We start from the raw sequence: 70225 nt of genomic DNA on the forward strand, positions 1-70225 counted from the left end.
CTTAGGACGGTTTGTGATAGATGCCTCCTACATGGTGCTGCTGTGCCTTGGAGATGTACTTGCACCTGTATGAAGCACTCCAAAGCTTGTTCTTCGAGCCAGACTTTCCACAGGGCTCAAATCTGCCCCTTACCTTTGTATGCACAATTACAACAACAAAGCTAGATGACTGGAGACAGCATCCTAGCAATTTGACTTTTGAAACGCTTCTCATGCAATCCAGCGTTCTTCCTCCTGAGCACTGTCATTTGCTGTTTCAAGGGCTGTCTTCGCACTTGTCTGGCCACTGGCTCACAACAGCCACAAGTATGAGGAGTCATTAATAATGATCTAATGAAACTCAAAATCTGCATGACATGCTGGGGCAACATGACTGAATCCCAAGCCCCCCCCCTGCGTGTGTGGGACTAGCATGTCCTGTGGAGACTAGATGCTTTCGGTTTCCTATGGTTGGTTTAGCAGAATAAAATTGTTTGGCACCCTGTGTTTGTTCTTGCCTCTGCTTTGATTTTCATGTGTGTCTGAGTCGAAGCTTTTTCCAGCCGTGGAGTAGGTAGAACGGTAGTGGAGCGTGGGGTGGTTGTGCAGGCTCAGAGGGGTGTTTCCATTCAGCCAGCTTTGTATTGCAATTATTGGCAGGCAAAGCAAACATTTAATTTCCACAGTAATTAGCTCAGTGGAGGGAGGTAGGTTAATTTTGACTGCCGCTCCCTGTCTGCTTAAGAAATCTGGTTGCTTTATGTGGTTTTTGTACAGCAGAGTGGTCTGAGATCAGAGGGATTTGAAACTTTTTTTTTTTTTAAATTAATGGCTTCTGAAGGGGAAAAAGGCAACAAAAGGCATCAGTTGTGCTCTTGAGAGAGATCTTGGTTTTTTTCCCAATGAGCAGACACTAAGGTTGTCAAGACAACATGAAAATGGAAAAAGGTTTCCTTTACTGCTTTCCCGGTAGGAGCAAGCCAGGTACTACCAAGTGCATATATAAACTTTGCAACCTCAGAAGCTCTGTCTACAACATACCAAAGCTGGAATAGCCCTGACACCTGAAATCAAAAGGCTTGACTTTCTTAGCTCACCTATTTAATATGTAACACAGTGGTGAGTGCTGTGGACGTTTTTACCTCCAGCTCACAGTAACCAGAAATCCCCATCTACAACAGTTGTTTTTTTTCTGTATAAAGTCATGGTAAGATGATATTTCTATTTGTCCATTTTGCAAATAATTGATTGTCCCACTTTAATTTGCTTCCTCTTCCCCTCCCACTTGCTCTCCTTCACAGCTGGGAACAAAATGAAGCGGTAACTTTTGACCCATCAACCCTTGACAACCAGTAGCAAGTGCTCGGTGGCCCCTGTTTGGGACCCTCAGATTTAGGGCAGGTTCAGCATGGATGGAGGGATTCTGATGCAGCTTTTTCCTTGGTGATCTAGATGCTGTTGTTTAGTTCTTCAGATCGTCAGGCTCTTTGTAAAAAGAGCAGCTGAGTGGGAAACGGAGCAGTTTGCTTCATTGCAGCCTCTTTATTGGTAGTTCTGGTCGGCTTGGCTCTTCCTACCCAGGCCAAGAGATGCTTGACAATAGCTGTCCTTTGTGCTGGGAAAGGACTTACTTCAAGACCAGTGCATGGGGAAACTGTGGTGCTTCTAAAAAACAGGCTTTAACGAACTCGGGGAATTGGTGGGCAGGATCCCCTGAGAGGCAAATCCGAGGCGAAAGGGAATCCAGGAGAGCTGGCTGTACTTTAAGGAGGCCCTTTTAAGGGCACAGGAGCAAGCTATCTTTGCTTGCAACAGGAGGCCAGCATAGCTAAACAGGAGATTGAAACTCAAAAGCCACTCCTATAAAAAAAAAAAGTGTAAACTTGGTGATAGTACTAGAGAAGCGTATACAAGTATTGCAGGGGTGTGCAGAGAAAAAATTAGGAAGGGCACATCATTTGAGATGCAGCTGACAAAGGACATAAAAGGTAATAAAAAGGGAGTTTACAAGAATGGCAAAAGTAAGAGAAAGACCAAAGAAAACGGTAGGTCGTTTAAGGAATGCAGAAGGCAATCTAGTTGCAGATAATGCAAAGAAGGCCGCCTTATTTAATGCCTTTTTCACTTTCATTTTCACCAGTAGTGGCAGCTACCAGATGAGTGCACTTGGTAAAGAAGATGGGGAAGGAGACAAAACAGCCTAGAATAGTAGAAGAACAGGTTTGGGATTACTTGGAGAAGCTAGATGCTTTGAAGTGGGCAGGGCAGGGTGAGATGCACTCTAGCGTACTGAAGGAATTGGCTGCGGTCATTTCAGAGCTAACAGCAATCCTCTTTTAAGAACTTGTGGAGGTCAGGTGAGGTCGCAGATGATTGGGAGAAGGCAGACCTGGCACCCATCTTTAAGAAGGGGAAGAAGGAGGATCTGGGCAATTACCAGTCAGCCTCACCTCTCTACCTGGAAAGATCACGAAGCAGGTCCTTAAGGAATCTGATGTGATGTATCCAGAGGAGAAGGTGATTGGGAGCAGCCAGCATGGATTCACTAAGAGCAAGTCATGTCTAATCAACCTGATTTCCTTCCACGATAAGGTGACAGACTTTGGAGTGGGGGGAGTGGATGTGACATGCCTTGACTTTTAGAACGGCTTTTGCTTCTGTCTTCCATGACATTCTCATCTACTAGCTAAGGAAATACAGACTAGACGAAAGTAATGCGACGGGGATACGTAGCTGGTTGGATCGTCATGCTCAGCAAGTAGTCAGCAATGGCTCAATGCCTAGTTCGGAGGAAGTGTCAAGTGGGGTTCTGCAGGGTTCGGTCCTTGGTCTGGTGTTATTCAGCATCTTTGTTCCTGGTTTGGGTGATGGGTGTAAGGAGGTACAGCCTTCAGGGGCTGAAACACTAGCTGCAGATAGGCAACGCTTTGTAACCTGCCTGGCTGGAGGGCTGGGAGCAATAAGTGAGGGTGGAGATGCAAAGAGAGTTAACAGTAAGGCTGTGATCTTGAGAGAGGAGCACAAAGCCTGGGTTGCCTTTCTCAAGACCACAGGTTTTTGTTGTTTGCACACTTGGTTATTTTACACAAGCAAAGCTGTCCCCACAGAAACAAAACAAAGAGTAAAATAAACTGGCTTGGAAACTCAGAACACGGAGCAGCCTGGCCTTGAGAAGAAAGTTGGGTTGCAATGGGATCTAGCAGATTTGTGGATGACATCAAGTTGGGTGATGTTGCTCGTCTTCTCGAAGGTAGGACTAAAATCCAGGATGACCTGGATAGAGCGGGAAAATGCTTTGCAATCAGGCAGATGAGATTTAGCAAGGTCACATGCAAAGTCCTGCACCAGGATGGAGGAACTCCATGCACAAACCCAGACTGGGGAATGACTGGCTAGGCTGCAGTTGTGCAGAGATGGATCTGGAGGTGTCAGTAGACCATAAGCTGAATATGAACCAGCGGTGCGCTCTTGATCAATCGATCTATCTATTGAGCTGTCTATCGATCTGTCTATCTCTAAAAAACCCCACGAACCAAGCCAACAACCTACTGGGTTGTCATAACAGGAATGTGAAGAGAAGTGATTCTGCCACTCTATTCAGCACTGGTGAGGCTTCACCTGGAGTAGTGTGTCCAATTTTGTGCCTCTGACTTCCAAAAAGGATGTGGAAAGATGTGAGAAAACCCAGTACAAAGTGACCAAAATGATGAGGAACCTCAGAAGCAAGACTTACGAGGAAAGGCTGAAAAAATTAGGGTTATTTAGTCCGGAGAGAAGACTGGGGTGCTTGATAACAGCCTTCGGGTTCCTGAAAAGCGATTACAAGGAATGGAGATAGGCTTTTCTCTGTGGCCGTAGGTGACAGGACTAGGCACAAGGGCCTCAAGGTGTGGCAGAGGAAGTCTTAGGTTGGAGATGAAGAGGAACTTCTGACTGTATGAAGGTGGCCAAGCTTTGGAAGAGGCCACCTAGAGAAGTTGTGGAATCTCCACTTGAAATGTTCAAGATCAGGTTGGACAGACACTTGGCTGAGCTGGCTTAGTCGGGATGATCCTGTCTTGAGCAGGGGGCTTGACTGGGTGACCTTATGAGGTCCCTGCCAGCCCTAATTTCCTATGATCCTAAACCTTGGGGGTCAGGCTGTAGTGGCAGAACAGTCCTCAGTGCTGAAAATGCTGGCCTGTGCAGAAATTGTGCAGTGACTGAAAGCTCTTGCAGGGTCCTGGCTTCAGCAGCAGAGCAGCACAAAGGCCACATTGAGGAGAGCTGCTGGGGAAGCCCTCCTTCCTTGCCTGCTCTGTAAATGCAGTTCTTTCTCCATGAAAAGCCCTGACATCAGCTCTTGGATTTTTCCAAGTGCTTGTGTCATGGAAGGGAGCTGAGGCACTTGCCGGGGCTGGGACTGAATGGCTGAACTGTACGTGGGACTTCACTAGAAATGTTTTCCCTCTCCCCTTTCTTAACCCTTTCTGTTCTCAGGGAAATACTAACTCTCACCCCTGAGCTAGGGACAAGATTGGGGACACAACTGCAGTCGCTGGTGTTTTCATAGAAATCATGGAAAATGAGGGTTGGAAGGCACCTCAGGAGGTCATCTAGTATTTTGATTTTCAAGTCTCCAGAGCCCGTCCCTCTCTATTCACTCAGTCCAGTGGCCTAGCTGCAAGCTCCTTTGTGGAGCTGAATTCATCTTCCTAACACCAGGATATTTCCCAAAGCTTGTTAAACCTAGTTTCCCACCTGCATCAATTATTGCCCTGGGTGCAGAAACCAAGGCCCAGAGTATGCATTTGTTGAAAAGTGCTGTCATTTCCCCTCTTTTCTTCTTCTGTTTTTCCTTGCTCGTGGTTTTCTCTTCTTTACCTCCTACCCCCAATCTCCTGGCAGCTGCATGGATAAAAGCTTGCCGGAGTCTGTGGCCTGACTGTGCTGCATTGAACTCCTCATCACCAGCGGGGCAGTGTCACTGCACTCCTGAAGCTGCTGGCAGCTCTCTTCTTTTCGAAAGCCCTTCCAGGTTTCAGAGCTAACGGCTCCCCCAGCTCTGAAAGTGTCAAGACTTTCCCTGGGGGAGTTTGGGAATGCCATGCCTCTGGTGCACCATCAAACATTGCATTTATTTCCTCTTGCCTTTGAGTGATTCTGCTGATTTTTTTTTTTTTTTTTTTCATTCCTTCTCAAGTTGGAGACTAGTCCTAATAACTCTGAGAAAATGCATTGATGGATTTACCACAGCTATAGCCTATTTTTTTTAAATGAAAACAAGAGTTACATATGTCACCCAAGCCCTGTAGCGTTGAAATACTCCTACAGTTTGCAACAGAAATATTAATAGATTAAGCAGACGGTGGGTGCGACCAAAAAAAAAATTAAACGGAATAGAGGCTATATCAGCGTTTTCTGGTGGGCCAGAGCTCCAGCTGAAGTTGATGGGGATATTTATATGGTGGAGGGTTGTGTGCAGTCAGCACAAGGGGAAATAGCCAGACTGGCTCTGTCGTTAGGTTTCTTATGTTCCCATTTTGAAGGCAGAGACTAGGTCCGTTCACAGAGCTGCCAGTAATCTAAAGCTAATAATGCCGCGAACGATTCTTCCATGAGTCACTGTGTCAGCTGCGGCTGCTGCCCTGGACTCCTACTAAAATAACAGGATTTTTTTTTTTTTTTTAAATCACCCGGCTCAGTTTTGCTGCCTCCTTGCTTCCAGTCTGAGATCTGGATGTTAGCTGGGAATAGTCCCTGTTGCCCCTGCCCCCCATCTTTAATTTATAACCCTGTGTCTTGAGTGTTATGCAGGTTTTGTTCAGGGGAGGACTTCATGGTTCCCACAGGTTTGGGCACAGCATATAATTTTGGTGGGAAAGCTGATGCTGCCTAGGAAACCGCTCTGTAAAATGGGTAAGTCCTGAGATGCCACTGGTTGCTGCACTGGGATCTAGTGGAAGACACCTGGAGAGCTGCCACGTCACTGTGGCAGTTTGCGGGTAGCACGATGACCAGATTTCCTCCTGCTTCCTCTCTTGGGTGCTAATAGCTGGCCACTCGCTGCATCTGTGTTTCTGTCTGTCCGCCTGCCTGTCATTTGCTGTCTCATCAGGTCTTCCTACTCGGAGATCCTCCTCTGGAGAACATGCTTTACTCAATTCTAGTGTGACAGAAAACTGCCTTTAACGTGGTATTAAGATCACTTTGGTGCTGCTGTAGTTCGTCGTGTCAGTACTGTCCCATAAGCTCCCCGTTCCTGGGGCTTTGAAACCCAGAAAACAAATAGCCCTCTGAATTTTTTTGAGTAAAATGTGGGAACAGAGCAAAAGTGTTTTTTTTTTTTTTTTTTTTTTTTCTTTTTAAAGTAGAGTTCTGATTTGAAAAGCACCTGCCTTGGTATTGCAGGCATCCGTGTTCTCCGTCCCTTGGAGACGCAGGTCAAATGCCTTGAATTTATAAGAAAAGCTGCTCTTTCTCACACCCGAGATGGAAGCTTTGTCATTTCTGTTTAGTGCATTTTCACTGGTGATAAAGATTGCGCAGGCTGGCGTGTGGATTTGTCCGAGGTGTCAGATATGGCCAAGCTTGCTTCCTCAGCGAAATCTGCATTTGTGGTTCTTTCCCACAGATCTGGGAGAAAACGGAGTAGAAAATGTCACTGTTGCTTTTTGTCACTTGGTGTCGGGAGCTGATGACAAATACCCGCCCCAGCCCATTCTGGAGCGAGGGCGCTTGGTGGTAGCCTCCTGCCAAATAAGGGAGTGCCATTTTAAATAGCCCTTTCTTAGAGCAAAACACTTCTTCATCTTACTCAGCCTTTATGGAGCAGTAAGATAGGAGGATTTCTGATGTCAGATGTAAAATTCTGCAGGTGGAGTTGTCCGCAGCAAGTCGCCGTGTGATCTAAATAACTCCAATAAAGCAGTCATAAAGTTTCCCGCACCGCTGTTTGTCTCCTCATTACAGGTCACCTCTGCCAAGCAAGTCATTCTCAGCTGTTTCTTTTTGAGCCAGTTTCACAGTATTAGTTAGTCAGCGCTGGTTATAGCTATTTAAGCCTTGATCCTGCAAAAAATTCTGCACCGGTTTAATTTAAAGTGCATCGGTAGTTCCACCAAAGTCAATGGGATGACGGTTAAGCAAATGCATAAGTGTTTCCAAGGTTGGGATGCGCGTTTGAATCCAGGTGTTTTTCTCTTTGAATTTCTGAGATGACAGACATTTGAATTCTAATAAGATTGTAATATGAACAGAAGAAAAACCAACACAGTTAGCTGAATAATATGCTATTTATGGTCGGATATATTTCCAGCCTCTGGGGTTAGAAAGGAATGCTTTGTACTGGTGGAAAGCTGGGAATTCTTCCTAGTCTTGGTGTGTCTTGATGCATTTGATTTCTAAAGCTATTTTTTTTTTTTCTCCTTCTAGCTTAGAGGTGCTTTTTGGGCAGTAATCCAGCACAGAATGGTGTGTAGCACACATCAGGCCGGTGTAATTTTCAGTCTCTTAATATTACAAGTTTAGCATATTCTGTTCAGTTCACTCTTCACTTAATTTCTTTTGCTTAACATATTTACGGCCAAGACAGGCCTAATTTTAATAGCCTGTCACTTGATGTCAAAGTGATTTAAGTACTTTTAAAATGAAATTTGACTTGGCTCTTACTATTGTTCTTGGTATTTGGGAGTTGAAGAGAGAGTGGAACAACTAGTTTGAAAATGTGCTGATGTGCATTATTTATCAGACAAAATGTCTACCAGGCTTTTATCACACAGCCTTAACTTGCCAGCTTGATTTGGAGCTGCCTCCCCAGCTGTTAACCACACCCTGCTGTAGCTACAGCTTGTAGGGTGTTTGCAATAGTAATTGAAATAAATATGTAACATGCTGTATTGGTTGGGTGTAGTGGGGCGGGTTAAAGATGAGGTTTCAGCAGTACTTCTGCGAAATTAAGGTTGAACTGCAAATAAAAACTGAATGAAGCATATGAACGCTTACTGAATGTCCACAGGCTGTGGCAGGCACCTGGCAGAGAAAGAAGGATTTACTTACAACTTCAAAAAGTTCTACTCTCAGCCTTGTGATGTTCAGGGATCCTGTTTTTTTTCTCATTTAAAAAAATCCCCAATGTTAGGTTAAAAAATAAAAAAGTAACCCCAAATCCACATTTTCCCATGATTTAAATAAAACACCACTAACACCCCCCCCATCTATCTATCTAGATGTATATAGATAGATATATCTATATAGAGATGTGTGTGTGTGTAAGTGGTGTTTCATTCTTTTTTGTACAGGTAACTAGAATCTGGAACCCACTTCCAGCAGAGGTGGTGCAGTCGCCATCTCTGGTGGTTTTTAAGAGGAGGCTGGACAATACCTTGTTGAGCTTGTTTGAGCCCAATTACCTTCTGCCCGTGGCAGGGGACCAGACTTGATGATTTTATAGGTCCCTTCCGGTCCTTCTTTCTATGGTTCTATGAGTTAAATCATGGAAAAAAATGTAGATTTGAGGTTATTTTTTTATTTTAACTGAAAATTGGGGATTTTTTTTTAAATATAGATTTTTATATATCTATATATAGTGGTGTTTCATTTTAATCATGGAAAAATGTGGATTTGGGGTTTTTTTTAAACTGAAAGTTGTACATTTTTTTTAAATCAGAGGAAACCAGGTTCCCTGGTGATGTTTTGTCCTTCCGTTCTCTCTGATGCATTGCTGCCTGTTACTTCTACAATGAAATTGGATCCTCTGAATCTAACCCATGGCTACTCAGACAGTGTAATTCTGGGTCCTGTTCCTTTTCATGTGGCACTTATCCAGTATCTTATCCTGTGCCTGTTTCTGCCAAATACAAGCAAGTTTGGTATTTAGGCACTAAAGGGTATCCTGAGCAAACCAGAAATGCAAGGAGGTATTTGCAATGGGAGTGTGTGGGGCTAGATGAAGAAGGGCGCCTGCGCCCAAAAGCCTGCGAAGAACAACTTGCCAGGATTGCAAACAGCGTGCCCGAAAGCTTGCAAAGAACAAATTTTCCAACAATTCGGTTGATCTAATAAAAGAGATTGCATTTACCCAAATAACCTCGGCGGGGCTAGATGAGAAACTTCTTCTATCTCGGATGCACCCCCACAGCCCGGCAAGTAAGAACATTAAGGACATAGTTATGGTCTTAGCTCAACACGTCTTTTTTCCATCTCTGATTTCTGAGATTCTTTCAGTGAGCTGGAATTACTTCCGGGCTGCGCATTTTTCTTTGAGGGAGATTATCACTGCTCCAGCTCGAATGCAGCTGAACAAAAGCCAAGCTCTCTCTCCCCCATCCCCGGCACCGTTCTGCCAGCTTTTACCCAAAGCTTTTGAAGTAAAACTGAGCAACTGGAGGTAGAATTGCAGTGCTTTTACACTGCAGGAAAGAAAGAACCTGCAAGTCCCTTCATCTTGCTGCTTCCAGCGATCGCACTGAGTATGCGCAGGCCTGGGAGGGGATTTGCTGTGATCCTGACCTGCTGCCTGCCCTGCTTCCCTCCGCTATCCTCCTCCCTCTTTGGAAGGGGGGGAAGAAACTCTGGAAACTGGCTTGAAGCCAGCAGCTGGGAAGCTGCTTCCGGGAATCGATCCCAGAATCCTCGTGGAGCCGCGCACCTCTTGACGCAGGCGGCATTGTTCTGGAGAGGGGAGTTTTGATGCAGGAAAGAGGCAGAGCCTGGCGGGCGTAAGTGCTGCGCCTGTGCCGTCCCAGGATGGGATTTCTTTTCCGCTCGGAGCTGCTTTCAGCCCTGCCAGCCTGAGCAGGCCCAGTTGGCGACTGGCAGTCTCTGCCGAAATGCCATCCCTAAAATGAAGATAATCATCGCTTGTCATGCAAGGACTGTTCTGAGACTTTGGCTCCGGTTCAACGAGATACTTAAACACTCGCTTAACTCTTCAGCGCAGTAATAATTCCATCGTTTGGGGTTTCCCCCCCCCCCAGTGAAACTATTTGTGCGCTTAAAATTAAGTTTGTGCTTAAGAACCTTAATTAGCTGAAGGAAAACCCTGAAGTCAACAAGCTCATTTATGGAAAGGCAAACCAGAACAGTGTTGCATAAGTTTGTATTTATTAAAGCTTAACTGCCTCTTGTTTGTCAGCCACTAAAGAAATGCAAAACAAGAAGCCCACCAAACAAACCCAGCAGGAAGAGACAGCTTCATTTTTGCTTCTAATGTTTCACTTGGGTTTTTCCATGTCCCAGAATGATGGCAGAATGCTTTAAGTCAGGCCAGAGAGTGGGATTTGGGGGGTTTCTTTGATTTTTAAAAACAATTGAAATGGTTCCTAAAAACATGCCTTTCCTACACAGTTTCCCACAACTTGTTTTAACTTGGGGCCCTGTTGTCCCATACTTCTGAAACTTTTGCAAAGTATATGGCAGGTGAAACAGAGATCCGTGTAAATAGTCATCTTGGGTATGCGGCTGTGCCAGAAAACCCTGGACTGTGCGTGGTGTGTGTGTGGTTGGAAATGGGAGTCTCCAGACCGTCCTGTGCTTTAAAAAAAAAAAAAAAAAAAAAAAAAAGCAACTTTTTCAACCTGAATTTGTCATGTGAGACTATATGCCAACCTCTTTTTTTTGTTGTTTTTTTTTTTGTTTTTTTTGAGCCTATCCAGTTCAAAAATTGGATTAAGAAAGAGTTAAAAGTAGTGTTAGGCCCTGACAGTGTTTGTGGTGTTTTACTTTATACTTTCCTGTTTTTAATTTCGTCTTTTTTTTTCCCCTTTCGGTTGCTGCTGTGTGAAAACCCAGATAAACAGGAGAAGCTGCTGGTAGTAAACAGACTGGGAAAGTAGAGAGGAAAATGTTTTCTCGCTAATCTTTCAGTCCTAATAATCTGAGGTGGCCCAAGTAACAGCTGTGTGGGGAAAAAAAAAACTGGGACAAAAATGTGTCTGAAGTTTTCTGTTGCTCCCAAGATATCACTGTGTATTGCTTTCCAGCCAGGGCTTTAGAAGCACTTGGCAAATGGTAATGCATTTTGCCTACTAAGACTTTAAAGGTATAAGGAAACGTGAGCCCCGTTTTGCAGATGGTGAAGCTTTAGAGCCAGACGTTTAAGGAGCAGAAGCTCTGTCTCTTTGATTCCCATCCCTTGGCTTTACTTGGTATTGAACACTTGTTCCCCGCTTTGAGAGGGGGTGATCTGGGAGGTCTTGTGCTCGAATGCAGTGATTCTTGCCCAGGCACGCTGGGGCACTCTGGGGTGCCCCCGGGTTCTTTCAGGGTGCCACGAGGTGTGAGGAGATAAGCCAAGCTTAGGCTTGTCCCTGCCTGGACGATCCCCCACCCTTATTGCTCAGCCCCTGTGTAAGGCAGTAAGCACTGTAATAAATTCATTTTTTTGAAATTGGGTGCCATTCAGTTTGCAAAAGTTTTATGGAGTGGTGCCTTGAATCCAAAAAGGTTGAGAGCCAGTGCTCTAGCGCTGAGACCACTGGCGTTCTGATACTGATTCAAGACTTCTACTTCTGGTTTTGCTGCTGGGATACTGGGAGACCTGGGATAAGTCGTACAGACCTTTAGCTCAGTTTACCAAACTGTAAAATGAGGCTGATGATCAGCTCAAGAGGATTTGTTATGTTGAAGCGGAAATACAGAGGATTCGGGGATCTCTGTGAAAGGTGCTACAGAAGGGCAACATAGTCTTATTCTTTCTTAGAATAAAAGCATCAGAAGTAAAATGTGTTTCACTAAACGTTGTTTTCTTTTCTTTTTCAGGTTTCCCCTCAAAAAACCTACAAGGTAAGAAACTGGAGTTTGCCTGCTCACCTGTACTGCAAGCTGATACTTTTTAATGTCGTAAACTACTTAAAACAAAAATAGATTAGGAATCGGTGTCTACTGCTGAGTGAGGGCCATGAAATGCCTAGATCAGGACAGTTAGCTCAAAATATAATTGTCGACATACCCAGCATGGATGATATAGTGTCACTGCTTTGCATGTCAGCAAAGCACAGCAGCTGGTGTCATTCAGGATTTGAGATGGTCATAGGAAGTGACTAGGTTGGTACTTGTTATACAGGCTTTTGCCTCTTAAATATTTGCTCCAACATTTTTGTTTTTATTTTAAAATGAAGTTCTTAAAGGGTTTTTTTTAGGGAGCTGTTGATGTTTTTTGGGGTGAGGGGGCGTTTTCCTTTACCCCTTTGTAACTTTAATTCATTTTTAAAGTGAAATTTGGCAACAGCTTGGATCATAAGAAAGAGCTTAATTGCTTTGAGTGTTTGCAAAGGTGGGTGGGATGTTAGCTTCTCTGATACAGTTACCCACTTTTTGTAACAAAGTTTCAGATCTAACTGATTCTCTTACCTTGATGCAATCCCAAATTGATTGCTTTTGTTGGACACAGGCATGGCAGCATTCTGAGCAGAGAGTCTCCAGCCGACAAGAAGCAGAAGGTTGAACGCTGCATCAGTGCGCACGACTTTGATCCTACAGGTAAAGCCCTCAAAACATAATTCAGCTCTAGTATTTGAAGGATTGTAGGGTAGACGGGGAGTAGATGGGTTCTGACACTTTTTAAGAAGGACAGCATTCAGGTGCTATTCAGTACTTGCACAAGCTTTCTGACACACTGGGACATCTCAGTGAATGTGAACAACTTGATTTTGCTTAATGTTTTTTTTTTTAGCAAGATGGCCGTCAGCTGGGCAAAAAATAGATCTAAACCAGTGGTGTTAGAAATAGAGTTCAGAAACAAAACGTGTCCCAGGTTTTCCATAAGTGAATATTGTAGGTCTAGTTGATCCAATAAAAGATATCACCTCTAGCCTGCTGACTGTTGTAGGTTAGAGTTGGTCTTTCCTAACTCAGTGAAGCAAAAGGGGATATGTAAAGTCCTGTGGGTCTTGAGCAGTGACTTGCTTCAAACGTCATTGGATTTGACCCCTCCCTGCACTCTCTGGGATGAATCTACCCTTTCAAGCACTTAACTTTAAAAATATAGTATTCCTGGACATGTACATTTTTCCCTTTTTCCTTTTTTTTTTCTTTCTGTACCTTCCATGAAGCCTTGGACTATCTTTGTCAGCTCCAGAGTCTCTTGCTGTCTCTTGTTTTAGGCTGCATGCAGAGTCTTCCTCCTCATCCTCCTAAACAACTAACCCAGTGACTGTTACGTGTGTTCACAGACCTGTCTGCCAGGCTGTCCTGGGAGCCTCCTGGCCCAAGCAGTGCGTGTGCTTCTCATGCTTGTGAATTCCACTGTTGAGCCCTCTAATTCCTTTGGGGACAGTAGGACAGAGGAGAATTGAATCTGAGGGTTGTAGACCTTGTAGGACGTGTTCTTGTACAGAGCAGATCAAGCTGACGTTGCAAATCATACTGTTGCAACACTTCTACCAGTAGCTGCATGGTTCCTCCCTTGCGCAAAGAACAGATTATTTTAAAATGGACTTTTAAAGTGCATTTAAAAAAAATACACTGGGAGAGGGAGGGAGAGGCTACATGTAATGTTTATCTCCGTCTTCTTTGCTTTTAGGGGTGGGGGAGATTACATACTTTGATTTGGGTTGAGTTGGGAGAAGGTCGCAGCGTCTTGAACTGCAGGTTCAAGAAGCAGTGTTTGAAAGCAAACTCTTTTGGGGAGGGGGAAAGTTCTCAGGATCCTGGAAATGCCTTCCTCTTGGTTGAGGGCTGTCGGCCTGCTCCAACGTTGGTTGGTGTCTAGTCTGGTAGATGGACTCTGTTGCAGCCTCCATAAAACATCTGCCTTCGGGGAAGGTGGATTCAGAGCATTGTGCAGTCTTACTTATGCAAAGTCTGTTTATTGTGGCAATAGGTGTCTTGGGGTGTGTTCACTCACAACACTGTTATTTTGAGCAGTTTCTGTAGCTTGTTGGAGAGAACCTGTTGCATTTAGTACTCTGTGACGGGCCCTTCCTGTCTAGTGTTACCTGTGTTCACACCTTACTCCAAGTGCTCCCACTTGCGTGGTGTTCATGCCTTATTTGTGTCTTGCACGATTTAACCCGATCACACAAATCATTCTGGGTTTTGTTTTGTTTTTTCTGTAATGAAGTTTTTTTTCCCCTCATGTTTGGTCTCCATATTTTCTATATCTCTCTTTCTCCTTCTCTCCTGCTCTCATGCAGATAGCTCCTCCAGGAAGACAAAGTCTAGCTCGGAGGAGAGTAGATCCGAGACGTATGGTAAGCTAAAGCAGCCACTGCAGCCTTGTCCTTTTCACAGTCTGCTCCATGCTTCCTGTCTGTGCACCGAGGCCTTTGCCCTTCACCTGCTCTGCATGGTGTGCTTTGCAGCAGGGAGACGGGCGCTTGGGTTTTATGTGGCTTAAATGTATAAGCTTGTAGCTGCTGGATACTAACCCGTGTGTGGCAAGCCTAGGCTGTCTGCCATGTTCTCCTGTCTTCTGTTCCCAGCTGGGAAAGTTTTGTGACTGCTGTTTTTGGAGAATTTCTGCCACCAGATCCTCAGGGCAGCGCACCAACATGTTTAACTCCAGCTGGATTTTTTAGGGTTTCTTGCTGTGTCTTGCTTTCACTGCGAGATGTTTGTCTCAGCAATTTGCTCTTGGCATCATGGGCAGAGTTTCTCATATCAGTCCTGTTTAAGGTCCCTAACCTGGAGAAATGTTTCCATTTGAACCCTCTGTGTTATGGTAGGCTCCTGCAGTTTGTGTTGAGCTGCGTTTTAGGATGTATATACAATTTTAATGAAACCAGGCACTTTGTGCTTTGTAAAAGTAGTAGCTTCCCTGGAACACGCATCAGGCTTTACCTCCTTGTTTTGTGAGTCCTCTTAGGCCAGTGGAGCTTGGCCCATAACAGCTAAGAAAAGCCTACGTGCACCTTCAGGCTGAGCCATGATAGAAAACGTTTTGTATCAAATATAGCCTGAGTTTGCTCACCCTCTCCTCCTTTGCCTGTTGACCCCCTTTAGTCTGCGCCTAGCTTGTTGTTTCTTAATTGAACTTCAAAGAAGCCAGGAGCCAGGCTCTTTTCTCACTGGCATCTGCCTCTGGCCCACAAGGCTGATGAGAGTCCTCCTGGGTAGGTACATGATCGTTCAGTTGTAGACCAGGCAGCGTCTTGCCTATGGGACAGTCTCAAGACTGTTTGGACCCATGTGCTTCCAACCCAGCTGGGTCTATGCAAGGTCCAGATAATTGTCTCTGGATCTGAGGACCTGGCACAGGAGGATTCCCTGTGTAAAACTCTTCCTTGGTCTTGGGACTCTGCAGTTCAGTTTCTCTAGGCCCCAGGCCTAGGGCTTTGCATTTTCAAGCAGTCTTGGTTCCTTCGGGCATTCTCCCTGAAGCCCCAGTGATGTAGGCACCATTTTATAGCTCAGCTTTTTGGGGTCATGCAGCAGATAAAGGAAGGCACACTTCTTAAACACCCCCAGTCCTTAATTTGCTTTACTGTTAGACAGTTCAGGAGACTTTCAGATGCAGGCAAAACAAAACACAGCAGAAAAGCCTAAATGCAATCCCCTCCCCTCCCTTTCTGTAGCCTCATCTCTCCTGGTAGTCTTTGTGAGGGAAGCCGCTTTCTGTCCCTGCTTCCAGGAGCCCCTTTCTGTCCCCACTTCACCAGCTGTGTTTTTTTTTTTTTGTTGTAGCCAAAGGCCCAGCTCCCTTGCCACTTTTTCCATCAGTGATGCCTGCTTTTTCATTTCTTCCACGGGGACTTTTTTCCCTTCTGCAGCCCAGTGGGTAGAGGAACAACTTGGTTAGAACTAACCAGTGTTTATGTCCCCATTTTGGCTTCAGGCTAGATCTATATTGAGGTTTGCTGCCAGGGCTCTGTTAGGTAAGAGTGTTTAAAAACATTTTTAAAAGTAACTCTAGCTGGCATAGTTATGCCAGCAACACCTCCCATCGAGGTACAATTTCTGCAGAAAAAACTCCAGTATTGCTATACGGGCAGAGCCTTGGTAGAGTAGGTGAGTCCTCTGCAATTTTCTGTCCCTGCTACAGAAATGGGTTTTCCACTCTGAAGTGAAAATTGAAATAATCCTATTTCAAAAAAGCAGAAGTTGCAATTTGCTGTGGACGCATTCCCTAAATCATCAGGCTGTCTCCTGAGGAGCTTTGGGAGGGCCTTGATCAGCTGCAGCTCTGAGCCTGTCTGCTGCATCCAGAAGGAAGGAACCAGGAAGTTCCTTCCCTGAAGATCTTGCATCGGCATTTTATATTGTTGCTGCTGACAATCTAATGTTGAGTCTTTCGCTAGTCCGTAGTTAGCCACGGCTTCTCAACTGCAAGTCCTGGCTCGTTGGTGACCTTGCAGCTGTGCTGGCCAAATCCCAGCCTTGGGCCTCCACTCCTTTGTGCCTAAGTCTGCTTTGCTGTTGCAGACTGGAAGAGCAGGCAGACTACTCCATGTCGACTACAGGAAATGTTTAATATTCCTCGTGGAGTGTATCTGTGTTTATACTCGTCCCTTACAGTGCATTGTCCTGGCTTTTCATGGATGTATAAAGAAACATGACTTCCTACCACAAGTCTCTGCTTCCCCCAAAGTTTCCTGCAGATGCTCTGTGTGCAGGAGCAAAGCGCCCAGTTTCCACTCCTCCTTCCTTTCTGATGGCCTTTGGGTTAGACCTCATCCTGTGTTCTCGCTCTCCCCCTAGCTTTTTCCTAGCCCTGTGGTATGCGTGGAGAAGGCCGCTGTTTGCTTTAGATGGGACCAAACTATTTAAGAGCCTACAAGTAGAAATAGCGAACTTATATTTTTTTTTTCTTGCTGGTGACTAGTTTTTGACTCGATCTTTGGCTTGCCATTAGGAGATGAGTAACAGAAATGTCTTGAATGGCAACAGAAAAATGAGGTGTGGCTTTCAGATGTGTGTTTGTTCTTCAGAGCTCTTGAAATCCCACTTCGGCAGAGCAATAAGACAAAAGCCCTTGAGTGACGCTATTCCTGGTTGACTACAGAGCTTGGCAGGCAACCCCACTGTAATGTCTTGAAGTTAATTGTAGGCTCTCTAGCATGAAACGAGTTTGACATCTTTCAGAAAAGCAACCGCCCTTCTCTTATAGGTCCGTGTGTAGTGAAGATGATCATAAACGATTGCCAGTGTAGTCTGAGGATTGTGACACAACGTTGTTCAGGACCATAGTATTACGATGCAGTTGAACCTTTTGTTGCATGTGTTGGATGCCTGTTTTCTACAGAAGGCAGCTTCATCCCTTTAAACGGGTTTCAGACTAAAATTTAGTAGCGGGGATCTCGGTATGAGTCATTACTGTGCCAGTTGCACTTGTTTTATGGCTGATAGCTTGGGGATCTTTCAAGGCCTTTTCTGTAATGCTGTCTTTAAAATGCATTTCCTTTTACGTTTAATGCTAGGTCGTGACATGCAGTGAATTCTGAGAATTAATTCCCTTGTTCTCATAGATGGGATCAAAGTGGCTTTTGGTTTCATTTTTAGATTTCAGATTCTTTCCCTGTTGATACCTCCCTAGTGCTCTAGCTCCTTTGTTCTCTCTTCTTGCATACCCCTTCTCTGCATTGTTGCTTCTTGCCATAGTCACCATCTTTCCAGCCACTGAGCTTTGAAAGGTCTCTGTGGACTGACCTCATTGTTGTCCTTATGGCTTAGAGTGCAAATGGCACTTGGCCACGCTGAAGGGGCATGTGTTGCTTCCCTAGAAAGTGTTGTTTCTATCTAATAATCTTTTATTCCATGTCTTTGTATAGCAAGGACACCAAAATTAACTTTGAGAGCCGCCTTCAGTGCTGTTTGCTGACTTCCAATAGTAATTTATCCCTTTGCATTTGAGGACTCGTTTCATTTCCCATCTAATGGAAAGATTTGAGGAGTGCTGGTCATCAGGTCATTTGCCAAGGAGAGCCTAAATATGTTGGCAAGAACTGGCCACAATACTGAATTTCTACCCCGGGGGAAATTCTGACATTTCAGCATTTATTCTTATCTGAACATGGAACAGTTGGAAATTACCGAGCTTTTGCTGAACCAAATTCTGAATAATTTGAGTAAAAATTTAAAAAAGAAATTCTGGAAACCCCCCTTGGAATGAATCACTTTGTTCTCAAACTGGAACTGACCCCAAAATGCTTGGTCTCAAGTCAGTTGGCTGTTGAATTGCATTACCCATTGAGGTGTAGCTCTCCATGGGAAGGTGTACGTCAGGAACCATCTCGTCCCATTTTTCCGTACGGGCCAGGCTCCCTGCTTGGACCACTTCTCCCTTAATATTGAGTCATGAGATGCACATGAGGCCCCTTGCAGCTCCCCAGAGGGAAAGGTGTGTTGCATTAGGTGAGCTGTGGTTTGTGCTTTTCCTCCGATGCATCAGGCTGCCTCTAAGGTGGTCTTCTGGGGACTTGTAATGACTGACAGCAAATGCAGTTGGATGTTTGGCTGAATGAATGCTAAATGTTCAGGGCAGCATGGAAAAATGAAATATTTCGATTTGGACAGAACTGACTTGAAAAGGATTTTATTTCTGTGTCCCTGATGGAGGAGCAGTCTTCTAGCAAAACGCAGACTTCCCTGCGAACAGCTTTGAGTGTGCATGCTCCATCACAAAATCATTGCAACAGAAAACTCCCATTCAGCTTTAGAAGGGACCAAAGAAATAAGTTAAAGACACCCAAGTACTTTCTCTGTGTGACTCTCTGACTTAGTTGTGATGCTCCGACAGTCTTTCACAGGCCTAATAATATGTAGGAAGGAAGCAAAAAAGCTTTTCTACTGGAACTATAGAGAAGCTCAGAATACAATTGTCCAAACTGACTGGGGTCAACACCCTTACAAGTACCGTGGAATCAATGAACATGAAAGGTTAGGACCTTGATTATTTTTCCTGTCCTACAAAAGGCAGTGTTCCCTACAACCGTGCTTGAGTATTGGGTCAGTAATGACTCAGGGGGGGGTAAAGGGTAACTTGAATAATTGGTGTCTAAGATTTCCTTGGAATTCTCCCTTTCTAGTACTGACCAAGCCCAAACCTGCTTAACTAAAATACATAACAATCTCTCTGATATGGTATGGCTTCAGGCCAAGAGCACAATAGTCTTTTTCTGCATGTAATGGAGATGAAGGCTTTTTTTTCTTCTCTAAATTAGTTGCTTAAAAAAATAACCCAAACCTTTAAAACACCCATTAGGCTCTAATATAAAATGAAATACAGTAAGCATCATTAAGTCTGTCTCTGCTGTGGGGACAGTATTCCTTGTCAGGGGATATAAAGCATTCTCTCTTGGAGAAATGTTCTTTATCGCACTGTGATCTGACCGGGCCCTCAGCTGGAAGGATGGAGTTTGCAAGGTGGGATTTCCAAAGCTGGGAGCCTTAAGGCGTCGCTATGGGTATGGACTCCTCTTTTTGGAAATAGAAACACGCAGGATTTGAATGACATCTCTAGAGACAAGAGACCTGATCGAAGGCTCCTGCTAACTATCTTCTAATGCATCTTTGCAACATGTCCACGCTGGTGGTGTGTGCATTGGCGACAGCAAGTCATGACGCTAGAACAGCTCACTGAAAATGTGGCGGCATCTTGTCTTGTTGCACTCAAGTGGCTTGTGGCTTTTTGTGAGGCTGCTCACTGATGGTTCTCCAGCTGTTCAAAGCTGGGGGTGAAATGAGGGATTACTCAGGGCCTGATCTCAGTGATATAAAAACAGAAATGCAAGTTGAAGAAGAGAACTGAAGTGTGTTCTTTTCTAGCTTGATTGTGTGTAATGTAACTTATTTAAAGAATGTCAGTGGTGGTCTGTGTTTTGAAACCCTTTCCCTGGTGAGAGAGAGAAACTGCAGTAGAGTCTTGCTGCTGTTCCCCACTCCCTGTTGCAGGCAAAAATTACTATATTGGGTCGATGGTTTGTGTCAGGTTCTTCAAAGAAAGGGTCCAGTAAGTCCACGAAGAAATATCATGGTAATTGGGTCTCTTATTCCCAGCAAACATGGCATTGCTATCAGGTAGCTGGGGTATCCAGAATCTAGGGAATCAATTGAACACAGTGTTTTGTTGATATATTTACAATCTGAAAGCAGTTTGGAAGCCTACCTGTGCCTCAATCACTATAATAAATTCTAAATACCTGTATATTTTGGTATATGATTTTGTGTTTTTTATCATGGAAAATCAGAGCTTCCCCCTGCCCCCTTAGCAAATCAGGGTGCAGGTCCAGGCCCCTCACTCACCACCCACAGCCTCCCCACCACCCCAACCCTGCTGGAGGGGGGCTCCCAGCTACCAGGGCTATGGGGCCAGGGACACAGGTCTGCAGCCTCATGCTACCTGCGGCAGTGCCTGAGCCGTGGCTGCTGCTTGCGGGAGGCGGCAGCTGCTGCAACGGAGCAGAGCTTGGAGCCTGGCTCCTGCCCCCGCTTCCACCCTGATGCTCCCCACCCCCCGGGGTCTGCATAGCCCAGCAGGTGGGACCTAGCATGGCAGGGCAGAACAGGGCTGGGCAGGGGAGCTCGGTGCCGCCACTGGGAGCCCCGCACCACCATTGTGAGGCATCCCCTGCCTGCCCAGCAGCAGCGAGGGGCACAACTCTGCACCGCCACCCCCCTTGCTGCTGGATAGGTAGGTGGCACCTCGCTGGGGCAGTACAGGGTTTGCAGCAGAAGGAGCTTCCCAACCCTGCCTCATTCTGCCCTGCTGTGCTGGGTCCTGCCTGCTGGGCCACGAAGACCCCAGGGGGAGTGCAGCCAGGTGAGGAGCCTAAGCCCCCAGCAGGTAGCCTGCCCTGCGCACAAATCTGAGGGGTACCCGTGCCCCCCCTGTCCCGTCTCCCCACCCTTCCCAGAGTGCATGCAGCGGTGGGGAGCCAGCCCTGCCCCCTCTGCCCCCCGCCAGACGAGCCATCCGCGGCCTCATCCTGCTCCCCGGCCAGGCCCTATAGTTGCACATGGCCCTGGGCCCCATTCCCCACACACCACCCAGGCTGGGCAGCAGCCTCAGCCCCAGCCCTGCCCAACTCCCTCCCTATGGGGGCCTCAATCCCCCTTCCTCCCTCTGCCAGACTTACCTGTGGGAGCTGCTCCCCAGGCTGCCTGGCGGCCATGTGCATGTGTGAGCACACACACACACACGGCACCCCTGCCTGACCGTCTTCCTCCTGCTCCCCCCAGCCCCTTGCGGGCACCAGCTGTGCCAGCCTGCTGAGAGCTCTTTGCAAAAGTGGAAAATCTGTGTGTTTCTCTGTTAAAATGAAAAATCCACATTTTTTCTTGGTTAAAAGGGAAAATCCCCATTTTTTTTTTTTTCCCATGGGAAATGGAAAACCCAGATCCCTGGTGATGACCCCAGTTCTGTTAAGATCATTCATAGCCAGCCTGATGGGGAGATCTCCAAGAAGCATGCACTTGATTAACTTACGTGGTGTTGGAAGAGTTAGTGGCAAACAGTTTCTGAGCCCTTTGGTACTTGTTGGACTCCTCTGCCCCTTGTCAGATTGGCTTGTTCTGTAAAATTAAAGAGAAAGCAAAAACCAGATTGCATGGTGAGATGTGAGGAATCTAACTGCATGTGCCACCTTTTGAGCAGCGTGGAGTGTAAATAGCATTATCTGCACTCTATTTACTGGCACGTATTAGCCCGCCCTCCCATGCTGCCAGGCACAACAGAGGAGAAAACTCACAGATGCATCAATCTTCTGCACTGCTGAATCTAGAAGAGGAATTAAACGATGTGGGGAATAAAGGGTTAATGCACAGTCAGGCCTGTTCTGTGCCTTTAAACCAGGAAGGTTCTTATTAGTAGAAAGATTAGCTGAGGCCTTACTGAAAACCTGTACATCTGGCAGCAGCATTTAAAATGAGCCTTTTTTTAATGAAACAGCATGTGTTCGGTTTCCCACACCCCCGCCCCGGGGCATGGTTTTTCCGAAGCGAGGCTTAGAGAAGCTTGGTCATGTAGAAAGGCAGGAGGCGAGGAAAGGAGGCATGCTTTTTCCCTGCAGTAAATGAGGCTGTGAAGGTGAGGATGCCTTCTTTGGCCATGGCCACCCTCAGTTTTGGTCCAGTCCATCCGCTCCAAGCACATGGCTGAGGAAAACGAGTGCGTTAAGTTTAGGAAGGAGAGGGACTCTGCTGTGAGATGATGCTGTGCCCAGAGGGCTGGAGTGAAGCATGCAGTGTCCTCAGAGACCCCAGCGATGATGATGTTCTCAGCTCTCCTTCACTTCTGCAGAGCTGCGCTGGTCCAGAAGTGAGATAAGCCTGGGGTCAGGCCCAGAATTTCTTGCATGTCCCACAGCCACTCACCCTTTAAAATCATATTCCAGACAGGTATGGTCTTATTCGAGCAGCTTCTTCGTGGACCTGTGGGCTGCTGCCTCGCCACTGCCCTCACCAGAAGTATCTACAGGTTAAGTCACTGAAGGTTACAGTGAAGAAGCTCCATTTCCACCTTGCATCCCCGTGGAGGAATTTTGCCTGTTGCTTTGTAAGATGACGGATGGATGATTGAAAAGCACGGCCCTTGATCACAGTTTATAAAGGGCTTTACAGCGTGTTTCTTGTTCGTATTGCAGCAAGTGTCCAAAGTCCCATGGTGTGCTACACGTTGTATAGACCTCATGGAAATACCCTCTCTTCCCCAGAGAACGTGCAGTCTGATGCACTAAGCTGCTGGTTGCTGTTCGTTAATATGTTAACTAATGATAGGGGATAGCTCAGGGGATTGGTTAGGAGCATTTTGGTACTTCAAAGCGCTGTACAAAATAAACTAATTTGTCTTGGCAGCTGTATTTTTAGCTCGGCTGTAGTGCTTCCATTTCTCTAGCTTGATGACATAAGGCATCTCACCCTCGGTATCGCGGTCTGTCAAAGGATGAACAGGAGAATTTGGGACTTCCTGGGGTTTGGCTGGGCTTGAAGAACAAAACAGTCATGGCTTGTGTTTTACTCCTGCAGCCCTGGCTCTGTGAAATGTCCTCTCACCCGAGCCGAAAAAGGGCCACGAGGCTGGTTTGTTTCCAGAGAAGTGTGGCGGTTCAGTTCTGATCCTGTGCTCTGAGCGTGTGCTATTTGTGGTGATTTTAAATTGTTGTGGGGGGAATCTTGCTTGGCACAGTTGGGAGTGGAAAGGGGACTGTCCAGTACTGGGCATACTATGGCAAGTGCCAGGAAATCAGATTATTTTGTGGGGAGAGGGTAGTTGTCCTCAGCGGTTCATGTTCATGGCTGCTTTTCCTTCAAGACCAGCTTTTATCTTGAACGTTGTTGGATGTGCCTGAGCTGTCTGAATCTCTGTTGTACATCTCTGCTTGATATAACCAAAGCAATAAGCTTGACCCTCCTTGACATTTGTGTCTGTTTCTGGACTGATGCTTTCTTCATATCTCTGATATTCCCGCCCTCCCCCGTCTTTTCCTAGAAGTTTCATTCAGTGCTCTGTGATGATCTGGTAGGATACAGTTTTGGACTGATGCCTAGTTTGTGTCTCTGTATTTTTTTGCCCTCCTCCTCTGTCTCTCCTGCCCTGTCCCCAACCTTTCTTCTGCAGGTCTTGTTCAGCGCTGCGTTGTTATTCAGCGGGATGAAAATGGATTTGGGCTGACAGTCAGCGGAGACAATCCAGTCTTCGTGCAGTCGGTCAAAGAAGGTAAGACAGTCTGCTGAAACGTGCCAGCCGAAAGGTTTCCATCCAAGCAAAAGGAAATGAGAGGAGGACTTTGGAAGTTTTCCTCGAGGGCAAGGTAGATACAGCTGTGGCAAGGGCCTCTCTACAGGGTCTGAACTGAACAAAGTTGTTTCGCATCCTGTACCAGGGAGAAAGTTAACGAGCTCTCTTTTTGTAAATGGTGGGATTGTGATCAGGATGTGTTGTCTTCAGGATGAAGCCATAACTCTTGAAGTCTAGAGAGTCCTGAGATTGTACCCTGCTTACCTGGGTTCTGGGGGGAAGGGAAGCTGGGTTGGGGCACAGGGTTTCGTATAGGGTTGCCTACAGTTCCCCGGATACTTAGGAAATTACTGGAAGTGGAAATGGTGTAGTAAATCATGGTCTTTTTTTTGCCTTAGATGGAGCAGCCATGCGGGCTGGAGTTCAGACGGGTGATCGAATTATCAAGGTATGGATGCCTGTGACGTTGGAAACAGATCTGCTCTCTTTGCAAAGACACTGTGTTCTGTGGCTCCCATTAATATTTTGGCATTTGCCTAATGTGACTGAGGCATCCTCTCCTCGGCCTATATTTAGTATAGGCAGGAGGTGTGAGAAGCTGCTAGGGATGCTGGCTTTAAAATGGAGAGCATTTTCATTTTGGAGCCTCCTCTGCAAACTTGTGCATGTAAAAGGATTCCAGTTTCACACACACGGAACAAATGAGTGCAAGGTATGGGAGTGGGAGAAAATGATAGCCAGGGAATCGGGGTGTTTTACTTTGCACCTGCGTATCCCTAAATCCATGCTCCTTTTTAGTCCTGAACAAGTAAAATTGAGGCAGTTGACTGTGAAATAACCTCGAGAAGCCAGCGCATGGATTCTTAGGGTGAAATCTTGGCTTTGTTGCAGTTAGTGGCAAAACACCCACTGGTTTTGTTGCATCTGGGATTGCAATCCAGGTGAACAAATGAGGGAACTGAACCTGGCTAGGATGCATTCTTGTTATTTTCTTCACCACACCTTGCTTTTAAACTGGGCCTTTCCTCCCTGCTCAAGGAGAAATCTTCGGTTTTCTTCCTGCAAGCAAATGCGATGCTCTCCTAACATGTTTACAGGGAGAAGGAAGATTTATCAGATACTTTCTGCAGTGCAGCATCTCAAGGCAGATGTATCCCACTTGTACCATGAAAGCATGGAGAAAGGGAGATTAAATCCTGTGTAGTGGCTCATCTCTGTGTTGCAGTTGGATATGTAGTACAAGGCTCTCTGAAGCAGTTTCTCCCAGGGCCAGACACGGAAAAGTTCTCACTTTTTTTTTTTTTTTTTCCCCCCCCCATCCCCACCAGGTGAATGGGACTCTTGTAACGCACTCAAACCATTTGGAAGTGGTCAAGCTGATCAAGTGTAAGTAAACACAGGCTATTGCTTATTTGCAGTGCACTCCTTGAAGCCATTAAGGGGAAGGAGTGTTTACGCAGTCTAGCAGGAAGTCCTCAGGTAGCGGATGCTGGAGTCTGGCTGGGCTGTTGTCCATCATGCTACCTGTTGAATATCACTGTAGTTCTTTCACAGCAGGGATAGCAGGATGGAACTTGAGGTAATTTGGAGTTTCTGTGAAACATGGGGAAGGTTTTGTCATACTGCAGCTGAGTTAACAGTAGAAGAGAGACAGCAAAATGGTACCCCCCCCCATCTGAAATTACTCCCCCATCCCATCTCATGCAGCTCCTCTGATTTGTCCCTTAATTACCCAGGCTCTAACTAAAGTGGAGGTATCTTTGGGGATCTACAGCAGAGGCGAAGCAAGGTCATTGAGCACCTGAGCGGGGAGTAGTGGGGTATGCTTATCACTGTAGATGTGGGGGACGGGGTTGGGTGGTTAGGGAAGGGGATGGGAAGCCTTTCCTTCCCAGGTATATTCCTTCTGCTGCTCTGATAATGTCAGCTTGGCTTTGTTGGCAGCATCCCCATGACTGGGCTGCCTGGAACCTGCTCCTGGTGTTTGCTTTCCCGCAGTTAAATGCATATCGGGTGCAGGGCTGTGCTTGCTGTGACAAAGACTCCTTGGGGTTGGGGGAGAACCATTTTGCTCACTCCACGTGTCCTCCACAGATAAGCTGCATGCAGACTCTGGTGTGAGAAGGGTTACTTAGTCTTCAAGGTGCAACGCTACCCTGCTGCCGTTGGTGTCCGTAATTGCCATCCTGACAGAGGCTGGCCTGCTCCTCGTGTCCGGGGGGGCAGCAAGCACCACAAGGAGTGGAGTGTAAATGTGTCTGAAATGTGAATTGCTCTTGTCCTCCTCCCACAGCGGGTTCCTATGTAGCTCTCACTGTGCAGGGGCGCCCACCAGGGTCGCCCCAGATTCCGTTAGCTGATTCCGAAGTGGATCCGGCAGCATTCGGGCATATGTCACCCATCATGACCTCTCCTCATTCGCCTGGCACGTTTGGAAACGCAGAAAGGATTACCAGCCCGGTATTAATGGGGGTAAGAGTCTAAGGGCAGTCTGCAACCATGCTTGTGCAGTAGGAAAATGCATTGATGTTTCATCTCAGGGGAGGTCTCTCTTTCTTTCAATTCTGGATCAAGCAACAAACAAAACGGACTGTTGCAAGTAAGCCCTTGCTTGTCCACGTGAAAGAAGCCTCATACAACTAAGCATGGTGTTCCTTTGGACTCACGTGGAGGCAGCAGGGCTACATTATCAAGGGAGCCCTGTAGAGCCGCACTAGTAGACGTGCATGATGTAAAGGCATACTTTCTGTTTCTGCCTGCATCCACCAGGCCATAATTTCTATTAGTATGCAAATAGCAAGAAGCACAGGCATATAGCAGCAAAGAGGAAATGAGTAAGTGCTTCTGGTCACTCATTTAAAACGAAAGTCATGACGGTTGTGCTCAGCCATAAGAGTGGGTGGAGATAGATCATGTAGGATAGTGTTAACGGAAATGTTAAGTATTTTAGAAAGTCTCATCAAGACCTTGGGCAGAATAGAGGGTAAGTGAGCGTGTCTGTATTTTTTCTTTCAGGTGCCTTAACTTGATTTTCTCCCTGTCTCTTCCCTTTTTCCCCAGGAGGAGAACAATATTGTTCACAACCAGAAAGTGGAGATTCTGAGAAAGATGTTGCAAAAGGAACAAGAGCAGCTGCAGGTACTGCAGTATCGGTCAGTGGGTGACGGTGGGGGAAAGGGGATTGAAAATGTGGCCCAGGTGTTGGATCCTTCATTGGTCCCATCTCTATCAGCCCCATGAATTCGGTAACCTGACCATCAAAAAGGGTCTATCCCCCAGCGTCCGAACAGAGATCTGCCAAGCAATTTGCGCTGATGGTCTCCATAGTTCAAGACTTCTTCCATTCCTTCAAGAAAGAGAGGGGTTTCTTAACGTACAGCTCGCTCCATCTCTGCTCTAATTCAGAGTGATGTGAGCCTCCCTCACTCCTGCTAGGCACCCCTTAGAATTAGACCCCAGGTTTAGCTTTGGTTAAGCACTTGCTTTAAGAGATTCTTATTGGGAATTTTTTTTCCTTGTAGTTAGTTGGCAGAGCAGAGGCAGGAGGGCTATATAAAACATAGGTGGTGCGACATCCAGCTTCCACAACGGTAGGCATACCACTAAGTCCAGCTAATGGCATTTATGCTGTGAGCAAACTGCATAGAAATTAGTGTTTCAGAGACACGAAAGTGAAATGAAGCTTAGTCACTGACTGCAGCTGTAGGCCTAGCTGGGGAAGAGCTCACTGAATGCCCATACAACTTTTCAGTCCTTGCAGGAAGATTACAGCCGAACACCAACCCCACGACTGCTCAAGGAGATTCAGGAAGCCAAGAAACACATCCCTCAGCTGCAGGAGCAACTGTCCAAAGCCACAGGCTCTCCTCAGGTAAGGGGAGTATTCAGAGTCTGCAGCGGTCCATCTGATTTGGGAGTGCCCAGGGGAGGGCTGCTTGAGGAAGAAGCCTCTTGGGTTGCGCACACATCCTTGATTGTTTGCACAAGCAGAATGGAACCTGTAGATATAGTTGCTCTCGGAAGGCCTGTGTACACTATGAATGAATCTGTTTTGAAATGGGGTTTACAGATTAGTGAAAAATTGGCGGTCTTACGGGTGCTGCATGTGGCAAACTTTTAATCCACAATCTTGGTATGTTTCCCCATGTTTGAGCCCCAAAGAGGCAGTATTAAGCAGCTGCAATTGCATGTTAATAATTTGATCTTTATGTTTTTTATTTCCCTCTGTCGGTTTCAATTCAGTCTGTCCTTGCAAAACGTCCTTGCAATTCAGACTAAGTTTAACTTGAATTGAAAGCTGTTTACGAACACAGATTTTTTTCCCCATTGTCTGTACACCAGTGACTTCCATTTCAGACTGGTTATGAGGACGGGGCTCTTGCTTCATGAGCCTTTTTCGTAGAAAAATGCTGCAGCATTTTTTTTTTTTAAGCTGGGGAGCATATTTTATAGATCGTGCAGGCAGGTCTGCTGTTGAACCTGCTTATCATAAAATGTTTCTTCTTTTAATGTTCAGTTCTTACTCTAGTTTGCTGCTTGGGCTTGTCTCTCAATGTGCTTCCTCTTCTTTAGGATGGAGTTTTGTCCTCCCGATTAGTGGCTGAGTCTCTGCAGATCAGTGAAGTTGAGACGGAGAGTGGGGAAGGGCTGAGCAAAATTGAGTCAAGTGGTGATGGCTCCCGGCCAAACAGTGACATTGCTGATGTAAGTGTTGGAGACCTTTGTGGCTTCGCATTTGCCCTCCTAGGTTTGTTTTTCCCATTTTAGCTTTTCAGATTGACAGCCCTGTCCCCTGTGCATCCCGGATGTGTTGTCTCTCTCTCACTTACGTTGCACGTGCAGCGATTTGAGGGAGATGAGAAGATGCTGCTCTGAGGAGACTTGACCTACTGGGAAAGGAATACCATGTTGTATGGGGCTGGGTTTTTCTGGCACGCTCCCTGTTACCAGGCAAAGCAAGAGGAATGCCAGCATCTGTTAGAATTGAGGCGCAAAAATACAGTATCTTCAAGAACATGTTAATTCTCCGTTTGTGGTTAGAATGACTCAGATCGAGTCACGGGGCAGGTTTCCATAAGGGTGAAGGAAAGCCTCCCTCCTCCCAGATACACTTCAGCCATTAACTAGCAGTTAGCAAGAGCCCTTTCCTTATTAACCCATCAGCTATCTGAATGCTAATATGATCCCCTCATTGTATTGTCTCAGCATCTAATCTTTCACAAATCCATTATCTGGTTAGTACAGGGAAATTAAGATTTCCTTAATGGGGGCATGGGGTGGGTCTGCCACTGGTTCCTTTTGATCTTATTTAGAGCCTGTGGGCGGAGTTTCAAAAATTAGAGGCCCTAGAGGGGCCAGGTGTCACTCCCAAATTATCAGCATGTCACAACATGTGGAGCGGGAGGGGGTGGAAAAAGTCCAGACTTGCTGTCACTAGGTAGTAATGCAGCATTAGTCTGAGGGCCCTGGACAGAGTCAAATTTACCGTTTGAGATGGCAGCCTTGGTAATGAAATAATTCCACTAATGTTCAGTTTTCTTCATACAGTTCCCTTGCCTGTAGGTCCTTGGACCACATCCTCGATCTCTCTTCTGAGACGGTGTGCATGTGATTTTAGAGTTTAGCATTTCTTGCCTGTTTCTGCCAGGTTTTTAGTAGCCCGACTGGGACCGATGTGCCGTTCTGTCCATTGTAGTGCAAGGACATTGTTGTACCAGTTCCTCTTTTTCCAGGCCTAACACTCATCAGATTTGCCTCTCTCTCTTTTCCCAGAGTCCTCGGAGTGGCCTGAAGGAGCGAGTTTACCTGGATGAGAGCCCAGAGAAGAGCGAAATTCAGGATACTGTGAGTTCAACAGACAAAGCGTAACAGTGGATTCTACTCCTAATGGGCCCATTAAAATCTTGCTGTTTTCCCTGTTTTCTAAATTGGATATAAATTGACTTGGCTTTAGAAAAATAAAATGCAATTAAGAGTTGCACAGGAAGTGTTAATTAATTAATAAATGTTTATGGAGCTTGAAAGTGAGCCCATTAAGGGATCAGAAATACCTAATCTGCAGTAAAACACCTGAGTCTCCAACGGCTGGAGCTGTCACAAGTCTTATTCCCTGTCCCCTACCCTAAATAGAGGAGAACCTTTTCATCCTGCAGCACTGAGTCACTGTTAGGTCTGGGACCATCTGGGATGTGACCTGACGAACCTTTTGGCAATGCTGCCTGAGCCAACAGTGTTTCACTGAGGACAAGTCGGAAGGGTTTCCCTTCTCCCATCCACTCTCATGGCCTCATTCTTTAACCAAATGTTTCTGTTTGCAGAGAGAAGCTACTAGGCACATGCCCCCTGCTTGCCATGTTTAGAAATACCTCCCAGGGTGACGTGTTCAGAGAGCAGAAGGCCACAGAGTTGAATGTGAAACCTTTCAGTTATGATGTTTCAGAGCAATTGATATTTAAGAGGGGAACGTTGCAACAATGCCCTGATATCTCGCCATGCAGGGAAAAAATTGGTAATAAAGACAGTAGACTTTGGTCAGCGTCAAGGGTGACTGTCAAGGATATTAAGGCCTTTCATTCTCAAAACTGGTGCTGGAGGAAAGAAGCCTTTCTCAAGAGAGTAACTGCATCCTGCATATGTTTCCTTTCCAACCTACTGCAGGATTCACAGTCCAGTGTTGGGAGCCCCTCCTCCCGCGTGGCACCTCAGATCATCGGAGCAGAGGATGACGACTTTGACACTGAACACGAGCAGGTTTGGGACCAACACTTTCTATCAGAAACCCACCTCTGGTGTTGGGGGCAGCTGCAGCTAATCCCTTCTTCTTTCATTGCATCACAAATGTTTAATGGCACGTTTTTAGCACGCAGTTCTTACCTGAACAATGTAATATTTTAAAAACGGGGGGAAACAATTCACTCCGTCCTTGTGTAACAGCAAGTGGCACTTCCAAGGTCTGTGCTAAAACGCATCATTCTTTCCATTACCCTTTCTTCTTGAATGTCATTGTAACCTGACTAGAAATTAATCTGCCTTATTTAATTTCTTCTCATTAGTTGGCTTCTATTATAGCCACAGCAGTATTACAGCCTAGCTTTTAATGTATTTATTGTAATGGTTTTAGTAGTCATTTGCCTTGGATTATATTTCATTATAAAGCATTTAACGCACAGAACTGTACTGAAAAGAATAGGGAGAGGGTCCTGAGTTCCTCCTGCTAACAGTGACAGACTGTGGATGTTGGAGTTGCTCTTACTCTGCTCCTTGGCTTAGTGAGCGAATGAGAAACCTTCTGGTTTTCTTTCAGGCCTTTGTCCACGACTTGACACAAGCTGTTTGTATCTTTCCAGATTAATGGGCAGTGCAGCTGTTTCCAAAACATGGAGCTGTTGAAGTCTCGCCCAGCTCATCTAGCTGTGTTCCTGCATCACGTGGTGTCCCAGTTTGACCCTGCAGCCTTGGTAAGACCAAGTGGCGCAAATTTGAAGCATTGAGTTTTTGGGTAATTTCTTACACAACTTAACACAGACAGTGACACTGATAACGTTGGTTTGGTGATGAGAACTGCAGCTCTGTGCATGTGAGAGTTCAGTGCTCTTGCATGCACAGGGAATTTGAACAAACGTAGGTAAATGTTGGATGAAGTGGCTGCTAAAAGTCTTGCTTGTCTCTTCAGCATGGCCATATTGTGAGCTTCCTCTCAGAAACAGGAGCTTTGAGTGGCATACCTCTTCTAACCATCAGGAAAGAAATTCAGAGGTAGCATTTGAAGAGTTCTCACTGTCTTTATTCTCCTTTCCAGCTCTGCTATCTCTATGCGGACTTGTACAAACAGACCAACTCCAAAGAGACTCGTCGTGTCTTCCTTGAGTTTAACCAGTTCTTCCTGGACCGAGCTGCGGTAGGTTCCAAATAAGACATGCCTTTTCTCTCCCCTGTGCAGCAGATTTTACCTTCCTTGCCTTGGTATGCTGGACTGATTTAAATAATGGGCTTAGACAGGCAGACACTTGAGCCAAAATTTCACATCCAGGCAGAGTGGACTTGGCCCTTCAGGTTCCTTGGGTAGGTCTATTCTTTGTGTTGTTTAAACGCATAGACCCTGCCTGTGCTGCACTAAAAAGCCCCCTGACCCTTTTTATACTGGTAGGCATCTGTCATGGTATCTCTGGTCAAATTTCCCTGGGAATTGACTTTGCATGTTTTGTGCAGTTGTTCGTACTCTGGTTTTTTATTGCTGGACACTAGAGGTAGCTGCTTTTCAGAGAAGCCGAGGCACTATAAAAAGGTAAAATGGAGTTGCTGTTTGTGACTGGGGTTTAGAGCTGATACACTCTTTGTCAGGAGGACCTCCTTAGTGCAGGTTGATTAGTGCTTCACCTAATGCTCAGGGCCCTTGCTTGCAATGGGTGGCTTCCCAATGCTGTTTCATAGATGCTAGGGTCAGAAGGGACCTCAACAGATCATTGAGTCTGACCCCCAACATTGAGTCTGACCCCCCTGACCATTTCTGGTTGGTCAGGCCGAGATTTACTTCTGCTGATTATAGAATAGGATTTTGATTCAAAATGAATGCATTGGCTGAGCTGATTCTGTTGCTGAGTCATTGCTACCCAGAAATCAGAAAAATCAGAGCAAGCTTATAAACAATTCAAAGCGGGTTTGTTTCCCCTGCTATCCTCCTTTTTTAACTATCCCTCCCCCAAGTCTGTGTAAAGGCACAAGAACATCTTGTGTTCTACTCTTGTTCGTTGTTTAAAATCTTAGCTCTGAACCTAAGCTGCACCTGACCTCGGAGCCATAGGCTGTCCCAAATCCACATCAGAAAGGGGGTTGAGTTCGAGATGAGGTGATGGGTAGCACAGCGAGCTTGGAGTGTCCAGGAAACTCGAGCAATCACATTTGAGTTCATTCCTGTTGTTTACAATTGGTGCAGCTCTTGCTAATGATCTGGGAATTGGGTCTGTCTGTAACGGTGTGAGTTCCTTGCAATGGGTTGATCAATGGACTTCGTCCTCCAAAACCCAGTCCCCCCCTGCAGCAGGGGCCAGCATGGTACCAAGTGAAACACTTCCAAAATACCACCAAGTAACAGCAATGCTACTACATGTGACAAAGGGAAGAAATGGCTTTCAGGATTTCTGCAAGTGATTTCATCAGCCTGTGCTTTAAAGGTCTCGGGTATGTGCACGGTGCTGGGAAAGTCTGTTGTGTATGGCCTTATGTTCTAATGCCTGCTTTGGTTACAGAACCTGAAGGTCCCAGTTCCAGATGAAGTTTCTGTAGATCTAGGTAAGGTCATTTTACAGTGGGTGTCCACTGGCCCGGGTCCTGGTGTCGGAGACAATTGTAGCAAATCTCTCAAAAGGGCTTTGGCATGGAGGGTGGGGGGTATGTGCCTGTGTACATGTCTGTGAGGTGTATAAATCCATTACGTGTCAGATTTGGGAGACAAGAAGCTGGCTGTATGGGTGTGTGGGGGGAACATACTGTGTTCTTGTATGTGCACCAGCTGGCAGAGGTTTGGGTCCCTCAGTTCTGTATTTATGTAGTGTAGCATTGGACATAACTGAAGCTGCTGGTCCTTATTGAACTTTGGTTTATATGTTAGACAGCAGGAGATTATAGGTCATGCTGAGTGGAGTGAATGTATCTGCAAATTTCTTTTACTTTAATGCCCAGTGACTCTCTGTTCCAAAGTGAAATGCTTCTTTCTCTCTCTGACCTGCAGAAAAGAGGCGGCCAGAACTCATTCCAGAAGAGCTGCACCGCCATTACATCCTAACTATGCAAGATAAAGTCCTTCCAGAGGTCCAGAGGAATTTGGAAGACTTCAGGTATCTACGCTCTTTCCCATAGCTATTACTCAGTATTCAGCTTTGTGTGCCAGCTCTGAGTTAACACCTTGTTTAATATGGAGAGAAGTCCAAACTTTTAGGACATGGTAGTTCATGTTTTTTGGCCTGGACAGAAACAAAGGACTGCAAAGAGCTTCCTGGATCAGCAAGTCCAATTCCCTGCCAATACAGGTGACCACATCACCTGCAATTCTTGTCATAAACTTTATTAAGCTCCATCTTGAAAGTAGTTTGGAATAGAGGGGCCAAAAGGCCTATTGGAAGGCTGTTCCAGGACCTCAGCATTCTTCTGCTTATATTGCTTCCAAAACTCATTCATGGCCTGTTTTATATGCACAGGTTCTTTTGTGGGAAATCTTCCATATTGGAATGTTATCCTGGGTATATTTCAGAATTTGGGAACTTGCTTATTTATCCTGCTCTCTGTGATCAGCTCTCTGATGATCCATGATTCCTTACGCTCACTCTGGGCTTTTAAAATGCTTTTTGTAGTATATGGGTTTGGGTCAGATTTTCCGTTGCTCCCCTCCCCCCAGCCAAAATTTTCCCATCTCCTTTGTGTATGCAGGATGCTGCACTTGTAAAACCATGGCTATCTCATGCAAGTGCAGCAATAGATTACTAGGACTTGTAAGGCCATGAAGTGTTTTGGTAGCTGGTCTGCAAATGGAACCCCAGGGACATGTCTTGAGCCTTCTGAATGCCGGGAGATTAGTTGCTGCTTCTGCTCACCTCCAGGTGCTTTCTTTCATGAGGTTATTTCCTGCCCTATTTCAGACAGAAACGTAGCATGGGCCTGACCTTGGCAGAGGGCGAACTGACTAAGCTGGACGCGGAACGAGTCCGTGACCGGAGCGTGCTGGAGAAGGAGAGAGCATGTGCAGAGCAGATAATTGCCAAAATTGAAGAAGTTCTGTAAGTAGCAGGGATTGTTGTGGGGGAGGAGGTGGGGTGGTACAGACACTCACTTGAGTCTTGATAGAAGTAGAGGAAAGGAGTCAGAACTAGAAACAGCTCATTGTTATCACCTTTTACCTCCTCCTTACTTGGCATCTGGCAAGCAGGTGGATTGCCATCAATATGATGATGACCAGGAGAAAACCATCAGAGAGAAATATCCCCAGGTATTTTGCACTATGGATTGGATTATACCTGGAGCACTTGCCTCATAGCAAACCCAGAGCTGCTGGCAGTAATATTTGTAGTGTCAGATAGCTTGGGAACCCCTTTTGTTGACTTGTAGATGCTTGCAGTCTTGGAAGTGAGATTTTAGGAAAGTGCTGGGTTTTTGGTTGTAGCTGTGCTGGACTAAGGACATAGACAGGCAAGGCTCTTTGAGTAGATGTGATCTCTTTTATTAGACCAACTGAGTAGTTGGGAAAAAAAATGATTTGCATGCTTTTGGGCGCAATCACCCTTCTTCAGGCATAGGGAGTCTGTGCTGTTCTGAGACTCCAAGGAATGAGAGAAGCCTTTTTAAGAAAGTTGTACTCATTCTCCCCACTGATTTTTTTTTTTTTTTTCACCAGCTGTTTGGTGGGATACAGAGGGATATTGTACAGGTGGGTGGTGCTGGGGTGGATTGTTGTCACCTGTTCCTTCGCTGATATGCAACTTTCTTGTTTTTCAGGGTGTCATCTCAACCTTTGGAAGAGGATAAGAGGTAAGGGAACAGTTCTGTGCCATTAGTGTATGACGAAGCATCCCTTCTCCCCTGTGGTAAAGGGTCAAAGTGCTCATGCTTGTAGTGGAGCCTGAGACTTCTTGTGAATGGGACAAGGCAGCCCTCTGCTGGTTGTAGCACAAACCTCCTTTCTCAAGCATGTGCTCCGAGAGCTCAGTCCCAGCAGATCACTGCTCCATCTGGATGGATTTTACTACAGCTGACACTCAGCCACGTTGCAGTTTTAAATACATATTTAAGTTATTGCTGCCTCCAGAATTTCTGAGTCATTTTCTAAATTGCCAAAGTTTTCCCCACTGACTGGCACATGCTTTGGATCAAGGAGTCTGTTTTGCACTTGCAAGAAGGCAGATTTCGTGAGTGACTAAGGTCTTTTCCATCATCTGGAAAGACCTGAGAGAGGCAAATTGATGCCCTAATGCCTAAGGAGATTTTTGATTAGAAAAATCAGTTGTTAACCTTCCTACTCTGTCTCCTTAGGAGGCTTTGACAGTTTAAGGTTTTTACTCAAATTTACTTTGCCTGCTTTTCCTTGCTTGTGTTCTGCAGTTCCACCATGCAGTATGTGATTCTCACCTACATGAAATATTTGGGGGTGAGAGTCAAAGAGCCCCGGAGTCTGGAGCAGAAGCGTGGACGTATTGGTTTCCTGCCAAAGATTAAGGTAAATGGTGGTATGGCCAGTGTTTTGTCCCCCATTTTCAAGTGTGGGTGCCAACAATGAGGCTCCTTAATCCATACTTGTGTGCCTAAATTGAAGTGACCGTGACTTCCATTGGTGCTGGGTGTCTACAGCCTCCAATGATTTGAAGGGGTACTGTGGTGACTCAGTGTCATCCAAGATCAAGTGTCTATCCATATTCAGACACTTGTATGTGAAAAAGCTCCTATCCTATTAGACTGTTTAATTTAATCAGTGTCTCCTCATACTTCCAGCCTTGTAAAATCTCCAGGTAAGGAAATAAATCCAAGAACCTACTTTGCTTCTTAATAAGTCTTATTTTATCCAAATGAAATGTTGCGTCTCTATAGCCTATCCTCTCTTAATAGTGATTAGCACTTGATGCTTCAAAAAGAAGCCAAACCTTCCCTCTTCCTGCCATTCACAGAGCACCAGTTGTAGGTCTCAGTTCTTTCCCCGTAATGCCCTCCCGATCAGTCCAGTGAGTTCGTGGCGCCGCAACAGTCTTCTAGAGGCAGCATTTCAAGTCTGTGTTCTTTAGTCACCTATTCCTTCTCACCTCTTGGAGAGAGGGCTGGGGTGCTGTGGGCAGTAAGACACATGGCTGACAGCCCAGAGGTTGCAAGTTTGAGCACTGTCAGATTCCAAAAAATCTGCAATTTCTGCTAAATACCTTGTGACAAGGACGTGAAAAAGGAAAGAGCCAAGTGGAGAGTGCAGATCCCTTTGGAAACATTAATCCTGTTGTGGATAGTCCTGTACCGAGAGAGTTCGACACCCAGAGTGAATAGGCCTTTCCTCTCTCAGACCTCAGTGAGGCCGAGAATCAGTGGATGCAGCATTTCAAGGAACTGAGTTTGGAGGAAGAAGGGACCCATTTGTTTCTCTTTTTGTGGTGTTTCTTCTGCAGCAAAGTATAAAGAAAGAGAAAGAAGGGGAGGAAAAGGTGAAGAGGAGAGGTTTCCCTAGCATCCTGGGGCCGCCGAGAAGACCGAGTCGCCATGACAGTAGTGCAAGTATGTCAGATTGTGAAGCTCGTGTTTCCTCTGCTAATACCTCCGTGTCGGTCCATCTGCCTGTTCACAGATGTGTTGCATGTGTGTCGTGAAAAGCCAGCCAGACCTTGACATTTTCCTCAGGTGCCTTCCATGTACGCCGTATTTTTGTGTATTGGCTACAGACATCACTATTGCCCAGGAGCATGCATAGCCATTCATTAACTAGAAACCCACTCAATTTGAGAGGGTTTTTGGGGGTTTTTTTTGTCTTTTAAGACAAGCTAATTAAATTATTCATTGAGATCTCCCCGAGGAGCTTTCCCCCTGCTGGGTTTCTGGAGACAGGTAAAACTGTTCAGCTGTCTAACTGGCTTTTATCTCTTCAGTTGGCAGAGCCATGGAAATGCAGAAGCAGCGTCATCCAAAGTACTTATCCACAACCTCTTCTGTTAGCCCAGAGCCACCAGACTCTGGCAAAACACGCCAGAGTGGATCTTCCAGCGATGGCACAGATGTAGCATACCCAACTGCTAATCCTATGTCTCCCCTGACTTCGGGACCTTTTACCTCCCTGGAGGCAAGCAAAGATAGTGAGACAGGTAAAGACAATGCTGGAAAAAGGGAGTAGCAATGATGTCATGGATGGGTTGTAGAAAGCTCAGTCCCAGTTCAAGGGAACGGTGGTAGCATTGATCAGTGAGGCCCTCTGCAATTAATGACACGTTGTGGCTCTTGGTGTTCACTGGTCTGTGGTGACCTGTCACTGTTCTCAGATCTGGGAACCTCACTGTGATGCAAAATTGGTTTCTGAATTGCTTTTTATTACTACAGCATTTGATCAACTTTGCAGAAGAAACAGCCCTAACTTCATTGCTCAAGTACTCAGTCCTGTAGAAACATTAGGCTGCAGGGTTTCAAATATTTCTCTGTTTAGGGCTGCTTTCTGAGACCAGTTCTTGATTTTTCTCCCCCTCTGGATAAGAGGAGAGCTGTATGTCAGACTTGGCTGCACAAGTACTGGTGTTGTGCAGCCCCTGGAAACTGAGCCGTTCTTGTTTCAGGTCCCAAGCAGACTGGAGAAGTTCCACCGTCTAGTGACTCTGTGGATGGCACCCCCCGCACACCTAATGCCACCTTTGACTTCCCTTCCCCACCCCTGGACCACTTGCAGGAAGAGGAGGGAGAACTTGAGAGGTAATTGTCACAGGTTATTGGGCTGGCAAGGCAGTTAATGTAGTAGATCTGTAGATCTTCACTAGCAGCAGAGCTTCTTTTGGGACCTTAATGGAGGGAAGAGAGGATGGTGCCCTCTGACCTTCTGCTTTCCTTCCACTGTATTTGCAGCAAGCACCTTGTACACCACAAAGATGCAAACGTAAAGTTGAAAGGATGCAAATTTAATCTTTAAGATTTCACTCTGGAGCCTGTTATGTGTCTGAACAGAGCAAAATCCCATTGCTCGCTGTCACAGAGCACGGAGGTGCCCTGCTCCTGAAGAGGGGAAACTGCTAGGGAGGGAGCCCTAGCAGTGACTAAGGAGCCCAGCTGGGGGTTGCCAGGGCAACCAGGAGGTCAGCTGACTGAAAGGGGCAGGGCCTGGCTCCTATATAAAGCACAGACCGGAGGCCAGAGGCAGTTCTCTGCCAGCAGCCCAAGGGGAAGGAACTCTCTTGAGGCCTGACTACAGGAGCAGCGTTTTGACACTGCTGAGGGAAGAAGTGTTCCCCGGTAGGCCGCACGGATGTTTTAGCCGGGCGGCTTTAATTTATGTTACAGCCCAGGGGCTTGTGTTTTGTTGTTGTTACGAGACCGGTGGTTTGGGAGAGGCTATTAGGGGTTGGAGGAGGCCTCATAGAGGACCCACAGTAGCGTGGGGACCCCAGCGCCAGTAGGGGTGCAGCGTACAGGGTACATAGACCCCAGCCCCAGAGACGAGCATTTTGAGAAGCCCCAGTGCGGGCGTGGTGAGCCCCAGAGAGGGGGCACTATTGGGAAGCCCAAGTTGGGCACGGTGAGCCCCAGATAGGGGGCAGCATTATTAGGAAGCCCAAGTGTGGGCATGGAGAGCCCCAGGAGAGGGCCGTATTCATTATTGAGAAGCCCCAGTGAGGGCATGGAGAGCCCCAGGAGAGGGCAGCATTATTGGGAAGCCCCAGTGCGGGCGAGGTAAGCCCAAGAGAGGGCATAGCATCACAGAGAAGGCCCCAGGGAGGGGGCAGCATTGTAGATAAGGCCCCGGAGAAGAGGGCACAGAGTGAGATGGGGCCGGGGAGCGCCCTAGCACCGGAGGGCGGGTGCGTCAAAGGGAGGAAGGCCCAGGGAGAACAGGAAGGGGCCAAATAATGATAGAATTGAGACAACGGCGATTCCATCGGCGAGGTGTGGACTGCGGTGTAGGGGAGGAAACGGAACCGCAGATAGCGCCCCCTGGCAGCGGGGCAGTACAAGGGCAGCCTCCTGCTAATTAATACCCATTAATCAATTATCAACAAGGCATGGCAGGAGAGTAGGTGGGCGGTTGCCCCCAGGAACAGGTGCACGGGACACATTAAGGTCGGCCCAGAGTGGATACCCGTTACACTCGCATGTGTTTTCATAATGGCGTTTTTTGTTTGTTTTATTTTTTTAGAACAGCTGAGTTGGGAACACCAAAACCTTTCCGCAAGTGAGTATAGTAATCAATTTGTGTGAACTGAAGAGTTTGTTTTGCTCTAGAGTAGGGCTCGGGGGTGTAAATGATTTGAGTGGGGCTAGATTGCTAGGTTCAGTGACCTAGGTAATTATCCTGTACTCAAATAACATGTTTATGAAATGCCGCATTGGTGTCCAGATTGAATACAGCACGTTCATAGTTTAGGAACATTGATCCATGGGTGAAAAGCACTAGGTATAATTACCTCTGCTAACAGTTGTTGGATTGGGAATCCTAGGCACTGCTTGAGTGGTATCGTTATCTCAGGATTTGCAGATGGGAAAAGGAACAAACTTTTCCTGCTCCCTTCTGCTTCCGCTGAGTTGCTGTTTGACCTCTGGTAAAGAAGTTCATCCCATCATTTACTGTTTTAAAAGTAGGGATTACAGTCCTGAGAGTTGGGGGAGGGAAGAGGGGGTTCATGAGAATGAGCACTAGGATTTGAGGTCTCTAGTTGTGTCAGGTTCCAGACTGTAGTGGACCCGGAAGTCTGAGGGTTTTGTCAGAGCATTTTACAAATGTTCTTTCTACTTCCCCTGTCTGAGACTGAAAGTGTCTGACTAGTATTCTGTGTCCTTGTAGGATGGAGAGCATGGGCTATGGAGATGTCCAAAGTGAGGATGAACTGTATGATTTTGATACAGACACCGATCCTCCCAACTGGCAGCAGCTTGTGAGTCGAGAGTTGCTGCTGGGGCTGAAACCGTTTGAAATCAAACGCCAAGAAGTGATTAACGGTGAGTTCAAATGCTTTCTTGTGGCTGTGCTTCTTGGAGCCCAGGAACCCATAAGGTTCCTCAAACTTATGATTAGCACTTTCATCACCTTGACAGCTTGATTTAGGAACAAGCTGTCTTTTCCAGCCTGCAAACTCGTAGCATGTACAGGCTACTGACATGCATTTAATCCATGGTAGTAAGCAGCAGGCTGAGGGATATGATGGGTTAGCTTACATCGTGCTGGGAGAGTGGAGGGAGTGAAGGAGACCTACCTCCTGTGGTGTCACACTCCGGGACTTCCCTTTGATTCAGATCCTACAGGTCTGGGGAGCTCTGTGTGAGATGGAGTGAATTGCCAAGAGTGAACTATCTAGTTGGGATAAATTATAAGCTCCTGCACTCAGATAGCAGAGCATGGTTCCTCATTCCTGAGCACGCTCAATCTGGCCTGGCAGGCAGAGTTCTGATGGGACAAGTGATTTCCACAGGTTCCAGTGTCTGGCTCCGCAACAAATTTCTACTTCTCAAACGTAATTCGTAAAGTCAGTCAGTCCTGGCAGATCCAGGCTTCCAGCATTAGGCTGTTTGTATCTGCACTGTAGCACTGTGCAGAGGCAATAATACTGATCCTGCCTTGCTCCTTTTTCTTCAGAGCTGTTTTACACAGAGCGAGCTCATGTCCGCACGCTGAAGGTTCTGCATCAGGTCTTCTACCAGCGTGTCTCCCGTGAAGGGATCCTCACTCCCTCAGATCTGCGGAAGATCTTTTCCAACCTGGAGGACATCCTTCTGCTCCATAGTAAGCACAGCCGCACGTGGCTCGCAATAGTAATACTGCATGTGCAAAACTGAAATAACCATGGGCTGGTAGAAGTATTCGACGTACAGGTGGCCCTTAAACAGTGGATGTCTGCACAGGGCTTTGACTGGATAGGATTGCTAAGGGGTGTATTCCCATGTTCAAATACCCACACTCTTTGTTCTTGGCTTATATGTATAATGGCTCAGAAGTGTTTATTTCCACGGTGCTGAATGCCTGCTCATTTTCATCTGGTTCCTCAAGCTTGCCTTCTCTCTGTGTACATCCACTTTGTCATAGAGACAGTTTCTGTGACTGCTCTTAGGCACATGCTCAAAAACTAACCAGACAGATACTAATGAAGAGAATAATTTGTAGACAGCTACACAAGGGATCAGTAAGTCTTTGGCTACTGCTACTGCTGAAAGGTCCAGTAATAGGTATAGTAGGGGTCTGCCAAGAGCCAAATCTGCATCCCTGCCCCTAACTCATTGGCTGAGTGACTTAGGATTACATCCTGTTTGCCGCTTGCTCTGTTTCTGTTCCCCACGCATTAAACACATGAAGAATGAACCTTGCATCACCTTTTGAAGTGGGTAAGTGATGTTGGAAAAGTTTGTGGAGGTCCCTAAAACAACAGGCAGCACATAGAAATACAAACGGTTTTATTGTTCATGGGTTTTTTTTATTGATCTGTGTTTGTAGTTGTATGACTTTCTTGCATAAAATAATTACAAATCCAGTCTCCCTTTGGAATAGTTTTCATTTTAAAATGAGCAGCAAACGTGGTAAGCTAGAATGTTGTGTTATATTAATTATTACCATCTTTTTTTTAGCCGGCTTGAATGACCAGATGAAAAGTGTCCGAAAAAGGAATGAGACATCAGTTATTGATCAGATTGGAGAGGACTTACTAACTTGGGTAAATTGAATTTCTTTTTCTTATCCTGAAAGGTAAATATTCCTGAAAGCAAGAGTCCAGTGAAATGGTAAATACAGCCACACGGTGACCAGCGTAATTTGCATTTGCTACAACTTTTAATATCTGAAATCCATCATTTCTGTAGAGCTAACAAGGAGCTGGGGACATAGAACGGAGGGAGCCCAGCATGGAGTATTAGCAAGATGAATGTTTTATTCATTCAATTAAAGATAAATGAGTTATTTCATTTAAAGGTGACCTGCATGCAGAGGTAGAATTTTTAGTCTTTTTTTTTTCCCCCCCCCCCTCTCCTAAATGTTGTCTAAAGTGCAGAAAACTGGTAGCATGCCTGTGGAAAGAAACGGGGTTTTCTGGGGTTGGAGGGGGAAAGTAGGATGACGTAAATGTTTGGAGATGGTGAGAAGAAGCTCCTGTATTTCTGGTGTGTTTAATGGAGGATTCCTAACAAGACTCGAGATCTGTCATGGAGGCCCATGCAGAAAGAACCAGGAGTCTGTTTAAACCGTTAAAAATACTGCTCCCACAAGGGTCAATTCAGTTGTGTTTTAAATAACCCTGTTTAATTTGGACTTGAACATCTTTTTTACGTATGGTCAAATTTCAATCTCTTGGCAGGATTTAATCCTTTTAGTTCTCAAGTCGTCCAGAAGGAGGAGGAAATCAAGACCTGATATTTCTATTTGGAAAATCCACCAAAAGTGTGTGTGTGTGCGTGTGCATGCACACGCACTCACAAGCTGGCTGGTCATTAGGACCTTGAATTTCTTCAAGCTTTGTAAGAAAGAATAAAAATTGGAAATCCTTCTAAAGTGTAGGCATGTTCAGAGGATCCTAGGCTATCTCGAAAGTGCATGCCAGGGACAAGGAGTAAAGGTGCATGAACAAGAGAGCCTCTTGCATCCATCAGCCCTGCTTATTGCACTCAGATTTCCCTCCAGGAGGCTGAGTGAGAGGATTGCTCCATACGTGAAATTCTGGGACCTTGTAGTGAGTGGTCCAACGAAATGGCTTCACAGGAGCCTCCAGCCCTGTGTGTAAAGTCAAACTCAGTCCAGTTGATCACTTGGGATTCAAGTTGGGTAACTGCATTTGTTCTCAACAAGGCTGATTTTTGACTCAGCAGCAGAATAGCTTTGTGTCCTTGCCCTGACCGGTGCCTTACAGTCCCACATGCCTGGCTGGTTTGTGTCTAAATGTGACTTTGTTGGTTTCTTGGCACAGTTCAGCGGACCAGGAGAGGAGAACCTGAAACATGCAGCAGCCACCTTCTGTAGTAACCAGCCCTTTGCTTTAGAGGTGATCAAATCACGGCAGAAGAAGGACTCGCGCTTCCAGACCTTTGTGCAGGTGAGCTTTGCTCAGGAGTTGGGGCAGTGTCAGACCTGGCTGGTGGCTAGGATAAGAGGGCTGTAGGTAAGGCTGTCATAATGAGCGGGGTTATGTCTAACACTCGCTAGATTGGGATTATTTCCTGCACCGAGTTCTCCCTTTTAATTGTTTCTGGAGGGGAGAACTTTTAACACAGAGGATTAGAGTGCCTGGAGAGAGGGAAGCATCATCAGTTTTTTACGCTGTGAACATGTCCCATGGAGAAGGAGTTTGTGTGGGGCAAATGGTGGGGTGGAGTGTGCCGTGGGTAGAAGAGAGGTATGGGGATTGCCCCTGCCCTCTGGGACAAGGCCTCATCATGTGCGGCATGTCGGGAGGAGAACGTTATTTGCTCCGCCACTGGCTGAAAGCAAGCCTGGTAATACCGGGCTGATGTGATTTTGAAATATGTAGTGTAGCTTTGCTGTACCGTGAAAGACTAAGTTGATGTCTTCTGTGTATGGCACTGGCTGAGATTGATAGCAGATGGCACCGGGCTTGTGTGAAGTAATGAGGGAGAGAAGGCATTGCTTTTTGTGATGAGCCTTTCCTATATGTAATTGCAAATGAAACGGGGCCATGTTGTCTGAGTGATAAATCTTGGCATTTCTTGTCTTGTATTTAATTACCGGAAAGTGAAGTAATAGACGTTTATATGATGAATAGATGGTACATGTTCAGGTAATTATAGTCTTAATAAAAATGACAAATGCAGTTATTATGCTGTTTAATTTTAGGATGCCGAGAGTAATCCGCTGTGTCGCCGGTTGCAATTGAAGGATATCATTCCCACTGAGATGCAGAGACTGACTAAATACCCCCTTCTGTTGGATAGTATTGCTAAGTATTCAGGTAGAGCATTTGGACAGGGGAGCCATTGGCTTTGTGAGTGTGTCACGGCTGTTTTGCCAAACACATCGGACCCATAAAGAGGTCTGCTTGCAGCTTGCTTTTTGCCATGTGTCCACGACTGGTTTCAGCATAACCTCTTTCCTTTCTGTTGTACAGCATGATGGATAAAAAATTGGGGGGGAGTTTTGAGGGAAGGGAATCTAATTTGGAATTTCATTTTAATTTTTTTCCTTTTTAAGTAATAAACATATTTTATATAATAAATTATAATTTTTTAAAAGTCTAAATCTATAATACTCTATTAGAAACATTTAAATGGAAAAAAGAAATCAAGTAGCATAGTTTATGGTCAAAGTCAAAGAGAGAGAGTCAAAATGCTAGTGCCAATGTAAGAATATGGAACCAGAGTAAAAAGAAGAAAAAACTTCTAATTAAAGAAATCCACTGTCAATAACTTCTTCCCTCCTCAAAAATGTGAAAATTAATCTGAATAAAAGTACATTAAGCTGCATAATTGGAATGCATATGTGCAGAGAGCTACCTTAACTAGCAAGAGACTACCACCTTTAGTGTCAGGCTTTATATGATGCAAATCAGTATGTTTTATTGGTACTCACCCCAAAAAATCAACTTTTCTGTAGGGAAGTAACTAAAAACTGCAGATGCAAAGCAAAAGGGAAAATGAAAGATTCAAATCAAGGTTCCCTGCCTGTTGATTTGGATGATGATTAATTATTGGTGATTTGAAACGGTACACTCTGGTACACAGCATGTCTCCTGCCACCCAGGGTTTCCTTGTGCAATATCCTTTTCCTGTGAGGAGAACGTACTTATTCAGAAAACAAGATCTAAAACTGGCCTGTTTAAAAACAAAAAAACAAAAACAAACCCAAATTAAATTTCCACTGGAGCCTTTTTAAGGTGCCTGTAACGGTAAAGCCAAGGTGGCGGAAATAATGTAAATGTTACCTATGTTCTCCTAGCAGTGGGTGCTGATAGAAGGGTAATTTAATATTGCTATTCTTATCGCCCTTTCAATCTTCAAAGGGCTGTCATGTGTACATACACCTCCAGAGCAGAACCTAGCTAATCTGTACTTCTGTATAATGCACTACCTGGAAACTGCACAAACCTCATTGGTAATCCTACAACATACCCTTCTAAGCAAAGGTTTTAATAGAAGACACTAACTGCAGTGACATCTCATTGCTTAAGTTAAAAACCACTATACCTACCAGATGACTGTGAGTACAATTAAGAGTGGGTTGTGAGCCGTTCTTCTTGCTGTACCTGTCTGCAAATGGAAAAACAGTTATAATTGACCTTCCTTCCAGTACGTGAGAATTTTCATGTGCATCTGTAGACACAATCATGCCTTTGTCTTTAGTGCCCATTGGACTCACAATTTTAGTCCTGCTGTTGTTGCAGGTTGTTGCTTCTGATTTGTAGCTTGGGGAAAATATTTGTTTTAACTCTAAGCAAGTAAAATAAAAGTCTAAGGTCTAGGGAATATTACCACTTCCATGTTTGCATGAAATCCCATTTTGACCCCCTTTTTATTAATTTTTTTTTAAATGCATGTCTTTATAGAATTAAATTACTGTTGTTTTTATATTGCATGTTCCAGTATTTTTAATCACATTATACTTTCAGTTAACAATGTATCCCTCTTCCATATTAGTTTCAAAACCCTAGTAGCTTTATCTGATGGTGTATGCTGTCCTCTGAGCTAACTCCTCTGCCTCTTTAAATTTTAGCCAGAGATTAAAAAAGATTCTAGTTGCTTTCTCTTCCCCCTCGCCCAAATCTCTCTCGTGCAGTTACCCTGGGAACCGCAGTGGAGTTCTAGCAACTTTTTCACACACTTCAAAGTTCTCTTTGACCTGGAATTAATTTAGTGGATAACCTTTCCAGAAAGGTTATCCAGCAACTTAACTGTCAGTTTTATTAGGGCTTCAAAACTCTGCCTCTGTTAAATACATCAATATTATAGAACTATGGCCTGGGGAGGATCCAGACCCATATTGCTGCCATCCATGAACCTGTTTCTATTGTTAATCTCTGAAATGCTGCATGTGCACTGACTGTTTTGTGGACACAGTCTCCTCGAATTTACAGGCGGCATGATCCATTAGATTTGCTACCTCTTTTCATCCTTTCCCATCTTTCCTTTATTGTCTTGTCCTGTAGAACTGCCTGAGGAGAAGGAGAAAGTGAAGAAAGCAGCGGATCACTGCCGTCAAATCCTTAACTATGTGAACCAAGCTGTCAAAGAGTCGGAGAACAAGCAGGTAAGAAGAAAGGGAAGCTAGTAACAAGTGTGGGCAAATGGAGGGATCAAAAAAAGCAGCCAGGATGCTGGAGACCTCCAAAATGGCTAGCTCTGTGGCTGAGGGAGTGAGACTTGTCTTCTGGTGGATCTCTGTGCTGCTAGTGGAGCTGGGGTCCCAAGCCCCTGTGAGCCTGTTGAATTTCAAATGATCTCCTATCCATTTTGACTCTTGAGTTTAACCCGAACCAATGTGAATGGCTTCATCATGTCTCTTCCAGCATTTAGAAGATTATCAGCGTCGTCTCGACCTATCTTATCTGAAGCAGGCAGAAGACCCTATGCTGGATGAGTTTCGGGTAAGTGACAGAGCAGAAGCAATGGTTTAGTTATGGTGATGATTCCCCAGGTATTTTTACAGTTGTTTCTGTTGCAGCTTTTAATTATGTAACAAAACACCAAAATTAAGTGGGATGCAGGTTGTAGTCATATTGGTCAAGAGGCAAAAGGGATCAGAACTCGTGGCAGAGGTGCTATCTTTTATTAGATCAACTAGATAGTTGCAAAAAAAAATCTTTATTTGCAAGGTTTCAGGCGCACACACCCTTCTCTCAGGCATAGGAGAAATGCAAAGATTGTAAAATTTCTCGTAGGTGGAAATGAAAATTCATATTTCACAGGAGAACTGAAGGTGTTGTAAGATCTCCTGGTTGGGATAGTTCATCTTGTGCAAATTAGGCTCAGATAAAAGTTGGAACAGTCTTTTTACCTTGATGTTGTCTGGTGTCAAGCAGGAACATCCTGAGGTTGATTGACCTTGAGGATCCAGTGGTATAACCAGCTGAACTGCTAGAGCTGGTGGTAAACTTCTGTGATTTGTGGCGCCTGTAATGTCGCTCACAAATATCCTTGAAACAGAGCTTTTTGATGTATAAGCATACAAAAAAAATTGCAAAATACAAATTCTACATAGATCCTCTCATAGCTGAACATAGTCTCTTGCACATTTACTTAACTTCCACAGGGGCACTAAATAAGTTTATAATAGTCAGAGTTCTTCATTTCAAGGCTCATGGAGTTCACTATAAAGCTGTTCTGTGTAGTCTACCAGCCTGTCAGAAAAGACTTGGCAAACTCTTTATCCCATGAAATGAAAGACTCATGGTAGATATAAAACCTGCTATCTTGCTGGCACCACTTATAAACTCTGAGGCTTGGGAGGAATGGCTTGTGGAAATTACTACATGTACTAGCTTGTCTACAGATCTGCTAAATGTCACAAGCACTGAAATGAATGAAGAATCCATTGACATTATAAAGTCCTGCAGATCATCAAAACAATTCATACATCAGTGTCATCTTCAGGCATTCTTAACTTTCAACTTGGCTGTTGAAACACTAACCAGCTATAATATAAACTGCAAACTTTTGTATAAATTGACAGAACACCAGTAGCAATACAGTGACCCCTCAACTGGCTCAAGAATGTAATTTTAAAAGGAAATTCTTCACCTGATACTTTAAGCTTGTGCAAGGCCCCAGGTTGTAAACCCTTCATCCAAAGAGAATGCCATTGGAATACCAGAGCTTAAAAATGCACGCAAGTCAGAAAGGCTTGAATTGTGACTTCTGCCTTGCATCTAACTTTCAGAGCAGTGGATTATAGGATTCAACCCCTCTATCTCTCACATAATGTCCTTAAAATAGCACTTAAAACAATTCCTTGTACTAAAAACCTGTTATTGAGACTAAACCACCTACCCCCACCATGTTTAATTGACCTGACATTTGGCAGTCATCACAGCGTCTTCTGTTGTTCTTCACATACAAACTACATGGGTGCTTTCACAGGTGTTTGGTCTTCTTTCCCACTCCTGCCATGCAAACCATAGAACCCAGTTTGCCCTGTTCAGCCTATACATTAAGCTTCCTTAATATAGGCCTGTCATCCCCTATATCTGGTCTATGCCTGGAGGGTCCTGTTCTTGCACAACAGAGAAGAATGGACTTTTTTGGGGGTATGGTGAAGCTTCCAGGCTCAAGTGATGAGTGCAGTGATTCACAGGCTCTGGGTTCATCCTCTGTAACTTTTCTGATTCCAGATCTCTCTTTACCAGGCTCTGAATCAGGACTGGTCTTTAGCCTGGAGTATCTATACCCTTTCTCTAAAGTCTTGGTTCTTTCCCTTTATTTATGCTATGCACTCCCTAGAAATGCTGGGGGTTTTGTTTTTTATTTCTTTATTCATTTATTCATTCATTCCCCTATTGACAGAATTTGGATTTAACCAAGCGGAAGATGATTCACGAAGGACCTCTGACTTGGAAGGTGAATCGGGACAAAACTATAGGTGAGTCCTGTTCTGGCAGCTGGCTTAGAGGTGGATTTTGCAACCAGCAGTGGAGAAGAGATGAGTCATTTGTGATTCCCAATTACAGATTGTTCTGCTACCTATGTTGATGGCCGCATATTTCTCAGAGTTGATTAAGTTATTTTCTTCAATCTGAAATGTGCTTGGAGCATCATTAAGACCATGCAGGGACACAGCAGTCAGTCGTGAGCTGATCCAATCCTGCCTGCATCCCTCAGCTGTAGCTTTGATGAGGAAGATAAGCTTAGAATGGCCTCGAGTTGATTGCTGCCTTTGCATGTTTAATAGAAAAAAGGCCTTTTTTCTTTGAACTGGGGTGGGTGTGATGAGGGAGTGGATCTTTATCCTGACCTGGGCCTGTTCTCACCCTGCACAGATCTCTACACCTTGCTCTTGGAGGATATTCTGGTGCTGTTGCAAAAGCAAGATGACAAACTGGTGCTGCGGTGTCACAGTAAGATCCTGGCATCTACTGCTGACAGCAAGCACATATTCAGCCCTGTGATCAAGCTGAACACTGTGCTAGTTCGCCAGGTGGCAACAGGTCAGTCTGAACAATTAGCAGTGTTTAAGAGTGAGGTTACTACAATCTTGAGGCCATTTAAGGAAGCAGTTTGTTTAGATGGTGGGGCAGGGGTCAGGGGGTAAGGTTCAGGACACCAGGGTTCAATTTGTTGATTGTATTGCCAACTTTCTATGTGACCTGAGGCAAGTTATTTAACCTCTGTGCATGTGTTATCCATCCATAAAACAGAGCAGCACTTTCCCTTATGTGGCGTGGGAAGGAGTTTGGATAGAGTCCATAAACCAAAGTGCTTGGAGCTTCCCCAGGTGAAAGGTGCTGTAGAAGTGCAAAGTGACCAGAGAAGTGAGAGGGGAAATAAAACCACATTTAACGTGATGTGAGAAGCAATAATTATTTTCTGTCAGGCTTGAAAGCCTGAGTTAAAGCAACTCATTCATGTTTATGTAGTTTGCCTGGAGGGTTAGTTCACAAACTCTTCTCTCAGTTCCCTTTTGGGTAATAAAAGCATATGTAGGTATCGTTCTGATTTCAGTGCTTTCTAGATAAAACTGTGCAGGACGAAGTGTTGGATTAAACGATTCTTTCTCTCTCCAGATAACAAAGCTTTCTTTGTCATCTCCATGTCAGAAAATGGCGCCCATATTTATGAACTAGTGGCACAGACCGTTTCGGAAAAAAACGCGTAAGTGAGGGGCTTGGCCGCCTATGCTGTGCCGTGTTGTTTTTGTCACCTTTAAGAGAGAGATTGTACCTCTCACTGCCCAAGGAATAGTTCTGCTGTCCAAGTGCTCACCTTCAGCTCAGCCATGTGTGTCCACATACACGTAGCAATTAGTGTCTAAAACTCTCTTCCCACATCTCCCCTCCATCTGGAGTTTTCCTTCATTATGAAGCACAGTGATGAAAGCTCTTTGCCAGCGTGGGCTCTTCCTCAGGGTTTTCATTGCGGTGTCTCCTGTCTTGCCTACAGACCTGACATTTCCGAGCACAAACATTGTGTGTGATTACAAGGTATCTAGCGTACACTGTTTTGTACATCATCCTTATGGACTATACAATGTGTGGTCCATAGAACAGGTGAGAACTACTGGCTTTGGTACAAAGGAGTTTGGTAGATAACCTGCTCTCATGAGTGCAACAGGTGACCCTGGCTTTATTAATAACAATCTAGTATGGCCACATTACATCTTTAAACACCAGCTCATCAATATTTTGTCCTGGGAGAGTGGATGGCTCTGAAGTTGGCAATGAGGTAAAAAAAACAGTCTGTACATTAAGGATTTGAAACTGGCCCCAGATCTTCAGTGAGCAGAAGCTGTCATCCAGTGACTTAAGTGTCCTGCATTGTGTGAGAGTTACTGGTGGGTTTTGATCAAGTCCATCCATGGATGGATGGTACAACAAGTAAATTACAAATGATTTTTGGCTCTAACTAATCACTGTATTCCTGGGGAGTCTCTGGAGAGAATTTCAGATGGCTGGCTAAGTCACAAGGCTAAAGTCGCCTCTGCCCTCCCTACCACCACCCCTCACATCCCCTAAGGAAATCCATCCAGAATTGGGTTTCTAAATGAGGGGATGGAAGGTCAAAGGATGTGCTGGGAGGTGGTCCCAGTGTTTGCTGCTGTTGTCCTTGCTGTCCTTGCTCTGTGCCGATGGAGAGGAGACTTCAGCTTCCAGGAATGTCAGTCTGGCATTTCTTAACAAGCACTGCAAATTCTCTTTAAGTTAAAACATTAATTAGAAATTTTAGAAGTTCACTGCTAGACAAAGACGTTTGTGGTCCCTCCTTCAATCGAGGTGTAATTAGGATGACTTCTATTGTAACAAAGGCTCTTTTCAGTGTGACGAAGCTTTTGTTCATTTTGCTGGCATCTCAAATGGGATATTAAATTCTGAAGTGTAGAAATTAGAGCTGTAGTTTGGGAGTGTCTGTGTGTTTGCAGGCGCTCTGTGCATTTTCATTAAAAATGCCTGGAGACAAAGCCAAGCAGCAGTAGGAATGCAATCCCGGGTTATATTCCCTGGTTTCACTCCAGTAGGAATCTTGCAATGGGGAACATATATTTGGAAAGCAAAAATCTCCCCCTTTTCACCAAACGTTCTGGTTTATTTTGTTTCTGGGTGAACTTTTAGGGAACAGAATAAAATCTCTGCGCCCGCTTCTGTATCCACTCGCAATATCCATGTTGCCTCCCGTTCACTGTGGGATAGGTTAGCGCCATCAGTCCATTGCACAGAATATTTTGCTTTGGGGCAGGTGGGTGCAGATCTTTCGGTGCTGAATTGTGTTTCCAACTGCTGCTTCTGTAGGGTTCCTGCAAAGGCCCTTGCATCAGTCTTCCAGTGCTGGAGCGTCTGTCTGGTGAGGTCAGCCTAATTAACCTGTGGAATTTAACTCGCTGCCTGTTATTTTTGGCCTCTCACAGATGGCAGGACCTGATAGCTCAGATGGCAGGGACAGTGAAAGCCGAGGCTTCCACCAGAAGGGTGATACCATTACCGCAGCCAGGGCCTGGCGAGTAAGTAGAGTTCACTTTTGGCTTTGCTGTTCCAGTATTTTTATTTTTTTTTGCCTCATCTAGAGCAGGATAATCGAGGCCATAATGTTGTTAGTGAGTGTAAATGGATCTTCCTAAAAGAACTCATGTCTCCTTCTCACAGAGAAGAGCGTGAGGAAGAGGAGCAGAAGTTGAAAGACGAGCAGCCTGATATTCCAGCCAGCAGCATGCAGAGTCCAGGTAATGATATCAATAACTGCTAGATTGAGTACAGGAGTGCTAGGCCATGCCTCTTGCATTAGTGGAATCTTGCTACAGCAGTGGAAACCCCGCACCATGAGTCCTACGGTGGAGTGAAAATCGGGTTTTGGAGAGATACTATTAGCTTGTCTGCAGCTGGGAAAGGAGAACCTCAAATGGCTCAGCTTGCTAAAAATGGACCATGTTGGGACTTTCTCCAAAGGTGATCATGTGGAAGAGCCCCTGTGTGTTCATTTTCAGTACTTCAGCTTACGTACAGTTACTTTTGTGTTTTCTGTGTGCTAGATAAAGAGTTGGGCCTTGAGCCTTCCCTCATACTGAAGACCCAGTCTCCTTCAGCTGTTATGTCGGAGAAGTCTGAAGTAGAAGATCTCCTCGTGACAGAGAGGCAGTTTGACAAAGAGCAGCAGGAAGACGAGCTTGTGCTCAAAGACTCCTCCGCGTGCTACGAACAAGCGACCGCAGACGTGCCTTGCGGGGTGTCAGAAGGGCGGTGGGCACTGGATGCGTTAAGGAGCTGTGAGTAGCTCTGGTACTTCGGGCACTTGTGGTCTGGAGCGGCTTGAGTTTTGACTCTGGGAATTTGGGGAACAGTTTGATCCTAAAGAGCATCTTCAGCCCATTCCTGTAGTAGTGGTTGCCTCTGTTTGGGTTGCAGAAATTGGAGAGAGAAAACATAGCGGGCTGGTGTTCAGGGACTTTTGCAGCAAAACTATACCTCAGATGCTGGCTCTTTCTGTAGTTTTGGGCAATTCCTGTAATTGCTCTGGCACGGTTCCCCTGACTGTAGAGCAGGATAATACTGATTTATAAGGAGTCATTAGTTCTCGTCCATAAAGCACTTTGGAAATAGAACAACACTGTGAGGCTCTATGAGGAAGTGCAAAGTCTTATTGTTCAAGTCACATTTTAAACAACAGGTAACTAATGTGCAGAACTCCTTGCCACAGTATAAAGGAGTGCTTGGTAATATGAAAAAGGATGGGCAATTTAGAGTACCAGCATACTTATTTTCAAATTACAGATTTGGGGTGAAAAGGGTTGGGACTGAGTTTATCATCATGCCTGAGGCTGTAAGCCAACCTCTGGGGGAGCTGTGAACATCAGCACTCTTCAAGATGGTTATTCAGTGATTGCTCTTTTGAAGAAGAGGTACTGTCCTCTGCCTCCTGACCCTGGACCACTGAGCTTGGTCCCACATGGCGATTCCTGTGACGACTCTGTTAATTTATGGATGTGAGGGGCACAGGCACACGTGCCTGGCACCTCTGAAGTGGTTATGGTCCCTGGGAGTTGTGCTCTTTGGGGCTGATATATCAATACCCCATTGGCTCTCTAAGCCTCAAGACTTTAGGCATCCATGCCCTCTCCCTAGTTCCCTGCCTTGGGCTTCTCCACAAGGAACGTGAAATCTCTCAAATAATTTACTTCAGATCTTTTGATTCAGCTCACATCAAGTTTTTACAGGATGGGAGAGTACTGTTCCGGCTCTGGCTAGTGTGGGAATATTACTAGTATTTGTTCTCGGAGGGTGTTGAAAACTCATCGTGGGAGGTGTGTGGATGATATTAGCAGTCAACTGTGCCTCTTGGCTCCTAAGATTTAGCGAGCTGCATTTTAATCACAGCTTTGGGTCATTTCACGTTTCTGTAACAGCCTTGCATTCAGATTAGTGACTGCTTTGCTACATGAACTGACAGCATTTCTCAGAGGTGCCGGGAGTGTTGTGAAAAGAGTCCTAATAAGTATCCTTTTTCTGTCATGGTCTGGTTTGAATAACTGGAGTGAGTGAAATCTCACTATTTAAGAATTTACCTTGTATTTGCAGCAGGAGCTTTGCTTTGCTTTGATCTGCCATCTTATGTTCTCATGATATTTGCTCCTTAAATGGAAACTCCTATTAATAGCAGTAGTATTTAGTAGTTAAAACTGTGAAAACAGGAAATTGGAGAGTTGGATTTTTTTTTCCCCTTGCTGTCATTGTCTTGCTGGATGATTTAAGTCACTGATCTGTGTCTTTCCTCATCTGTAAATTGGGAATTGTGCGCTGCACTTACCCTATTTGTAACGTGATTTAAGAGACAATGCTGTGACAAGCATTGTATTCTACCCTCCTCTCCCCCAAGAGTTAACACTGAGAGGATTTGATCATGTGTCTGCGCTTTCCAAAAGAGGCATCAAAGTACCCATCTCATTTCAAACACAGTTGAGATGGCTTCTGTGCACTAGTGAGCACTCTGTGTTTCCTTTCAGTGGGCTTGTTGAAACAGTTGTTGGTGCAGCAGCTTGGCTTGTCAGAGAAGAGGACCCTTGAAGACTGGCAGCATTTTCCCAGGTTTAGGACAGCTTCCCAAGGTGCTTGGGCAGAAAGTGGAAACCAGGGTGGACTGCAGCACTCTGATAATAACAAGATGCACCAGCCTGGAGTGGACCGGATGCCTGTCAGACCTGGAACTAGTGAACCCGCAGCTTGTTATGGTATCCGGACTTCAGCTGAATTCCCAGCTTCACAGGATGCCGTGCAGCTGGTATCTAGAGACGCCAGGTCAGGTAATAATGTAGTAATGGACCTTGTAAGCATGAACGTGGAGACCCCGCTCATGGAGCTGGAAGGAGTGGGTCCTGATGACAATGGAGAGCACTTCTTTGATGCCCGCGAGGCCCACAGCGACGACATCCCATCCGAAGGAGAAGTGACGGAAAGGAAGGAGGATGAGGAGGTGCAGTTACGGATCTCAGGTGAGCAGGTCCCCTTACCACGCTACACTGAATGTAGATCTGTCCAGCTCAAAGGCTAGAGCCTGGATACTTTGTGATCAGTGATGAATAAGTGATATATTATTAAAGAGGACCACAGTTATATTCTCGTGAGGAAACTCTTGCTAATGCAATATGAAACACTTCAAAATAGCTCTTTTGGTCTTTAGAAGTCCTTTCAGCTTGGAGTGTAAAATAATAGCTAATCCTTTGTACTTCAGAAAGGGCTGCACAAATGTTAACTCATTAATTCTCTATTTTCGAGACGGAGAGAGTGAGAAGCTGCAAGGCTAACGGCTTGCCATGGGCCTCGGTACAAAGCTAGGGATAGAACGTAGGAGCTAATGACCCGTCCTCTTGCGCTCTTAGCTTTCAGTGAATTCAGGGCATGCATAAAAGAGAGCATTGCATCAGTCTGCTGCAGCACCATCAGTGTACCAAGGTCTTCCCATAGCCACATCCTCCGAGTTTCCTTGTTTAGGGACCATGAAGAGATGTTGTAAAGTTCATTTTCCAAGTCTGGAAATCGCCCGTTCATGCCACTTGAAACCAACTTTCCTGCAGCCCCTCGGGCCAACACAGGGACCTCACTTACAGACTTACACCCAGGCTTGCAGCGTAGATCTCTTATGCGGAAGCATAGCTTCCTTAAATGATTTCTCCCTATACCAGAAGTTCTGATGAAGAGCATCGCTGTGGGCATGTAGAGATGGCTCTGCAGTCGCTTAGAGATGTTAGCAGTATTATAAGAGCACCAAACCTGTATTTTTTGTTGCTGCATAACATGAAGGCAAAACTTGGGGTATTTTCTTTGGCGAGCAGAAGAAAGACATCTTGGCGCACTACTGTGATTTATGCTAACATACTTTTATCCGGTATTGTAATCTTAAATGGTGTGGTGGACCTTTGTGGTAACTGCAGGGGGACTGTCAGGCTGGTGGGTCCTGCCACGTTGTAGCCCTTGTTTAAATTTGCGTCTGAGCTACAGAAAAAGAACTTGCTGCAGCTTGGCTTGGCTTTGCAATTCTCTCCTGGGACTCCCCTGCAGCCAGGTCTGAAGCTCTTAAAAGCTTTTTTGTTTATATATCATATTATATTTAATGATTCCCCAAGTAGCATCTTAAAACAAATGTTTTCAAGCCTTCCAAGAGGGATGTACGGGCTTGTTCATCAGCACGACTTATTACTCAGTTCCTCCGTCTGAGATGGCAGTTTTGAGAGCTTTCCCAGGGCTCAGCAGGTTCTAGGCGGATGGTCCTGCCACTGCCGCATGTCTGGAGCGGCGGCACTGCACTAAATTGACACAGATGTGGTTATTTTGTGCATCTGGCAACAGAATTAGCTGCTAACTGGTGCATTCCATTTGACCCTCATGCTCTGGAGGACTTATTCATCAATATTTTTTTTATTTAAAAATTGGACTCGCTTTTGGATTGGCTGGATGACACGATCCAGTTGTGTATTGGCAGTTGCTGTCTCTTCCTTCCCTGTGTGACTAAGATTCTTTAAATGCTTAGAACTGACCCCACATCTTTAAATATCTGACTTTTGTTTTTTTTTTTTTTTTACCTCTTACACTGTTTACTTTTTCCATTTAACTAAGCAGGGACATTGAAGCTAGACTGGCTCAGATCTGGTTAATCCAACTCCTGGCTCGCTCGTGCTAGCTTGCTGCAACCTTGGTATTGTCAAGAAATGCCACTGGCGAGTGCTAATCATGCAGACACCTGTGTTACTGTGCGCGCGCACCCTTTTTTGAGGGACTTGTAATAAAAATCTGAAACGAGAATTTTTGGAGCAGTTGAGCACTTATTCTGTGGTTCTTGAATTTGCGAATCCTGTGGCTTGTGAATCCTGGTTCTGAACCAGCCCAGTTCAGTGAACCACTGTCCTCTGTCACACTCGCAGTGCATCAGCTAGTCCGTTTTAAAATAGCTTGAGAGATGAGGCCTCTACCACTTTTTTTGTTCTTTTTTTAAGGTCTTCTTAAATTGTCTCTAGTTCATTTGGCTTTTGGTGACTATATTGAGCTGGTGCGGTTAGTCCAAAGCTCTTCTCTTAACAGGAAATTATTTGATCCTTGACGGATATGGAACGGTGCAGGAAAGCTCCACGGACGATGAGGTGTCTTCGCTAGTCCTACAGTGCACTGCAGGCAGCACCTCTCTGGACACGGCGCAGCAGCAACACGTTTCCCCCAGGGAGGCCCAGTCAGACGGGGGGAGCTCCCTGTTTGCTGAGTTCATGGCCTCCCGCTGGGCGGCTGTGGAGGAGTCCAGCTCCGGAGCACCAAGCCCCCCCTTCTCCGTAGAGTCACGTATCCAGATGATGCAGTACATTCACAAGATCGAGGCTGACCTTGAACACTTAAAGGTACAGTGTGCTTCTGTTGGAATTAGTTGGGGTTCTCCATCCTTGAACTTTACTTTATGAAATTTGAGGGAACAACGAGAAGATCTTGGGGGTGGGGGAGGTGTGCAGAAATGGGGGGGGGGTGTTATATACCTGGAAGGGTTGGAAGCTAAAATTGGCATTATTCCTCTGGTTTTAAATCCCAGGTGCAGGAGAAGCCTGTAGGTCTATCTAAATATATGTGACAGTTAAACAGAGCTGCATTGTTCAAAAAATGTCGGCATTCAGATTGGTATGGGGAAAAGGATGAGTGCCTTGGAAATGGGTTTAAATTAGGTTAAGATGCAGTGTTGGCCATTGGTATTTGGGGTGATTTGCATGAAGTCACCTGCATTAAAGCAGTCCCTAACTGGAGTACCCCCAGCCTTGGAGGTCTAGCTGGAACATGGGGAAAGAGCCACATGTATTTTGTCTTCCAGGAGATCGAGGAAAATTATGCCACTCTCCTTCGCCAAAGGCTGGCTGGATCAGCCCCCACAGATGAGCACTCAGGTACGCGAGCAACATGCCATCCCCTTGTTCCCAGTGCCCCTATTTGTAAAGGGTGACGTATGCTAAAATACCCTGGCACAAAAGAAGCTGAGCAGATTCAGTTGTTAATTTTTCAAACAAAAGGCTTCGAAAGGAGTTCAACCTGCTGATTCCAGATGAGGAAAATCAAGGCAGCCGAGGCTTGGACTTGCTGAGTGCGTTTTCCTTTCCCTGAAAGGATGGCTTGACGTTTGAGGCACTTCAGCATGCTTTGATTCCCTTTAGCCAAGTGCATTGCTTGCCTTTTCAAAGGGGACTAGATTAACTGAAGAAGTAAAGGCAGTTTGAGAGAAGCTGGACAGACCCCTGCTACTTTGGTGGGTAAAATGTCATGTGCACCTCTGGCCCTGTAAGCAGGCATCACGGGTCCCTTTGAACGTGGCCGCAGCAGGTCTTTGTGGTGCCTATAGCTCAGCATCAGCTGTGGCATGTCATTGTCCCCGAGAGCAACACTCTGGGTTTACCATACAATTTGAGCTGGTTATGATGCTCCCTCCCTCATGGCTTCCCACCTTTTCTTTCTTCTTCAGACAAAAGTTAGTCACGTTTTTAGAAGTGGCTGAAGGTTGGATGAAGAGTATCGGCGCCTGCTGGCTTCCGTGTGGACTCTGAGGCTACAGGGCTTCTTTCTGTGGACCATCCAAGTGTTAACCATACTCCAGCAAAGCAGGGAATGGGGTGCTTTCCTTCAGGGGCAACTGCACTAGCCTGGCTGGCAGGGAGTCTCTTCCATTCTCTCCTCTTCCTCTCCTTGCTACTAAAAAATTGTTTTTGATTCTGAACAAACAGACAAAAAAAAAAAAACAACCAAACCAAATGTACAGAGCTTTGGGTGTAGGATATAAAATGTATTTAGACATTAAAAAAAAAAATCATTGTATTTATTTGACTTCATTCCGTGTATCAAAAGCACATTTTAACATTTTTTTTTTTTTTCTATTTGCTTTTTGTTTGAATTGGGTAGTGACAAGTCTAGGCCTCTGCATAGAGTACCCCTCTTCCCCCCACCCCCGGGTCTTGCTGTTCCTGGAAGCAAGTGCAGTTGGAAGGAGAATGTGTGTGCACACGTGTGTCTTGATTTCACTGGGCTGGACTCCACAGTCCCTCCTGGCAACAAAACTGCCATGCAAAGAGCTATTTCGGAAGGGGTTAGAATGATTTATGGCTGAAATGAACTGTATTGAAGAGCATGGGAGCTGTCTCCCTGCTGGGCGAGTGCCTGTTCTAGATAGCTCCTGTCACTGTGTGTAATGAGGATTCTCCATGCACTAAAATAGCCAGGCACTTGAAATTTGGCAAACACTATTCCCCCTCTCCACCCCCAACCTTGGTGCTCTCATTCGTTGACTTGTGGGGCCTCACTGGGAGAGGAGAAAGCTGGGTTTTTTTTCCTTGACTTCATGTTGGCCTTGATCACAATCTCCTTTAAAAGCGATAAACAATGCCTGGAGCTGCAGCACTTGTGTAACTTCTCCTTATCGGACAGAAATAAATGGAAACCCAGGAATGTTTCTGAGGTGTTGGGCAGGTGGGTGTCTGTCGTTGAATCACTACTGAATGAACCCTGGCTGCCAATGGAGTTAGCCACAGGTACTGCTGATTATGGGGCCAGTACATTTTAGTACCTGAAGGTATATCTTGCTGAGGGTTTGTTTTTTTTTTTGCACTGATTGTGCCAAAGTGCTCTCCCCAAACCAGAGAGATGCACAGCAGACAAGGCAGAACAGCTGGAGTCAGAGCCAGCTCTCTAGCACTTCCTTAGGCCAGTTTGAATAGTTTGCTGTTGGAATTTACCCTAGACTAGGAACAAGATGGGAAATTTCTGTCTGACGGCAGAGCTAACACTGGACACTCCAGACTGGTTATTGATAGCACCTGCTCAGAAACTTGCTAGCAGGATGGGCATGGGATAGGCAATTCCAGGCTGTCTCTAGCCTCACAATCTCCCTTGAGTCAGATTGGTAGCTTCAAGTACATAGGACACGTGCCTTCTGCACCAGATATGAAAGTTTTAAACTGAACAATGTGCCAAACCTGTAAATCCTATTAGCATGTTCAAGCTATTACAAGGATGTTTGCATTACTGCATGGACCATGAAGTGCTGAGAATCTCTTTGATCAGCATAAAGGTCATACTCCTTGCTTCATTAACACGCAAGCAGATTTCCCATGTAGCAAATGGCAGAGATTCAAAATTGCTTCTTCCACTCATGCAAAACAAAAACCAGCCTTGATATTTCCCTTTAAAATAGCGGGAAAGGGAGGAGAGGGAGGAGCTTATAAAAGTAGATATCAGTTGCCTAGAAAGGTTTTTGGACTTTGAAAGTTGGAGCCATAATAGAGCAGGGAAGATCTTTCTCATAGAGAAGCCAAGTGCATTGAGCATCATTCTCCTCCGGCAGGAGCTACGTGCTGCCAACATGTTACCTCCTATTCAAGCAGGAGCTCTCTCTTGCTGAGGCCATGCTAAGGGCCACTGTATAAAGGTAGTAGCAGTATAGGCCTTCCAGTGTTATATAGGTGACAGCTCCACACACAACTTCAGCCACCACGTGCCATGAGTTTAAACTTCTGAAAAGCCCAGAAAGTTAACCAGAGCCCCATGTGGAATCTCCTTGCTCCCTAATCCTGATCCAGTGATACCTGATCCCTGGCCAAACTTGGCTCTTAATGCCCTTTTTCTGGTGGTGGTTTTTTCTCCCATCACTTCTGTTGGTCAGAATGATGCCTGTGTCCTGGATGGACAGATGGGAGATGGGTTTGTTTTGTTTTGTTACCCTTTTGCATTGCATGCTATGGCTCCAGCTGCCAGTAACTCTGGCTTTCCAGGGTTGTCAAATGATGCTTGATCCTTCTCAGCCTTGTGCTGTATTTAATATACAGAGGTCAGGCTGTTTCCAAGTATGGGTTCTACACCCAGTGGTGATGGGCTCTGTCTGGGCGTCCTGGCCAGGCACTTTGCTGTTGTAATTCACACCAGAGCCTCTCCTGATCTCTGCCCTCCTGCTAGGGGCATAGGGATCCTGATGCTGCCTAAGCAGCAGCGAGTTGGCCTCATGATGGAGGGGCACACTCTGCACTCATTAACTCCCCATCTGACTCCCCTGTCCTGGGGAAAGCTCCCATAACTGCACTGGTGTTGGGGCAGCACTATGACAGGTGATTGCTATGGACAAGCTAGCACGGCCATGATGTGGGCATTTCCGTTCCGGTGTTGTCTAGATTTGCACTTGTGCTCCCACCGCTAGAGCTGCATGGGTGAGGGAGTGCCCTAGCCTACACTCCAGCCTCTAGCATCTCTCCGCATGCATAAAGGGTGCATTGACTGTTCGTTCCTCTGCTAGTCTGGTGATGGTGGCACATGAGGCTTCAGGATGATGGAGGGTGCTAGATGGGATTAGACCTAAGGAAGTCAAAGGACCTTTTTGGAGCTGAGAAAGAAGGGTAATCCACTTGGACCCAGTTTCATGGAAGCGAAATGACCTGCTGTGCTCTGCTCTGCTTGCTTTTCCGACTGGCCTTGTCATGCTATGTTGATCAGTCTCATGTTAAGGGCATTACTGTTACCTAGTATGATTCTCTAGCTTTATTTTCCTGAGCAGAGTTCCCTGAAATCACAGGAGGAGCCCGTTTCACTCCCTGGCATGTTTACTGTACGGCAGACCTCAGGCATGGCTCTGTGGGGAGGGGGCTGGAGCTCAAATGCACTTTGCAGGTTTCCTGCTTTTTTATTTCCCTTCTAGCCATGGGTTTTCTTTCTGTAAATTCCAGTTTCCAGCTTGGCATGAGGCGACATTTTAACCTGTCCCTGGCTGCTGGTTGTACATTCCCTCATTCAAACTGGACAGTAGAACAGGGCACTGCGCTCCCTGATTTTGTGCATCTCTGTGCGTGTTTCCCCCACCCACTTCTTCCGTGTGCTTTTCTTCTATAGAAGAGGACCCAGGGTTTCTCCTCTTGGGAAGTGAGGAAAGGTTACTACAAAGTCCCCTCTTGAGAAATGCACTCATCTGGTGTCCTGGGATCCAGTTCACAGGACCAGAAGGAAAGGAATCTCTCTCACTACAATAAAGGGGTAGGATAATGATTGGCAACACAGCTTGAGCAAAGCTGACCTGCTTGCTTTGCAAGGAGGGTAAATTGTCTCGTGATTCCACCAGTGGGGGTGGGGATGAGGGATGAAAATCCAAGGGGCTTGAATGGAAAGTGTAGACACCTGGTCAGCTTTCATGCCACACTGCCTATCTCCAGTCTTTCCATACAACATGGTTACTCTGGCTCTTATCGAAGCTGTTCCCGTTTTGGCTAGAAGAGGTGTCTGTTACCTGCGCAGATAACCCCTGAGTAGATGCTTGATGGCATTTGATATTGAGAACTCCCCAGAGAAATCACTTTTTGCCCCCTAGCTGCCAACTGAGAAGCAGATGTACTGCGAAAGGGATACTGCAGCCAACACACTGCTGTTTTTATTTTGAATTATGTCTTTTTGGAATGCTCTTCCTACTAGAATATTTTTATTTTCTTTGTACACCATACAATCATGTACTCTTAACAGAGATTTTACTTTAAAGAGAAGAAAAAGAAATCTGGAAGTATTCTTTAAAAAGAAAAATACAAAAAAAAAAAAAAAAACTTTATTAATAATCCTGTATTTTTACTGATCATGTTTGAATGTCTAAAAAGACTTTATTGTTCTAATTATCCAGATGTATGTTTGTAAAATAGCTCTTTTATGACTTAGCGGATAAGGTTGTATGTTTCTGGAATTAAATATTGGTCACTTAAAAAAATATTTCTGTTTTCAGGATCTGGGAACTAGAAAATTTTAAGCGTTTCAAATATCATTAAATAAGCTTAAAGGAACCGAGTCCTTGACTGCCTGGTTTTGTTTTGTATTTTTTTTTTTTAATTGCCTGGAGTGCTTGGCAGGACAAGCTGTTCCAAAGAGAGAACTTGATGGGCAGGGGAAGCTTTTATTTAGTACAACTGACCTTTCAGACTCTTGATGCTATGGCAAAGTGGGGAGGGAGAGCCTTTCTCACAGTTAACACAATTGTTCTTATTGATTAGTAGCTCTTTCCTGGAGGGAGAGCCCCCCTGCTGGTACCAGTGACAGTCGAGACATCCTGCTTTCACTAACTTTCATGAGCGCGGTGGCTGTCTGGAGAAGGGGCCGACACTGGTCCCATGCGGGGCAATAAGGCTTTCGAGGTCCAGCCAAGGTAAAAGGTCTAAGTGCGTTCTGTCATTCCAGACACCGAAGTCTCCTCTCCCACTGTCATCCCCTGCTGCTTCCATAGAAATCCATGATCAGGCCTGGTGAACTGCTTTCATGCTGATCAGCGCTTTCACCTTCGCCCTGCCTTGTCCTCAGGCTAACCTTCCAGCAGGACAGAGTGAGTAACATAGAGATTTCCTGCCACCGCATTCTCTACTAGATTTTCTTCTAGCATCTGTCATTAATACATCTCGCTCTGAACATCTGCCCCTGAAATCTATGCTCAAAGGTCACCTTTTAATAGCAGCCTAATACCACCCCCATGAAATTCAGTAGGAATCTTTCCATCGATTTCCACGGGCTTTAGGTCAGGCCCTATAATCTTGGGGAACTGAGAACACCAGTTCAGAGCCTCGAAGGTATGTTAACACCCAGCTGCCATTGAATCAACTCGGATAATGCAGTAGTAATAGGCAATAGCTCAGGCAGTGCAAAGCGTTGTCCTCATTGCCTGCCTGTGGTCTCCGTCCCACACATCTTGCTGCGCAACAGAAGTGACGCACAGCAAACAAGGCCAATTGATTCTTTCCTCCTCTTGATAACATGGCTAGGCTGAGGGTTTTGCTAGAGTCCTGCATCCTTTTTAGTTTATACAATCCCCCCATGCTTCTTAATTTTTTTTTAAGCGTCCTCTCTCACCCCGTGCCCTAACCATGTGGAAGTACCACCTTCCCGTAGCAGAAGATATACCCACCCTGCCCAAAACTATGCTCTGAACCTTAGCCACAGCCTGATAAAATGTAAGCACCACCCTGCTGGGATGTGAAGTATTTATCTCCGTTCTAGTGAATTCCCATCTTGTAGTGTTTGAAGTTTGCCTCGAGCTTTATGCAGCGTGTTGATGACACACTGGAGACCTAGAGAAGCTGGAGGATAGGGATCAATGACCTAATAGATCTTCTCATTCTCACCTCTGATTCCTCTGAAACATTTTTAATGCAAGCCATATATCCAGGATATTAATTCTATTGCTTGCAATGACTTAAATGCTCAGTGTTTACCCCTCATGGCAGTCCTGTACCTGCTGATCTGGAAGTGTATGCGATGTTCTTCATAATTGTTTGCTTTTATAGGGGTCAGCGCGGTGGCCTGCTACAAGATCCGGAGGCTACTTGTCTGAAAGGTCATAAGTAATAGGGAGTGTTATAATGTATGAGACAAACTAACCGCTTTTGTCTGCACAAGTATCATAATCCTTATTGGATGGAGCCACCATGGGTGAATAATGGCACCAATGAGTTCCCTTCCCAGTTAACATCTTCAGTTGTAAGAGAAGAGATGCTTGGGGATGCTCTACCTTGTGTTGAGCAGCAGGATGGAGTTAGCTCAAACAACTCTGACTTCGTGCCTAGCACTAAAACAACAAAGCTGCCCCTCAGCCTAACAGGCCAGATGCTGCCGCAGGAGCTTCCCTATAGGAAATCATCTATTAGGATCGTTACACACATTGATAACACCCATAGGATGGTCCTTGCTGGATCTGTGGTCGCTAATAGGTGGGCGGTGACTTGCAGCTGGGAGCTGAAGTCTGGTGTGGAGTGCAGCCCTTGGTATCACTTTATGGGGAATGTTTTTGTTGTGCCAACACATCCTTCCCCTGTCATTAATAGCAGCTTAATGAGCAGTTTGAAAATCTAACTTGGCTGTCAGCGCTAATGCTCTGACTCATTTGTTCAGCGTTGAGAGTGAAATGAGACCAGTCAGTTCCACTTCCTGTTTCAAGTCAGCTGCACTTTCCCGTGGCCGCGCGCTGCAGCGCACGGTGCGCTTGCATTCGGGTTTCCAGCATTGCAGCAGGACGGGGAAGTCCAACCGGAAACGTTCTCCAGTAAAATGAGCTTCCTGGGTGTTTCTTAATCCAAAATCTAACCGTCCGGGCAAAAGGAACTCTGACAGAGGGTCCTTTTTAACAGAGGGCTATTAGAGTTATGGATCTGGCAGCATTTTATTATCGAGGCTTGTTACAGCAGCTCCCTCCTTACCCTGCAAGCGCTCAGTTTAGCTGAAAAGCTGATGTTTCATGTGAAGTGTCTGCCAGCCCATTTTACAAGTGGGGATAACACTCCATCAGGCTTTAGATTTGCTTGCTTTCCTCCCCACAAGTGACTCTCTTGGATCTTTGGTTTTAAACTTGATCCTTTCAAAGAAGTAGTCTGACTCCTTCTGCAAAATCTTTTGAAATGCAGTTCCCTGGAGTGCTTACAAAGGCAGTGGGGTGTCTACAGTGGGACATGACTTCTCCACGTTTCTTCTCCTGCCTCTGCTGTGCGATCCACAACCTTTCTACCATTTGCACATGAGTTGAATGTCCACCTTTCAGTTGCGAGACGGGGAATTAAAGGCCTACAGAGCCATTCCTTTGGCGGCTGCAACATTATGCAATCATGGATATCTGCAAATGGGAGTCTTAGTTTTTATATTTCCATTCACTAGTCGTTTTTCCCTTCGCTAGGATTAAAAAGAGAAAATTTAAGGGGAAACAAAATTGAAGCTTGCTATTGAGGGAATGTGCACGTTTTTTAATAGTGAACATCTGTGCGAAGATTTTTGTGCCAGGCCTTTTGTTTTATTGTGTTATCTGCAGAGAATAGTTTACGCACATCCCCATTATTCAGCCCCATCCCTCTCCCCACCTTTTGACTTCCCTGGCAACGGACATGCTACCTCCCTGGCAATCGATCTGTAAATACCAAATCTCTGGTGTTTTTCCATGTTTGAAGCCCTCTTCCCACCCCCCGCTTTTCCTAATCCCCTTTTGCAATACGTATATAAAGTTCCTTGAGAGATTACTTTATTGTAATTGGTAATCTGAGCTCCATTATGCTTTCCTAATGACGCTGTTCGTGTTTTGCCTATTTAAATGTTATTTTATATATTCTCTTTATTGCTCAGTTGTAAATAAATGATTCAAAATAAACAACTTTGGTTTTGCTTTGTGCCTTCTCCTTGCAGCCAGTGACCTTGAACCCACCCGCGAAGGTGGAGGACGGTGAAAATCAGAAGGTGCTGTATGTCTTGGGGTTCTTTGCGCTGCAGGATCAAGACCCTGAGATTTATCTTCCTATTTTCTGTCTGCTGTAGGTATGAGGGAAGTGGAAGCTAGGACTCTAAGAATCTGCTGCTGATGTTTCGCCCTCTGGACAGATCCTCACGAGTTCTGAGTTGTGCTGTTTGCAGCTTCATGGTGATATGACCTGCACAGTAGCAGTGGTGCTTCGGGTAAAATGTGATTTTATTGTGTTAGCAACTGAGGAGCCCAAATTGTAGACTGAGACCCTCTTGTGCTAGATGCTATACAAACACAGAACAAAAAGAGCCCTCTCTGTTTAGAATAGCTTACAGGGTGCTTGACGATCCTCTGCAGAGAAGAGCTGGAGGAGTGCAGTGCACTTGTCTTCTAGGTCTCTGCATGGTGCCTTCTAATTCTCCTTCACCTCATTGCATCATTAGTAATTTATTACTTGCTACTCTCCCTTGCACCCTAAACAGCAAGGGAAGAATTAGTATGTCACCATGTTCCTGTGAAGACTTTTAATTTTTCCTGGGGGTGGCCGGCCAGCACGTTTTCTGCCAGCCTGTCTGCGGGATGACCTTTTCCCTTTTATCAACCAGTCGATGTGGCTATTTTTCCTAAAATATTGATGAAAGTTGGCCTCAAATGAAAGCTGTCTAGCCCCCAGCATGCAATCCTGCCAGCTGGGCGGATGAGTATGTGAGCGCACGCCTCGACAGAGAAACAGGCCCAGCTGGTGAGGATGCATCCCACAGAAGTGGAAAGCTTTAATGTGCCCAGCTTAAGCACGGTGAACAGTTGACAGAGTGCCCAAAAGGACGAGGCTGGGGCGGCGGGGCAGGGCATTTGGTGTGTGTCTGCATTTCGCTGTTGCTGTTGCATGTTCAGTACTTTTGAAGCCTCTTTCATGTTGGAAAAAAGAAGGTGGAAACTGCTTTTCCCCACCAGAGGGTGCTTGGGGCCAGATACTTATTTTTCTGCTGATTCTTTCTGCCTCTGGACCCTACAGTAAATGCACCACAGTCATAGCCTTTTTAAGAGCGCTCTTGCCCTGCTAAAGGGTGGAGGGATATTTATTTATCTAGTTTTTGGATGAGGGGGACTTCTGCCATTCATTACAATCCACTCTGCAGGGCAGGAGGGGTTTGAAAGGAGCAGGGCTTGCTCTGTGCTGAGGGAAGAGTGCAGCAGTCTGAAGACTTGGAGCCTGCAGTGCAAAGTTCAGGCTTCTGGACTTGTTAGCAGGAGTGCAGCAGTGGGTCAAAGATTGTAACAGTGACCTGAAGGGAAGGGCCACGGTTGCTCCCCCCTGTCCTGGAAACCCAGGAGGAGAGTTAATGCTGAGGTTTTGTGGCTAGTGAATTCAAACTTTCATTGATTTCTATCAAGGAACCTTTTACCAGAGGTCAAATGAAAAGCTCAATAACGTGTTCCCAGGTTCATAGGCAGCTCGCAGGCGCCTGGCCTTTTGTCAATGCAGTCTCCTGGTTTGACAAAAAGAGGGCACCCCGGTCACAGTTACTGCAACTGGAGACCAGGTCTCCTTGACTGTGTGCTTTATGTTAGCGGGCTAAGGGCATTGCTGAGAAGGGAAGCAGCCAGCAGTGAATCAGGGAAGTCCTGCTGCCACCATGCAAATGAATCCTGGAGCCTCTTGCAAGCCCCTTTCACAGCTGAGTGCTTTGCAAATAGGTTTCCAGCCCCATTAACTGACTTGGCTACCTTTGTACAAGCAATTTTGAAAATGGTGTGTCCTGCGCAGACCCACTCCTTGCTGGAAATAACTATGCACGTAGCCTCTCGCATTGCTCCATAAAACAAAGCAATAAATTGACAGTTGCCTCCTTCCTTTTCCTCCAGCCTGAGAGCATCTATTTCTCCTTCCCTCCCTAGCAGATGGGAGTTTACAGCTGCAAATCATTGGTTGGGCTTTCAGTGGAATAAAGCACCCTAAATCTCCCCACCGCTTTCTTTTAACTGGTGTGTTTGTTTCCAGATGTCTGTAGCTTATTCAGTGTGAAGCATTTTCCCCGATCAATGTTTTAACCTCCCTGTTGATATTTACTCATCGCTGCTGAATAAACTGTATTAAATGGAGCTCCATGGATGGCAGAGTAAATCTACATTTCTATCTGCGCTCTCTGGAGGTTTTTGCGATAATTCATATTATCTGAGGTTATTGTTATTCGAGGTTATTAATGAGCTTAGGCTTTTTTTCCTCCCCTCTTCTGGAGTTTCAGAACGGGTCCTACTTCTTAACTGGAAACGGCACAAGCTTCTCCCCTCACCTCCTCCAGGTTGAAATACCACTTTTTCTTTGCCTTACAAGGTTGTAGTTTCATAATGTCACTCGGTCTGGCTTTTCCTTGGACCCTTCTAATGATGAAGAGGTTAAACTCTTCTGTTCTGTAGTTCATTTTACATTTAAATGCTACCTGGACGCCTCCTCCCTTTCCCTCCCCGTTCCAAGTTTTGAAGATTAATTAGACAGCATGGAGCAAAAGGAGGTTTCACTACCCTTCCTCCATGTATCCTAGGGTCTCTTGACTGATCAATGCAGGAATGTCATTGTAAAACTGCCTCTTCAGTACCGTGTGGCCTTAATCTACATTTTACCCCCAGAAACTGAAACTTGTATCTCTCGCTTTTGTGTGTAATCCCATGCATAAAGAAACAGTTATTCTAAGAGGCTTTGAGGCTTCAAAAGACCCTTCGCTCACTCATTATCATCATTCTTCCTGCACCTCTCGGGTGCATACAGTAGTAGTCAAATGGCATCAATTATATCCCTATCCCAAGCTCATTTTCCCATGTCTTTTATATTCAGATGTAATAACACCGTGTCTATTGTGGGTGTACTGCAGCATGTGCTTTTTGCTTGGCTTCATCCCCGTGCCCAAGGTTAATGTAGAAATGCTTGTTTAGGTCGACTATTATTGAACCTTCTAAAGAGATGAACCCATCCGGTATCTCTTTTTTCTTCAATACAACTTGCGTTGTATGTCGTTTTACCCATTTTGCACAGATCCGGCACTAATTTTGATTGAGTGCTGCTTGCCTTGCCTCATCTGGCCATATTTTCCTACGTATAGAAAGATGGGCATTTCTTCAAAAGCCTTCATTTTGCTTTTTCATCCTCACCCGCTTATAGTTGAGCTGAGTGCTGGGAGATTTTCAACAGCAAGAGAGACGCTGCTCAGAGATGGGGTTCGGTTAGACTGGGTAATACTGGTAGTACGTGCTGCTAACTGTTAGGATGGTTAGGGTTGTATGCGTTTGTGTGTTAAATCCTTAGCTCTGGGAATTGTGCGAGTCTCTGAGATATAAGGCTGTTGGAGGACATGGTGCCAGGGTGTGCTGCAGTGAAGCACAGCACATCTGTCCTGAAAGGGCTGGATGAGAGATGGGCTCCTGTAGGAGACTGAAGTAGAAGGATCAGAGGAGGAGAAAGTGGGTGCTGTGTTTCCTAGCACTGAGAGAAGAAAGCAAAGGAGTCCCGGGAGGTGCTGCCCTTGCCGGGAGGGACTGCTTTGTTTTGGACACCTGTTCAGAGTTTTATGTTCAAGAATAAAAGTGTGCCCTGAAAGAAGTTGCTCAGGTGTGGCAGCAAGTCTTTCCTGGGCCGAGAGACCTGCCTGCACACGGGCAGGAGACCACCTACAGTTAGTCTTTTGGGTCTTATAGTTGGAGAGAACCAGGAAAAAGCTAAATGAAGTATTTAAGGGGAAAAAAAAATCTTGCAAGTGTTCTTGCAAGTGTTTGAAGCTTTGGGATTGGTTGTGGTGTAATAATAAAGGGACTGTTATAATCAATGGGCTAGATTATCCACTGGGGTCTATCAATATTTCCATCAAGGGCAGTGCACTTCATAGAGTTACTCCAGCTCTGAGGATCTGAACCAGTGTCCCTTGTGCTTTTCCCCTTGGACTATCGGTGCTAAACCTTCCTTCCTTTGAAGGAGTGAGCCACGTGTGCGTGTTACTGATAGGGAAACCCAGTTTCAGAGAGGACAGGGTTTGACCCACTGATTTGGGGCATCTCCATTTGTGGGCAGACCCCTTGGACCTGAAGGAGCACTTTCGTAGGAAGCCAGCGCTCTCTGTCTCTGGAAATCGGTCTCAAGAGACGTTGCCCCCAAACAGG

The 70225-nt window shown here is 45.5% G+C and overlaps 1 protein-coding gene across 4 annotated transcripts; it reads left to right on the top strand.

Annotated features, from left to right (window-relative positions):
- The first annotated feature begins 11718 nt into the window (after positions 1 to 11718).
- On the top strand, positions 11719 to 58671 carry ARHGEF12 (Rho guanine nucleotide exchange factor 12). 4 transcript variants are annotated; one of them, XM_025200034.1, is made up of 41 exons: positions 11719 to 11742; positions 12350 to 12438; positions 14094 to 14150; positions 23453 to 23551; positions 23971 to 24020; positions 24901 to 24958; positions 25866 to 26044; positions 26633 to 26710; positions 27324 to 27443; positions 28145 to 28276; positions 29345 to 29416; positions 30230 to 30322; positions 30919 to 31029; positions 31371 to 31469; positions 32818 to 32860; positions 33300 to 33405; positions 34204 to 34341; positions 34491 to 34550; positions 35057 to 35089; positions 35660 to 35774; positions 36703 to 36808; positions 37177 to 37389; positions 37852 to 37984; positions 39420 to 39455; positions 40065 to 40219; positions 40854 to 41000; positions 41837 to 41922; positions 43165 to 43290; positions 44049 to 44163; positions 46354 to 46454; positions 46714 to 46791; positions 48707 to 48782; positions 49180 to 49347; positions 49924 to 50011; positions 51759 to 51851; positions 51994 to 52070; positions 52377 to 52610; positions 54345 to 54830; positions 56914 to 57221; positions 57680 to 57752; positions 58322 to 58671. In XM_025200034.1, the coding sequence occupies exons 5-41, from the start codon at positions 23982 to 23984 to the stop codon at positions 58330 to 58332; spliced, it is 4386 nt and encodes a 1461-aa protein (XP_025055819.1). In that variant the 5' UTR covers positions 11719 to 11742; positions 12350 to 12438; positions 14094 to 14150; positions 23453 to 23551; positions 23971 to 23981; the 3' UTR covers positions 58333 to 58671. The 4 variants fall into 4 exon arrangements, with proteins under 4 accessions (XP_025055819.1, XP_025055821.1, XP_025055820.1 ...); XM_025200036.1 differs by lacking the exon at positions 34491 to 34550; XM_025200035.1 differs by lacking the exon at positions 14094 to 14150 and having other exon boundaries at positions 11726 to 11742.
- Positions 58672 to 70225: the final 11554 nt, after the last annotated feature.

Source organism: Alligator sinensis, unplaced genomic scaffold (genome assembly GCF_000455745.1).
Source record: "Alligator sinensis unplaced genomic scaffold, ASM45574v1 scaffold278_1, whole genome shotgun sequence".
Lineage (NCBI taxonomy): Eukaryota > Metazoa > Chordata > Crocodylia > Alligatoridae > Alligator > Alligator sinensis.

What these genes read in the sequence shown, in the direction of transcription:
- ARHGEF12 (XM_025200034.1), top strand. Translation starts at nt 23,982, where the DNA reads ATGCGGGCTGGAGTTCAGACGGGTGATCGAATTATCAAG. An exon ending in TCAGAGAGAAATATCCCCAG is followed by an intron (nt 34,551 to 35,056) that starts GTATTTTGCACT and finishes CTTGTTTTTCAG; the next exon opens with GGTGTCATCTCAACCTTTGG. An exon ending in TAGTATTGCTAAGTATTCAG is followed by an intron (nt 44,164 to 46,353) that starts GTAGAGCATTTG and finishes CTTGTCCTGTAG; the next exon opens with AACTGCCTGAGGAGAAGGAG.